This window comes from Xenopus laevis, chromosome 1L, assembly GCF_017654675.1.
Source record: "Xenopus laevis strain J_2021 chromosome 1L, Xenopus_laevis_v10.1, whole genome shotgun sequence".
Classification (NCBI taxonomy): Eukaryota; Metazoa; Chordata; class Amphibia; order Anura; family Pipidae; genus Xenopus; species Xenopus laevis.
This window is the reverse complement of record NC_054371.1, coordinates 100,101,394-100,173,482: the sequence shown is the minus strand read 5'-3', so window position 1 is coordinate 100,173,482 and position 72,089 is coordinate 100,101,394. Positions and strand designations below refer to the sequence as shown.

At 41.9% G+C, this 72,089-nt stretch overlaps 1 protein-coding gene across 1 annotated transcript; it reads left to right on the top strand.

Moving 5' to 3' along the window:
* Positions 1–28,595: 28,595 nt before the first annotated feature.
* On the top strand, positions 28,596–61,107 carry lmnb2.L (lamin B2 L homeolog). Its single transcript, NM_001101769.1, is given in 12 exon segments — positions 28,596–28,865; positions 30,659–30,795; positions 32,889–33,045; positions 33,626–33,751; positions 33,900–34,070; positions 41,673–41,798; positions 41,895–42,115; positions 42,292–42,622; positions 46,432–46,539; positions 46,629–46,748; positions 51,756–51,857; positions 59,723–61,107. Coding segments are annotated over 12 exon segments (1,872 nt in total). The 5' UTR covers positions 28,596–28,634; the 3' UTR covers positions 59,765–61,107.
* Positions 61,108–72,089: the final 10,982 nt, after the last annotated feature.

The following is a 72,089-nucleotide window of genomic DNA, read 5'->3' as shown; positions in this document are numbered from 1 at the left end:
AGTCATTCTAGGTCTCCCCTGGTTACAAGGTCATAATCCCCAGGTTGATTGGCCCTCTGGTAAAATTTTGAAATGGAGTTCTGCATGTATGTATTCTTGTGTTAAGTCTGTCCAGACCCTGGCCGCTACTTCTTTAAAGAGTCTTCCTCCTTGTTATGCCGCTTTCTCTGATGTTTTCTGTAAAAAAGCAGCTGAATCCTTACCCCCCCATAGACCCTATGTGCTATTGAATTATTGTCTGGGTCTTCTCCTCCCAAGGGAAGGACATATCCTCTTTCCCTCCCTGAGTCTTTAGCCATGGAGGAATATATTAAAGAGAATTTGGAGCGGGGGTTCATTAGACCTTCTTCTTCCCCTGCGGGGGCTGGGTTTTTTTTTGTCAAAAAGAAGGATGGGACTCTTAGACCCTGTATCGATTATAGAGGGTTAAATAAGATCACGGTCAAGAATCGTTACCCCCTCCCTTTAATCTCTGAACTCTTTGATAGAGTGAAGGGGGCTGTTATTTTTTCCAAATTGGATCTAAGGGGTGCCTATAATCTAATCAGGATAAAGGAGGGGGATGAGTGGAAGACCGCTTTTAATACCCGAGATGGGCATTATGAATACTTGGTAATGCCATTTGGTCTGTGTAACGCCCCCGCTGTTTTTCAAGAACTGGTTAACGATATCTTCCGTGATCTTTTGGGTCGGTTTGTCGTTGTGTACTTAGACGACATTCTAATTTTTTCTTCAAATTTATTTTCCCATCATGCTCATGTTCGGGAGGTTCTATCCAGGTTAAGGCAGAATCATCTGTATGCTAAGCTTGAGAAATGTCTCTTCGAAGTCTCTGCTGTACCTTTCCTTGGATATATTATTTCCCAAACTGGTCTTGAGATGGAGCCCACTAAAGTCCAAGCAATTCAGCAGTGGGCACAACCCCTTTCTTTGAAAGCGATCCAGAGATTTTTAGGGTTCGCTAATTACTATAGGCAATTTATTCTGAATTTTTCCAAGTTGGTGGCCCCAATTACTGCTTTAACTAAGAAAGGGGTTGACCCTAGTATTTGGTCTGCTGAGGCTGTTGAGGCCTTTAGCCTCTTAAAAGAGGCTTTCATTTCTGCTCCAGTTCTCCGGCATCCAGACTCATCTTTGCCTTTTATTGTTAAGGTGGATGCGTCTGAGATCGGTGCCGGAGCAGTATTATCTCAACGACATCCCGTCTCTGGTAAAATTCACCCATGTGCCTTTTTCTCCAAAAAATTTTCCTCTGCTGAGGTCAATTACGATATTGGCAATAGGGAATTATTGGCCATTAAATTGGCATTTGAGGAATGGAGACATCTCCTTGAGGGTGCCAAGCATACAGTTTCTGTGTTCACAGATCATAAAAATTTGTTGTACATTGAATCTGCTAAACGGTTAAATCCTCGTCAAGCCAGGTGGTCATTGTTTTTCTCACGTTTTAATTTTCTCATCACCTACAGACCTGCAGAAAGGAATCTGAAAGCAGATGCCCTTTCTAGAAGTTTTGTCTCCAAGCCTAGGGAGGATTCGGAACCAGTCCCTATTGTTCCTAAGGAGGTGATTGTGGCAGCCTTGAGTCCGGATCTCTCTACCTCTTTGTCGAATGCCCAGGTAGATTCCCCTCCTGATATTCCAGTGGGCAAGTTATTTGTTCCTAGTAATTTACGTGAAGCAGTCTTTCACGAGACTCATGATTCTAAAGTGGCTGGTCATCCAGGTTGTGCGAAGACTTGCGATTTGTTGTCTCGTACTCTCTGGTGGCCGACTTTAAGACAAGACGTTGCCAAATATATTGAGTCATGCCCAGTCTGCCAACGATCTAAGCCATCTAGATCTTTACCTCAGGGGTTGCTGCAGTCACTTCCTATTCCTGTGAAACCTTGGACTCATATATTCATGGATTTCATTGTAGAATTACCTCCATCGAATGGGCATACTGTTATCTGGGTAGTGGTGGACCGTTTTAGTAAAATGTCTCATTTTATTCCTCTTTCTACCCTTCCCTCTGCCAAGACTCTAGCTGAACTTTTCATTGTCCATATATTTAAATTTCACGGGGCTCCTCTCAATATTGTGTCTGATAGGGGGGTTCAATTTGTGTCCAGGTTTTGGCGGGCTTTTTGTTCATTAATGGGTACTGATTTGTCTTTCTCTTCTGCATATCATCCCCAGACCAATGGTCAGACTGAGAGGACAAATCAGACTCTGGAACAATATCTTAGATGTTATGTCTCCTGCAATCAGGCACTTTGGGTTAATTTTCTTCCGTGGGCCGAATTTGCCTATAACAATGCCATTCATTCCTCCACTGGCAAGTCTCCTTTTTTCACGGTGTTTGGTCTTCATCCCAGAGTTTTTTCATTCTCAGGTTCATGTGATCTTCCTGCTGTTAATTCCTTTGTGGAAGATTTTTCTAAGACCTGGCAGGAGGTTCAGAAGTCATTATCTTCTGCAGTAGCTGCTCAGAAGAAGGCTTCAGACAAACATCGGAGAGATTCACCGGTGTATCAGGTTGGTGACAAGGTTTGGCTCTCCTCCAAAAACATTTCTCTGAAAGTCCCTTCAGCCAAACTGGGTCCCAAATTTATTGGTCCTTTCTCTATATCTGATGTTATCAACCCATGTACTTTCAGGTTAAATCTTCCTCCCGAACTCAAGATTTTTAATTCTTTCCATGTATCTCTGTTGAAACCCGCTAGAGTGGTACGTCAGAATTCTCCTCCCCCTCCTATTTCTATTGAGGGTCAATCTGAATTCCTTGTTCACAGATTGGTTGAATCTCGTATCTCTAGGGGTAAACTCCAATATCTGGTTCATTGGAAGGGTTATGGTCCTGAGGAGAGATCCTGGGTTTTCGCCTCTGATGTTAAGGCGGATAGGTTGGTGAGTCAGTTTCATTCAAAATTTCCCAACAAACCTAAGGGTCCAGTGGCCCCCTCTGGAGGGGGGGGTAATGTAAGAAACGTACCCAGGGGACGGCAGGGACGCCTGCCGCCCCCTCGACGCGGACGCCCGTCTCGCACCGCCGATGCGGTTAGGCCCCAGGCGCCGGCTCCTATGGAGCGCGCGGCGCGCATGCGCGACAATTAAAGGCGCAGGCACGCTGACGCAATTGCGTTGGCGTGTTTGCACAGGCGCTGGCGCTGATTCGCCAGCGTCCAATGGCGCCAAATTCAAATGTTTAAAGGGCCATCAGTCCTTTTGTGCTTTGCCCAACGTAGGTTCTCTATATGGTTCCTGGGTGTGATTTATTCTGTGATTCTAGTTGTGACCTTGGCTATCCCTGATTCCTGTTTGATTTCCGCCTGCCCTGACCCTTTGGCTTGTTCCTGACTACTCTTTGGATTCCGTTCTGTACTTCGACCCTGTTAGTTGCTGACCCGGCTTGTGACCTTGATTACTCTGCTGCTTACCGATTTTGTACTGCATTCCCGATTGGTTTTGACTCGGCCCGTTCCTGGACTTTGATAAACTTTACGTTACGTTCCCTTGCTCGCCCAGAGTTCTTCCCTCAGTCTCCTCACTATTAAGTCCTGGCGGCATCCAAGTAGCGGAGGGCTCCTCCCGACGTGAAAGGCGGCGGTTATAGGCCGAAGCGTGAGCCGAGCCCGGGACATTGGGGTTTACTCTGGGTTGTGGGATACTGTACGTTACAGTTATTGCATATTTCCCTGCAAGACTTGCTGACCGATCCTTGTTCTGAGTTCCTGTGACCCATCCTGTTCCAAGTTCCTGACTCTAGCGTTCCTGTGTCCTGATCCCTACCATTCGTGGATTTCCCGGTATTGACCTTTGCCTGTGTATTAATTATTTTATTGCCTCTTGATTTTGTACTGCTGTGGATTCCCTGGTTATGACCTTGGCTGGTTTCTGACTACGATTCATGTTGCTGATTTCCTCATCACTGCCAGTATTCTTGTACACTGTTCTTTGAGTTTAACCTTTATTAAATTGTGTTTACCATGGCTTCAAGACTCTGTCCTGCAATCTACAGGTATACTGTAAGCTTCCCACCTTACCTATTACCTCCTGAGTACCTCTCTGCAGTGTCAGAGCGTTACAGGGACTCTACACCCTCCCCATTACTATCACTTGTAACTTCTTTAGAGCATGGCTTTTTTTTTTTTGGCTTTACATAAAGACAAACTCTTCTGCCCTTTTTCATCCCTGTCCCTCCTAAAAGGTGTAACCATATTAATATTCAGCCCAGTCACAAGTTTAATCCCACCAGGTCTCAGTAATACCAATTCTACCATCATTTTTAGTACATGCACACCACCACTCCAGCACTCCCATTTTACCTGACAAATTCCATGCAGACAGAGGAGGTTACTAATTTTCCCCTCTGATATTTTTTATTACGTAATGGAGACCTAAGGTTACCGTTGGACATTTGGTAACATTGGGATCTCCTTTTTAACAGTGGTATCTCCTTACCCTGAAATGACCCTAGCTTGCAGGTCATTCAAAATGTGCATGCTGGTTAGTGCTGCAGTACCACCAAAAAGGTTTAGTGTTTACCGTATAAAGTTTTAAGGGCTGTGATTTTGTGTCTTTTAGTGCTCCTTTTTTACAATTAGGGTTACCAACTTTCTTGGGAAATCGGTACCGATGAGGGCAGGAGGTGGATCCATGGGGGGTAGAGTTGTGAGGTAATGGGTGGGTCAGAGATGTCACAGAGGTGGAGCTGTGCTGTTGAGGGTGCTCATGGACTCAGAAGGGGATTTAGTAATTATTGTAGCTAGAAAGGGGTAGGCTGGGGGTGGACCGGAGACAGTATTGGATAGTAGGCCCACTCGCACACCCTGGCCTTCAATTCTGGATGCCTGGTGCTCGGTGTTGGAGGAATCGGCACCCTCCCAATTAATCTCAGAGAAAAGTACACTGTCACTCGCGGCAATTCAAGCAGGGAGGACCCTTTATTTATTCACAGGAACGTAACGTTTCAGGGCTATGCTCGACAAAGGGGTATAGCCCTGAAACGTTGCGTTCCTGTGAATAAATACGCATGGGGTCCTCCCAGCTTGAATTGCCGCGAGTGACAGTGTACTTTTCTCTGGACCGGAGACAGACCAGGAGCAGATTGACTAGTGATTACAAATCTTACAGCAGAAATTAGCATATACTGCCTCCTCCCTTTTCATGCAGATTTTAATGTCGCTTGAGTTTATGAGGGAGCTCAAATCCAACAGAAGTTGTTATAGGAAGGGCCAAGCTGTTTGGGGGATGGTGTGTTCATTTTTTCAGAGCATAAATAGAAAGGGGCTAAATGCAGCAGTAAGGTACTACTAACAAAAGAAATACAATGTTCTTAAAATTCTGAACTTCATTTTCCATGAACCTAAAACAGATATTGGTTATGTAAGTCCGTTGGGCATTTGATATGGTAAAAGCCGCAACAGCATAGTAAACCTATGTGAGAAAATAAAGCAAAGCCTGCAGCTTCCATTATCTTCCAAAAGATATAGAAAATAAATGAAGAAAGGAGAAACACGAAGACGGTTTATATGAACTACAGTGTCACACATTCTTTCTAACAATGCTGGGAGCTGCATTAGAACAAAGGCTGCACTGCTACTATAGCCACAGAAAAGACAAGAATCTCAGTGCAGACAGTTTGGAAGTGCTGTGTTTAAAAATCAGACATTGACCATCTGTTAAACAGAAGACAGATGTACAAGAATTCTGGGGCCCATATAGGGTGCACAGCCAGACTAAAAATATACTATACTCATTTCCTGAATAAAATACACTATTATCTCCTGGAATGAGACACAAATTGTTCATAAACTGGTTTGAGGCTCTTAAGGTGCATATGCAATAAGTTTAAAGGTTCATTAAGCATAAAGCATGCTATACGTACTACCTTTTACTGTTGAATGAACTGAACTGTCTTATTAGAACATTAATCAACTATTTATATACTGTAAACTGCTTATTGTAGAATGACATGAACTGTTTATCTATATACTTGATTAAGAGTTATCATCAAACATACCTCCCAACATTTGAAAAACCGAAAGAGGGACAAAAAAAATCTGCTGCGCTAAGCACAATGAAATGTTTTACCACACCTATTTTATGGCCACATCTCCTAAATAACACATCCATTTTACAAAATTTGGCAGGTTGTGGAAAGTTTGAACACATTTCTTGGGGTTTTAGGGTCAGGATTTACTGTATGTGTTATACAGTTTTGCTAATGAAGGTGAAATTGCCCTTTAAGCTGCAAATCACAGTTTCCCAAGAGCCCGCTTATCTTAAATAGTTGCAATTGTATCTTTGCTTATCTTAAATTGTTACAAATGTTTATAAGTGCAGGTGCCAAGTATTCTGGGCTCTTGTAAACGTATCTCTGGCTCAGTGCAGATCAAACAGCACGGGCTGCGCTCAGGCCCGGATTTGTGGCGAGGCAAAAATTTAGGGCGGCATGCCACCCAGCAGCATTCCTAAGGAGCACTGGGGACTCAAAGTCCCCACAGTGCTCCGGTGATTGAAATCGTGATCGTGCATTGCGCAGCCGGCACTAGGAAACAAAACATTTTACTTTTGTAGAAACTTGTGTAAGCAAGCCATCAATAACAACCCAGATCAGTGTGACAGGGGCAGTAGGGTGTGTATGTGTAATGCAGGCAAGGCCAAAAATGTTGGTAATAAGTGCTTGTGTTTATTGGGGGCTTGGATAAATGAAATTTAAAGGGACCCTAAAGTTTCTGATGTCAGTCCTAGTTGCGGGCGGCTAAAATATAATGGCAGAATGGACTAGGGAGAAGGAGTACCACACAGCCGACTTCCTACCCAGTATGGTAGTTACACCAATGCTTTCTATTCAAGTGAATAGGAGCCTCAGTAGGCAGTATGTGGTATTTTTCAGCTAGCAGAAAAGATCCTGAAAGAGAATTGTCACACGTGTTATAGCACTATACCTTCCATGATAGGGAAGTTTTACTGCACTTGTAAATTGCAGTTCTACATTTCTCAGTTACAGCATCAGACCCACTGTCTGTCATAATGAAGACTGCTAAGAAAGATTCATACATGAATTCTTTATAGTTCAGCAAAACCTTTTTATGACAGTGCTGTGTGAGTTTGTTCTATATTTTTTTACAATCATTAAAGGGAAACTCTGGCTTCCAAACCAAAATTTGATAAAGAGGCCCACATACTGGCCGCTAGAGTGCAGCTACCAACATGGGCGCTTTGGGAAATCTTGCTAACCTGACACCTCTGCTTACCAACGGGGGAATATTCTTCCTGAAGCGACCAGGAACAAAAGAATACCAGACACAGCCTGCTTGCTCCGCCACGGCAGTCAGAACATTGTGAGCATACACGCGGCTGCTGCGTACTGGACTTCTCCCAGCACAGCAGGCCTGCTACTACTGAGGTCACAGCGCCAGACCCGAACAAACCAAAACAACACCTGCCCCGAAGGTCGGATAAGGCCAGTTCAGAATCCAGATACACCACGTGGTTTTCGCAAGTCATACGCTCCTGGACAAAGCTGCGCAGACACAGTCAGAGAGGGCATAATCACAACACCTGAAATTTATTCACAGGCCGGTTCACAACCCACGATACAGTGGGTGGGCAGTAAAGGCTATCTATACAAGTGCCTATACAAGTCCATACATATACTGTAACACCAGCCTCATAAATTTACATAGTGAGAAAAATCCCCCTAAAATGGTGTGTCATAGGCACGCTCCTGGACAAAACCACAAAGACACGGTCAGGGAGACCAGAAACATAACCATAGTGCCAGAAACTGGTACACAGGCCTCACAACCCACACTGCAGCGAGGGGCAACTTAGACATAAAGGGTATCTATTAAAGGGCCCACACAGGTCCATATAACACCAGCCTCATAAATTTACACAGAGAGGCAAATCCCTCTATTTTGACAGTCTTTCACCCAGTGATTATATTAGACCACAGTTCTTGATAAGCTTTTTACTGACCCAACAACCAGTCACAATTAATACCCCAACAATACTCAGATGGGTAACGTAAGTTAAATAAACTTCAAAGGGGTTCATGCAACAAATCCTCAAAACTACCAACACAGTTGGACTCATTTCTCTCCAGACCCACTAAACAGCCTACAGCAGAATCTGAAATGACTTCAGACGCTGAATCTACGCAAAACCCAATTCTACTTCCTCATCTATACGGGCCCACAAGACTAGAGATGGATAGAGTACATCGAAAACCTCTCCAGTCAGGCCTCCCATGAGACATTATTGCAAAATTTCACTTCTTCCAAACCAAAGAAATGCTACTACTAGCCTCCCGGGAGATAGGCCAAATAACATATCAAGGCCACAACATACAAATCTTTGCGCATCTGGCTCCTCAAACAATCCAGAGACGACAAGTCCTTAAACCAATTCTAACTATCCTACAACAAACCAACATTTGCTACAGATGGGGTTTCCCTTTCCACCTTTTATTTAGCATCAAAGGCAAGCAATATTATCTACCTATAATGACGCAATGGAAATTCTACAGAGGCTACAACTTGCACGTAGAGACCCCTATCCCGTCTCAAAGTGCATCAGCTTCACCAAATCTGACCCCACTGTGGAACTGAAAGATCTCTAGGAGAGATCACCCAAATTAGGATTTTCTCCTAGATCAGACTGAAACCTGGATGGCATCAAATTTACGGATTACTAAACACAGGATGACAAAAGATTTTTTCCCGTCAATCTCTCACTTACCTTAGCAACCATAGGTGCTTGGTTGCATATGAACCACCTCCCACTTTGGTTTTCTACTTAGACTTAACTTTATAGCAACAGTGTAGTTGCGTGACATATGTTTAAGGAGTCCAATTTAGGATCATACCTTCTCTATAGGATGATATTGTTTATCATGTTATGTTGTTTTTTTTCTATATTCTTGACGTTAACAGTTATTTTCCTTTTTATGATAATTTTCTGTGAGAGGCTTATCCCACTTCAGCTACACAGTTCAGGACAGACAGAATACCTTCGAAGGCCAGAAAGGCTGTGAGTATTGTTTATGAATGAATCTTACCTTTCTCTGCATGGCTACCCATTTAAAGATCATTTCACATCTTGATTCACACCATAAGAGATCCAAAGCTTTTACATTCACATGCAGACATGGGGCAGATTCCCTAAAGGGCGAAGTTACTAACGCTAGCTATAATTCACCAGCGTGACTTCATTTTGGTACTTCGGCAATTCCCTAAGAGGCACAGGCGTCACTTCGCTAGTGATGGAGATAGATGCTAGCGTTGCTTCGCACTCTAACGTCAGGAAAATTTTCGCTCTGACATAACTCCACAAATTCAGTAAGATGCGGATTTTACTGAACATTACCTCTTGCCTCAAACTTGCCTTCGCCACCTCAGACCAGGCGAAGTGCAATGGAGTGGATATGACTTCCTCAATTTTTTTGTTGGGGAAAAAAAAAGTCCCAAAAAACACTGGCATCATTTCCTTTTTTCTGAGTGATAGTCTGCAAAAGACCAAATTTTTTTTTTGGGTAACTTTGTTCCCCCCTACATTTCCTAACATATGGCACATAAACTATACACTGGGCTCATGTGTAGGCCATTATAACAACTCTGGGCTCATGTGTAGGGCATTATAACAACTCTATTTTATTTTATTAAGGTTCCCTGGGCTTGTGTAATATAATGTATTCACTGCAACATATACGTCCATTCAACTTTCACTTACTGCCGTATGCAAATTAGCCAACGCCAGCGCAACTTCACTTTGCTTGCCGAAGTAACACTAGCACAACTTCGCCAGTGTTCGTCCCTGGACACAACTTTGCATTTAAGGGAATTAGCATTGTCCTAGCGAATTTACACCAGGCGAAGCAGTCGCTAGCGAATTTGTATTCAAGAAACATGCTTCTCACACGCTTCTCCCAAACTTCTGCCCCAAAATATCTCTCACACCACTTTCCAACTTTTTACCATAGCTCAGGCCCAGTTATAAACAAAGGAGTTCTTATAGCATTAAGGAAAAATCTACCACTGGTAGTTACTCAACAAGTTTCAGATGACCAGGGTGGATACCTCATTTTGATCTGAGAATTATTCAACAGTCCTATCACCCTGGTCACCTACTACATACCTAATACCTACCAAGAAACCTTTATCGACCAACTCCTTTACAAAGCAACAGGATATGTTTAACCGCCTTACTTTAATTTACACATGGAGGGAACTCCACCCGCACTTTTTTTTCCAACCCCCATGGAACATATTCCAGAATAGATCTTATAGTTATCCCTCAAACATTACTTCCCAAAATCCACCAGACACAAATCTTGACTACTTCCTGGTCAGACCACTCGCCCACCACCCTTACCTTGACAAGTCTACGACCAACTAAGTTCAATTGGAGACTTAATGACTCCCTACTAAAAATTAACTCCACATTTAAAGGAGAAGGAAAGCTACAGAGGCATTTTATTGCCAATAGATTAGCTGCAATAGTGCAAGCTAGAATGCTATATTTATTCTGTAGAATGTTTTACCATACCTGAGTAAAAAGCTCTAGAAACTCTGTTTGTTTAGAATAGGAGCTGCAGTATTAACGTGGTGTGACATCACTTCCTGCCTGAGTCTCTCCCTGCTCTGGGCTCAGATTACAGTAGAGAAGGGAGGGGGGAGGAGCAAACTGAGCATGCTCTTGCCCAGGGCAATGAGGTTTAAGCTGAAGGCAGGAAGTCTGATACAGAAGCCCATGTGTACACAATAGAAGGAAAGAAATGCAGTGTTTCTTTTGACAGGGGACTCAGAGCAGCATTACTTTTAGGATTTACTGGTGTATTTAGATGGACCTTTCTGATAAGGCTTACTTAGTTTTAACCTTTCCTTCTCCTTTAAACCACTTAAACAAACAGTAGATTACTACTTTAAAGAAAACTTAGGCTCAGTTACATCCCAAATCATTTTATGGGAAGCCCATAAAACAGTACTTAGTGGAGAAATAACGATCTGCTACTAGGAAGAAGCAAACACCAGAAAATTAAAGATTAAGAAAAAAGATTACACAACCTTGTCCAACAAGACCAATCTCCCCCATTCCCAACCCTGAAAACATCTATACGCCAAACACGAATAACTTAGATATTCTTCTATCCCACGCTACAGAAAAACAACTACAGTGGACCAGGCAAAGATTCTATCCTCATAGCAATAAAACCGGGACAATATCAGCCAGGAAATTGAACCAACCAACCCATCACAAACCCCCACCTACCACTATACGTACTAAATCTGGAGTTTTAACTAGAAATCCCAAAAAAATCTTTCAAGAATTTGATTTATTATTCAAACCTTTATGCAAAACCAGATGCCTTTCAGTCTACATTAGCTAACAAAATAACATCTTCTCTACAACTCCCGAAACTAACAAAGTCACAAACAGAAAACATAGATGCGCCCATCACAAATGAGAGTTTCTAAAGCAATCAAACCTTTAAACACCGCTAAATCCCCAGGTCCTGAATATCTGGGATAAATACAAATACCCAACCAAACTTATCTCATCTTCCCACCCAGCAGCACCGATTCTTGGCAATCCTTTGTTTCCCCCTGGTTTATCCCTCACACCTTCCAAAGGTGTACATCTAATGGTTTCAAGTCTATATGCAATTTTTATTCTATATCAGGTCCTAAGAACTGGCTCACTATACAGGAACTTCATAATTTCCCCCTATCAGAGGTATTTCAATACCAACAAAAAAAACTTTCTACATACCTACAATAAAGAAAAAGCACCTATAACTCCTACCTATTTTGAAAATGCTTGCATTAAATATCCATATGCAAAGGGTCTATTCTCATACTTGTATTGATTACTCCTTGATACTTGATATCCCAAACCCTACCATATGTCACAGCATGGGACAAGGATCTTAATACTAATATAGATAAAGAAACCTGAGACAAGATATGGGAAACTACAGCCCACTGTTCTAGGAATGTTTCACTACTGGAAACCGCATATAAGTTCTCACACGTTGGTATATGGTGCCTTCTCATTTACAAAAGATAAACCCCCAAATAAAGGTGGCCATACACGGGGCAAATAAAAGCTGGCGACAGACAGCTTATTGGCCCGAGTATGGGGCCTTCCGACGGGCTTCCCCGATCAATATCTGGCTGAAGGACACTTGGAGGGACTGATAAATTCCTAAACTCTTTTTTGAATTGACATTTTGTGTATTGTGGTAGCTTTACATAATTTTATATTTGTCACTATGTGAGCTGACCAGCCTTCGGGCCGCATCTGTTCGTTGATGTGGTCCAACGATCCGACCCCCCATTACCTTTCATTATGATCTGATCATTGGATCATAAACAAGTGGATCTCTCGGTGTATGGCCACTTTAAGTCAAGACTGCTTCATACGCTGTGGTCAAACAGGTACTATGATGCACATCTGGTGGGACTGCCCAAATATTCAAAGGTTCTGGACCAGGATTTATTCTATTTTATATTCGGTAACACAAGTCAACCTTAGGAAAGATCCTTTAAACGCTCTATTGAATAAAAGGATATCTAACACCAATATCCATACAAGAATTCTGATAAATTTCATGTTTTTGGCTGAGAAAATCACAATAGCTAAACACTGGAAATCACCCTTTGTACTTATTTCCATTTTTTTTTTTTTTGAAAATAGTCTTTATTCAATTTTCAAGAATATACAGAAAGCAAAGAAGGCAGCAAGAAAAACTATTGACAGTTGGCAGTATGACAATTTCCAACAAAATGCAATATAAACAAAGATGTACATTACAAAGTCAGCATATCGATTCAACATTGCCGTAATATAACGGTTGCCATGAGAAACTTCCTGTGTCATGGAAGGAGGAAGGAAAACAAGGGACAGTAAAGGTAGAAGAAAAAGAAAAGAAACAAGATAGTATCTCAACTCTTACAGCAAACTATCTCAGAGTAGTAACATCCATGGTGGTATTCATAATGTAGGCATGGTATATGTAAGGTGGTATTAAGAATAAGGGCTGTTCTTTCTAGAAAGGACGTCAGTAAGTCCTCTATATCGGAGCCACGGGTCCCAGATCCCATGGAAAGTATCGATCTCATCACTAGCCATCATAGTAAGCTTCTCCATCACCATGTAACCATCTATTCTGGATTTGACTAAACGTATATCAAGAGTAGGCGTTTTCCATGCTTTAGCTATAATTTGTTTGGCGGCCAGAAAAAATTCGGCATATCAATTTTTTCACATGTTTATTACATCCCGTGATTCTGCCGTGAAGCAGTGCCACTGCAGGAAGTTTAGTTAAAGTGAGCCCTGTGATGCTAGTGATCATGGTATAAATACGTGTCCAATATCCAGTTGCTTTGGGACAGGACCACCATATGTGTAAGTAGGTTCCCACCTGTCCACAACCCTGGAAACAAGTGGGGGATGTAGCAGGATACCATTTAGAAATTTTTTCCGGGACTGGGTACCAGCGTGACATAACCTTTTGAGATGTTTCTTGAATCAAGATGCTGGGGGAGCATTTTGTTATATCCAGGAACCTATCTAACCAATCTTCCAAAGTGACATGAAGCTCCCGTTCCCATTGCCTAATATATAGTAAGTCCTTTAATGGCTGATGATGAGCTATCTGATCATAGATTCTGGAGATGGCACCCTTATATGGGATTGAATGAAGGCACGATCGTTCAAACATAGTGGGGGGAGGTAAGGAACGAGATTCATTTCCTATTATACTTAAGAAATAGTGTCTCATCTGGGCATACTGGAATATCTCGGAAGTAGGTATGTGATATGTGGTCGTCAAAGTGTGGACATCTATAAACTTGTGATTTGGGGTCAGTTGGGCTATCGTGGACAGATTGTTTACATGCCACCACTGAAAAGTCGTTCCTGCCTGACCAGGAGGAAATTCCGAGTTTTTTAACATGGATAGGGCTGGGCGGTAATATGAGGACAATGGGTACTGAGTCCGGATACTCCTCCATAGTGACAGTGAGTGGGTCACTGTGGGGTTTGCGTTCCCTTTAGTCCAGATGAGATTACTAAGTAACAGTTTGTCAACCTGCGATTGTTCTATATCTGTCCAAAGTGGAGAGTGATTGGTGACATGCCATTCAGTCATCTGGGCCAATTGCGCTGCGATATAATACATACGGAAATTTGGGACCCCCAGTCATCCCCTACGTCTACTCCTATAAGTCACACTTGCCTTCATCCTTGCTCTTTTACCCCCCCAGATAAATTTCTGACAAGAGGATTGGAGTTTAGTCATAGGAGGGCTTACTGGTAGTGTGCGGAAAAGGTACAACAACTGTGGAAGAATCGACATCTTCAAGGCATGAATTTTACCCAGCCAGGACAGTTTCATTGATTCCCATGTCCGAAGTGTAGAGAATATTTTTTTAAATACCTTAGGGTAATTAGCAACAGAGAGAATATTGTAATCCGAAGTTAACAGTATGCCTAAATATTTGATAGTCTTGGGTTGCCATTGGAACTCGAAGTTCAGTTCTAGTATTTTTTGTACGTGGCCAGGGAGATTAATGTTCAATGCTTCTGAATTCTGTGAGTTAACTTTCAGTCCTGAAATAAAGCCGAAGTCAGTGAGGATTTTATATAAGTGCGGGAGTGAGGTCATTGGTTTAGTGAGTAACAGCATTATGTCCTCAGCGTATAACACACACTTATGGGTTTTGCCACCAATTTGCAGGCCGAATATATCTTTATGTAAACGGACATGGATCGCAAGAGGCTGAATAACCAGGGCAAACAGTAGGTATGAAAGCGGGCACCCCTGACGGGTACCCCTTTGTATTACAAATTTTTCCGAGGTATTCCAAATGTCGGACGCAGGCTCTAGGTGTGTGATACAATGCCTTAAGTACATGGAGGAATTCTGAGGGAAATTCGTATGCTTTTAAGACTAAAGTTAGATACTGCCAGGAGACCGTGTCGAAGGCCTTTTCCAGGTCCAGCGACAGTAACATTGAAGGGATATTCTCTTGTTTGCTTTGGTGTACCATATCGATAACTCTACGAATATTATCGGTTACCTGTCTACCAGGAATGAATCCTGCCTGATCTCTCTGTACTAAGGCATGTATAAAGACATTCAGGCGAGTGGCATATATTTTGGCTATGAGTTTGAGGTCTATATTCAGTAGTGATATAGGACGGAAATTTTTACATAATGTTATGTCTCTATTAGGTTTAGGTATGACCGTTATATATGCAAGTTGGGATTCTGCGTAAAATTTTCCCTCCCCAGTCAGCATTTCATTATATTAAGCGTTCAGGATGGGGACTAGTATGGTGGAGTAGGTCCTATAAAATTTAGCAGAAAATCCGTCAGGGCCCAGGGCTTTGGCTAGTTTAAGATCTTTGATAGCCTCTGCTATCGGTTTGGCTAGACTGCTCTGCTGCAATTGAGTTAGGGATAGGGATGCTGTCAAGGAATGAATGAATGGACTGAGAGTTCAAATTCTCCTTCTGCTCATAGAGAGATTTGTAGAAGGATGCAAATTCAGCAACAATTTTAGCTGGATTAGCAGTCAGGGCCCCCTCCTTAGTTTTAATCTGTGTAAATGGGGTATGGTGAAATTTATTGTTTAATTTTCTTGCCAAGATCGTGTCTGCTTTGTTAGCTTTTTGAAAGTATTTTTGCTTTACCCACGATAGCCTTTTAATTTCCTGTTCTGTCATTAACAAGTTCAGTTCTGTTCTAGTTTTCTCTATTTGTTTCCAAAGAGAGGTAGTAGGGGTAAGTTTACTGTATGCTTTGACTCGAGCCGATTCAATTGGGACATTAAGGTTGTCATTTTCACTCTCGCAGCTTTTTTCCGTTTAGCCAAAGCTTGTATCATCAGGCCTCTGACAAATGCCTTATGGGCTGCCCAGAGTGTAGAGGTCTTCATGCCTGGGGTTGTATTGGCTACAAAAAAAGCTAACATCTCATTTTCTAAGTCTTTCACTACAAGCGGGTCAGACAATAAGGTATCATCAAGCCTCCAGGTATAGAGTTGAGGTCGTATAGCTACTTCCCTTAACTGAAGTTTCACAATAGAATGATCTGACCAAGGGCAAGCATGAATGGAGGTGTAAGATATTGAAGAGGTCAGTTGTTTATTCAGGAGAATCATGTCTATCCTTGAATAGGACTTACAGTATGTGGAGGGGAGAAAAATGTAAAGTCCCTTTTATAAGGGTGAGATTCCCTCCAGGAGTCCACCATAGAGTATTTGTGCAGTAGGACCGAGAAAAAATGTGGGTGGCGCTGTTTTTTATTAAGGGAGGGGCCTTGTCTGTCTATAGATGGGTTCACTACCTCATTAAAATCACCTCCCAAAATAAGCTGCCCTCTTTGGTGCTTCTCAAGTGCAGCAAAAAATTTATGGAAAAAAGGTTTCTGTCGTTCATTGGGGGCGTATACTACCGCTAGAGTGATTACCGTATCATCTAACAAACCTGTGAGGATAAGATATCTCCAATCTTTATCTTTAAAAGTAGATTGAATGTCAACATTTAACCTTTTATGTAAGCAGATAGCAACCCCGCAATGTTTTTTAGTAGCATTGGCAGTATACACTTTGGGGTATTTTCTATGAAAAAACTTAGGTTCAGAAGTTTGGGAAAATGTGTTTCCTGTAAAAAAAAAGCACATCTATATGCATAGAACTGTATTGCCTGAACGCCTTTGCCCGCTTGAGCGGGGAATTTAGCCCTTTGACGTTATGAGAAGCACATATCAAAGCCATGATAATGTAATACAGGTAGCTGCGAATCTTACTCCATCACTGAATTCAAGGTTCAAAGGCAATAATACCATCAGGATATCGGGAGAGTTGAGTTCAAAAAACAACACAATAGTACACAAAACAACAAGTATAAAAAAACATCTTCTAAAAGAAGAACTTTTAACTAGAGAACCCTGGCAAGCAGGGGTGAGCCGAGACATGTAATCGGCTACGTGGGGGGGGGCTCCCCCAGGGGGGACAATATAGTTACACCCAAACATGAGAACGGCAAGCAATGATAACAATCATCTCAAACAGGGTACAATAATCATACATTACGACTAAGGTTGCTTTTGCCAAAGTGGGGACACGGAGCCTTGTTCGACACTGGGGCGCGTGGTCATGGAGCATGGAGAGGTAGTCGGAGTAGTAGTCAGTTTAAGTCGCGCCAATAAATCCATACCCTCTGGTACCGAAGAAACGGTGTGGGATCTGTTGTTGTAGGAGAATGTAATTCGGAAGGGAAATCCCCATCTATACTTAAGATGGTTGGCTGTTAGGATTTCAATCACCGGCTTCATATCCCTCCGTCGCTGTAGCGTGATGCCAGATAGATCGGAGAACAGGGTGTATTTAGAGCTATTGTAATCCAAGTGGGAAGCCCACCTGGTGGCCTGCATAATTGCCTCCTTGGCGGTGTAATAATGAAGGCGTGCAATTATGTCCTTAGGTGGGCCTCCATCACGTCTAGGGCCTGGGAACGGAGCTAAAGTGAAACGCATCTGTTCAGTTCAGCATCGTTGGCCACGCCCACTTATTTCCAATTTTAAAGACAAAATGAACTGGATAATGGTTAATGAAAGGTTAACTAGTATACTTACAGATAAAAATGAGATATTCAAATAAATATGGGAACCATGATATCAATATTCTTTCCCAAATACAGGAACCCCTTCACCCTTCCCATAATTGTTCTATAATGACTATATAGAGCGATAAGTGTTTTGCTATACTCTCTACTTTTTACGGTTCGAGAATAACTAATATTAACAGGTTATACCTCAGGTAAGTCCTACAACTGTAAGCCCACAAAAATAATATCTATTATAATGTACAAGTGACCTCGCAGAAAACATCTAAAAAAAAAAAAAAAGCAATGCTCAATACTAATTCAAGAAACACAAAATGCCATCAAAAGTTATGTTTTTCTTTTTGCTTTATTCTGTTCTCTTTCTTTAATCGGCCCTCACTAGGTCGAGATAGGACCGATTCTATCTTTACCTCTTTCCATTTTCCTTTGTAAATGTAATGATTGCTTATTTCTCTTAAAATGTTAAAACTCAAAAACTCAATGTCACTATAATTTTAAGGGAGGTGCCTTCCATGTTTCAGATGATTTTGGCAAAGGACAATTGAGCAGTGCCACGTGCAATGGCTTACTTACCATGGTTAGTAATTCATTTCCCTTGCTTTTAATGTGCATGTTGAATGAGAAATAGATATTTCAGAGAAATATACAGTAAATACAGTAAAGCACAGTTTATAATATGTAGCCGTATGCACTTTACCCTCTGCAGTTAAAAACTCTGTGTGGTTTGCAGCTTGTTAATGCATCCTGAAGAATGCATCACCATTTGGGAGCAAGGTAACCCTGTACATTACATCTTCTTAAGGGACAAAACTGTGCTGAATCTTGATATGACATGCCAGCAAATAATATATATAAACATAGTATTAGTATTTAGTTTGTTACACAATTTTTTTTTATACAGATCACATTTATGCCTTAATACATTTTTATTATGGCATGAACATAATTTGTATAAAGCCAGCAATGAAGTAGTTGAACATAGCTCCAGCTGGTGCTGTGCCAATAAACTACTACAGTGCCCCACCCTACTCTTGCAGTTGCGTGTTCATATTTCAGCTCTAAAGAGGCGCCAAGTTTCAAACACAAATGTTTCAACTGATTCACTGATATGTACTGGGCAAGATTCCCAGAATTTAAAAACCAAATGCATCCTTGTAGTTTTTACCCGTTGGAGACATGTGAAGCAAAACCAAAAGTTATGAATCACAATTTTACTAGGTTAAAAACAATGCAGGGTGACATCAATGCATTTTTTAAACCATGGAGTTAACCAGCCAGTAATACTATCAGTGACTGGCTAGTTAAATGAAAACAATACTTTAAAGACAGTTCATGGAGCTAAGAATCTGACAAGAAAATAAATGCTTAAAGTGGACCTGTCACCCAGACACAAAAATCCGTATAATAAAAGTCCTTTTCAAACTAAACATGAAATCCAATTTCTATTTTTTATTAAAGCATTCATATCTGTTGTAAGCTCATTTAAAAATCTCAGCTGTCAATCAAATATTGTCTGCCACTCCTCTATGCCAGTGGCATAGAGGCGGGCAGACAATTACTTTCACTTTCCATTCAGCACTTCCTAGATGTCACTGCTCTCCCCACATTCCCCCATTCTCTTTACCATTTAATTGTGTAGCCAGTGCATGGGGATGGACATCAGGTCCCCCATTCTGGTGCACAAACAAGATTCTGAGATGATTCAAGACTTGCCTTACTAACAGTGTCCACAAAATGGCTCCTGCCTGCTTGCTATAATGAAAATTGAATCCCAGACTGAAGGAAGCAAGATTTAAATAATTTATATAGTGTAAGTAAAGTTCATTTTGCTTGACTAATGTGATAAAATAAGATTTTGAATAATTTTTTTGAGTGACGGGTCCCCTTTAAAGGGGATCTAAATGCAAAAAAAAATAATTGATGTAGACATCAAGGTGCATGTGGGAGGATTTTGTTACATTTTATTTTGAATTTCAGTGGTAACAACTGATGTCCTTAAAAGAACAGTAACATCAAAAAATTAATTATTTTTTAAAGTAAGAAAAATTGTGTTTGCTACAGAAACACTACTATAGTTTATATAAATAAGCTGCTGTGTAGCAATGGGGACAGCCATTCAAAGGAGAAAAGGCTCAGGTTACACAGCAGATAGCAGATAAGCTCTGCAGAACATCATGTGGTATCTGTTATCCACTATTTAACCTGTGCCATATAACCTTTTTTTCAATTTCTGCCATTGCTACACAGCAGCTTGTTTATATGAATTATAGTAGTGTTTCTGAAGCAAACAGATCCGTTTTACCAGTGCAGGGCAACAGTACGTGATATTTTCATTACTTTAAAACACTTTAATTTTTTTAGAGTTACTGTTCCTTTAAGGCTTGGGAGGCTTACCAAACATGGACACATGGCGGCCCGTCGTTCATGCATGCACACGGGGCCCTCAAGGTTTGGAACCCGGGAGGCCCCAAATGCGCCAGTCCCGACGTGGACCAAAAAGGTCAGTGCCCCTGTCCAGGAGTCTGTGTACTTTCAATAAATTCCCTTAATGTTTTGTGAGATTGCTGTCTGTTAAATGAACAGTATTTCTATATAGCACTTGGGCTGACATGTAACGGATAATGATCTCTCAGGAATCTTAAAACTAACTCTTACTGAAGGCACTGACCCTGAAATCAATAAATTCCTTTTTAATTTGCAGCACTGCAGTGGAACTGTGGAGCATTCATTTTCAAAACAAAAGTTATGGACAAGTTACAGGATTTTAGGCTTCTGAATATAAAGCTTGTGCATATTTTTTTTTTAAGGGATAACATTCAAATGTTGTCCTAGTGAATGGCATTATAAGCAGCAATCAGCATGGCTTTATGAAGGATAGGTAATGTCAGACAAATTGTATTGCTTTTTGATGACGAGGTAAGTAAGATGCTGGACAGTGGAGGAGCAGTATATGTGATCTTTTTGGATTATGTCAAACATCTGCTCTCTAAACTCTCTAATCTGGGCTTAATGAAGTCATTTGTACATGGATAGGATAGTGGCTACAAGATCGGGTAAAGAGGGTGGTTGTTAATTGTACATTCTCTACTTGGAGTAAGGTTCTTACTCAGGATTCTGTATTGGGTGAACTTTATTTAATTTGTTCATTAATGACTTAGGAGAGGGTAGAGGGTAAGTAATGTATCTGTCTGCAGAAGACATGGAACTATGCAGCCCAATTCATTTCATCCAGGATGTTACATCCTTGCAACAGGATCTTGACAACCTGGCAATCTGGGTGGCCAAGTGGTAGATAAGATTCAATGCTGAATCATGCACCTGGGATGTACAAATATGCAAGCCACTTATACCCTTAATGGGACTGCACTACAAAGCTCTGGTAAGACCCCATCCAGATTATGCTGTGCAGTTTTGGTCTCCAGCTCTCAAACGGGACATGGAATTAGAGAGGGTCCAGAAAAGGGCAACTAAGCTGGTAAAAGGTATGGGAAAAGGGGCTGATATGAAAACTATGTAAGGGGGTCATACTCTCTAATGCTTTATATACCAGTATGTCCAGCCAGCTGACAAGAGGGCACTTATTCCAATTAGAAAAAAGGAGGTTCCGTCTAAATATTCGGAAGGGATTTTTTACAGTGAGAGCTGTGAAGATGTGGAATTCTCTCCCTGAATCAGTATTCTCCCTGAATACTGGCTGATACAATAGATAGAAGGGATTGCATGGCTTTATAGCAAATGAGGGAATACAGGGTTATGGAGGATAGCTTATAGTACAAGTTGATCTAGAGACTGGCCTGATTGACATCTTGGAGCCAGGAAGTAAAACTTCCCCCCTCTGCTGCAAATTAGAGAGGCTTCAAATGTTTTTTTTTTCTGGATTAACTAGCAGTTAGGCAGGTTTTATATATTTAGCAACACTACAACATATACTCAATTACCTAAGTCATAAAAAGATATGATATCCTCTAAACCACCATCCATATCATTATTCAAACAAAAATGACATCATTTATTGCACATGGACTGGCTGGAAGCTACGACCAAAAAAAAATAACAAACCCAACAAAATTCTTTAACACCTGGTTAACATACATATCGCTCCCATAACACACCAGACATCTAACAGTCTACACATTCAGACAAACAACATGGTATGACATAGAATCTTTAAGAGAAACCCAACAGGAACAAGAAAGCCTGGAACACGCACTTCCCAGGAGTCCTCAAATTAGAATTTTGGCAAAATATCCACAAAACTCTCCATAAGGACTAACACCTAACTTTGAGCAGCACTACTTTGAGGGTTTACTGGTATATTTAGATGAACCTTTCTGATAAGGCTTGCTTAGTTTTAACCTTTCCTTCTCCTTTGAGGGTTGTTACCTGGTAATAACTAAAGCAGAAAGACTGTAGACTGGGAAAGTGATGTAATGCTAGCTGCTGATTTTTTTTTCTACAAAGGAATACAGCGCTGCCGGGAAGACTTGGCTTTTTCACAGAAATGGACAGTGCGTCTGACCTTTGTAACACTAGCTTTACATTTTGGAACAATAGGTTTATTGGGGTATACTATATCCTTTAACAAAATCTCTGACATCCCAATATATGGACTGTTACGCAACAACCATTGCCTGCTCTAAGCATTTAAGTATTAGAAATTGAAGCTGAGATCTACAAGAAAGTGATTCTAAAAGGCTTTTTGGCAGAGAGCCCAGTATACTCTGCAGCTGCGCTTAGATTCATTTGTTACAATTTAAGATAAGCAAAGATACAATTCTCACTATTTAAGATAAGCAGGTCTCTTGGGTAAACTGTGACTTGCATCTTAAAGGGAAATTCACCTTTATTAGCAAAACTGTAATAAAACATGGTCCTAAAACCCCCAGACATGTGTTCAAACTCTCCATAACCTGCCAAATTTTGTAAAATTAATGTGATATTTAGGGGGTTTGGCCATAAAATGGGCATGGTAAAAAATGTCACAGCACTGTGCGCAGTAACTCTATCTTTTTAAAATTTTCAAATGTTTGGAGATATGGGACTGGTTATGAAAATACTAGGGATGCACCAAATCCACTACATAGTAACATAGTAAGTAACATAGTAAGTAAGGTTGAAAAAAGACACTAGTCCATCGAGTTCAACTTTTTCTTTTTGATAACTACCTATCTGCCAGTTGATCCAGAGGAAGGCAAAAAACCCATCTGAAGCCTCTCCAATTTGCCTCAGAGGGGGAAAAATTCCTTCCTGACTCCAAAATGGCAATCGGACTAGTCCCTGGATCAACTTGTACTATGAGCTATTTCCCATATCCCTGTATTCCCTCACTTGCTAAAAAGCTATCCAACCCCTTCTTAACGCTATCTAATGTATCAGCCTGTACAACTGATTCAGGGAGAGAATTCCACATCTTCACAGCTCTCACTGTAAAAAACCCCTTCCGAATATTTAGGCGGAACCTCTTTTCTTCTAATCGGAATGGGTGACCTCGTGTCAGCTGGAAAGACCTACTGGTAAATAAAGCACTATTTTGGATTCGGCCGAACCCTTCTTGAAATATTTGGCCAAATACCGAACCGAATCCTAATTTGCATATGCAAATTAGGGGTGGGAAGGGAAAACATTTTTTACTTCCTTGTTTTGTGACAAAAAGTCACGCAATTTCTCTCCCTGGCCCTAATTTGCATATGCACGTTCGGATTCAGTTCGGCCAGGCAGAAGGATTGGCCAAATCCAAATCCTGCTGGAAAAGGCCGAATCCCGAACCGAATCCTGGATTCGGTGCATCCCTAGAAAATACATATCACTCCAAAGGTGACATATCAATTCTTGAGATATCTACATTTTCTATATAGAGTAGCAGCTACAGAGGACACCTCTGTCTGTTCCAATTGTACTTTGAAAGTGCACCATTGACCTAAAGTAAAAGCCTATGGTAAAGTGTAATAGCTTTTAAGCCCTTGATCTACTTGGTTCTTATCCCAATTTAACAAGGCAAGAGAACATATGGTTCCTGTATACTGAATACTTTTTCTGCATTGGTGGTTAAGAAGATGAGTGGCGCTTTATCTGATCAACAGTGGTGTATAAAGACTTGGAAAAAATTGTCTCTTGCCAATCTCTTATAGACAGCCTACCGTATATACTTGAGTATAAGCCGAGTTTTTCAGCATCCAAAATGTGCTGAAAAAGTCTTACCTCGGCTTATACTCGAGTCAGCGGGCAGTAGCTGAGATTGCAGTCACTTTTAATCATTCCTATACCAACAGTTCGCTTGGGGAGAGACTGCAATATCACACAGCGCCCTCTGTTGGTTATATGAAAGAATAACAGTGCGCCCTCTGTTGGTTATATGAAAGAATAACAGTGACTGCAATATCACACAGCACCCTCTGGTTATATGAAAGAATAACACTGACTGCAATATCACACAGAGCCCTCTGTTGGTTATATGAAGGATTAACAGTGATGGCAATATCACACAGCGCCCTCTGTTGGTTATACGAAAGATTAACAGTGATGGCAATATCACACAGCACCATCTGTACATGGTAGTGGGACAATGCACACAGTAATCCGTTTGGCAATTCTCTGTCACCATCAACTTTGCAAAGAAGTCCGGTTGATCGCTGGGGGGTCGCTTTGGCGGAATGTGCGCTGCTGGGATACAGGGCTGTAGTTGTGTCTAGGCTTATACTCGAGTCAATAAGTTATCCCAGTTTTCGTAGGTAAAATTAGGTACCTCGTCTTATACTCGGTTGGCTTATACTCGAGTATATACGGTACTTGTTCCCTGATGAGACTAGACCACTATGACTTTAGTCTGTCAAAACATTAACAAAAAAGTTTGAATTCAGATTTAATATGGAAATTGGTCTGTAACTTAATGGATCATTTCCCTTATTTTACAAATTAGGGTGATGTGGGCTAGGGTTCTTTCTCTGGTCTGTTAAATATAGTTAAAGTAGACATATAGGATAATTTTGTAGACAATAATGAATACTATATGGTGCTGTTTTTATTTTGGGTTAAAAATTAATATTGTCTTTAAAAATTTGCACTTTATTGGAGCTCCCTATAGATCTGTATACTTTTGAAGCATAGCTGTTTTTCTGTATTAAACCTACCCGGTAAATATGTACAAACAACCTTTATGTTTTCATCCATATGGAATAGAGTATGAACAGCAAGGCTATTTTGTCAGGAAAAGGTCTGGTCTAGAATCGTACAGAGTAAAGATAAATATAGGAACTGCACACTCAAATTTAAAAAGGCAAATACTGGGCCATAGCTGAACATGTGAGTGTATTTTTGTAAATGTAATAAAATTTTGCCTTTTTAAATTTGTGCAGTCTCTATATTTATCTTTATATTGATTTTTTTGGGAGACTTTATTTCATGGGACAAGCACCTCACTATTGAATTAAAATTGGGTGTGTGCCTTCTAAAAATCTAATTTGTAGAATTGTACAGAGAGCTGATGGAATACCTCTTGGAGCAGCACTGGAAGTCTGGACCCTAACCTAAGTTGATTACAAGATTGAAAAGTATGCGGACATCACACTTCCTAACACTATTCTTGATTTGTGCTGGTCATCGTTGATTTGTGCTGGTCATCGTTTGCCACACTGCAAATACAACTTTTGTGGTGAAGTTCTCACTCCTTAGGTTAAAGGCACAGTAACACCAAAAAAAATTAAGTGTTTTAAAGTAATGAAAATATCATGTACTGTTGCCCTGCACTGGTAAAACTGATCTGTTTGCTTCAGAAACACTTCTATAGTTCATATAAACAAGCTGCTGTGGAGCAATGGCGGAAATTGAAAAATGGCTATATGGCACAGGTTAACTAATGGATAAAAGATAACACCATCAGACAGACAGAGCTTATTTGCTATCTGCTGTGTAACCTGAGCCTTTTCTCCTTTGAATGCCTGCCCCATTGCTACACAGAAGCTTATTTATATAAACAATAGTAGTGTTTCTTAAGCAAACACACCAGTTTTACCAGTGCAGGGCAACACTGCATTTTATTTTCATTACTTTAAAACACTTATTTTTTTACATTACTTTTCCTTTAACAACATCATTGCCTTAAAAGCTAGATGCCTATAGAATATTAAATATGAATGTTTATGGCTTTTATGTAATCTGTATGATGCATATTGCAACCTGCATTCATGTCTAGTTTTAAAAGGATGCTCTGCAGCCATATACTTTTAGGCTGATTCCAGATGGAAAATTAGTCAGACTTAAAGACATATGGCATTATAACTGTATCAAAGACTAATACAATATGCCTAAAGAGGAAATTTGAATTGTGAGGAGATGTGAATGCCTAATTCATTTATGGGGCTCACAAGTATGTTTATTTTTTTAAAGAAGTCCTTTATCTCCTGACATTTTACAATGGTAATGGGTTGAAAACAGTTTATGGTTACGGTTAACTTAATGGACTTTTCAAAATGTTCAACCATAGTTATTCTTCAGCTGTAAAATAAACTTAAAGGTATACTGTCATGGGAAAACATGTTTTTTTCAAAACGCACCAGTTAATAGTGCGACTCCAGCAGACTTCTGCACTGGAATCAAATTCTCAAAAGAGCAAGCAGATTCTTTTTTTATATTCAATTTTGAAATCTGACATGGGGCTAGACCAGGGGTAGGCAACCTGAAGCTCCGGAGCCTCATGCGGCTCTTTATCCTGCTTGCTGCGGCTCGGTCTTGTGGCTTTGCCTATCAGGTTGGCTATACGGCTATGCTGCCTGCGGTTACGGTTAGCTTACTGCAGTCGCACACTGAAGGAGCCACCAGCAGGTGCAAGGGCTGTATAGACGTCCCAGGAGTGACAGGCAAGACCGAGCCGCAGCAAGATGATTCATCATGGTCCTTACCGCGGTCACAAACTCAAGACAATAGGGGGAAGATCAGCATTGAACTTCAGAAACAGAATATACATTAAATAGATGAGAACACTAGCATTTAATAGGGTTATTCAGTGTTTACTTTATTTCAAAGTAGTCCTACACATGCACACTTCTCTTCTGTTTGTTTTAAAAAGTTTAAAAGTTTATAACCTGTGTTATGTTTTGCGGCTCCAGACTATTTTTCTTTAGTGGAAGAGGGGGCAAAATGGCTCTTTTGATAGTAAAGGTTGCTGACCCCTGGGCTAGACATTTGCCCCAGTTATGTGACTTTTGCCTGCACTTTAGGATGAAACTTCTTTCTGGCAGGCTGTTATTTATCCTACTTAAAGGACTAGTAACATAAAAATATTTTTTTTTAAAAAAATGTGTTCCTTTGTAACGAAAAAAAACCCACCAAGACCATATTAACTTTAAAATCGCAAAGCTTTTAAGAAAATTAAAATTAAGAAATTACTTACAGATTCTCTGCATGTGCTCCTCTTCAGAAACGGCGACAGGGCGACGATCCATTGTGTGGCGCTCGATTTCTCCTCCCTGCCTTCTATAGGAGATAGCCAGGGAGGAAAAATTGAGCGCTGCACGATTGATCGTCGTCCTGTCGCCGTTTCTGAACTCTTTGGGCACATGAATGCAACAAATTGTTGTAATTTTAAAAATAGACAAAGTATTATTAAAGGTGAACTGTCATGCGGCCATATTAGAGTGGATGTTAAAGGTTTTAAAAACTATTTTTTTTTTTAATGAAAAGCAATTTCCAATGTAAATTTATTTAAAAATGTTAATGGTTTTAGGTTGTCTGTCTGTTTATATGCTCTTCACTACTTGTCCTCACTCCGGATACAATGTAGCATTAGCCAGCTCATTAACAGCGGAGAACTGCTACATCAAAATTTCATAGAACTCTCTTATGTGGTCATAGGGTTGCCACCTGGCAGGTATTTTACTGGCCTGACCAGTAAAAATTATGGTTGATCCCAATAGGGAAAAAAGATAAATATATAGGAAGGCTGGTTAATTTTTCCCAGAAAAGGTGGCAACCCTATGTGGTCATGAAATAAGTTTGGTACTTGACAGAAAAACCTTAGCAACCAATCAGCAGGTAATATTCTGGGTGACCACAAATTAGTATGCAGACGATAATATGCATCTGATTTGACAAATTATGTGCAAGTAACAGTTGTGTTTTGTTTATGTCTTGGTTGTCTTTGGGGGGGGGGGGCGGTCCCTAAAATTGCCACTCCCCAGAGATTAAGCCTGGTATTTGTGCTGGACGGTATTTAAACGAACTTGGCGTGGCGTCACAAGACATTTCGAAAAAATATAAGACTCCCCATCCCGAATATCCACATAATTGTATTTCCCCTTGAAGCGATGTAAAAGATACATTACTTGAGAAAAGAGTTGCACAATCTTCGATAAATATTTAAAAGTTTACTTTCGCTACAGATGCTGTCTCCCACTCAGGTCCGGACTGAAAATTAAAATAGGCCCTGGCATTTCAGGTACACAGAGGCCCAAACAGCCCACTAAATACTGACTTTCTATGGGACCTTATAGCAGCCCCTCTAGCATTTGCCAGAACCCACAGATTGCCAGTCCAGGCCTGCTCCCACTATAGTGTATAGTGTATATTTCACTACTCACACTACTTTGAGCAAAAAAAAAAAAGCGTACCTTAAAATTGCCAAACGCCAACACTTCAAACTACAAGTCAATACCCTCCATATACTATAATCCTGCAGTTACTGCCCACTCTGCCGAATAGAACGCTATGTCAACGTAGGATAGGTTTTCCCTATAGTAGGGAAAATATAGGCAAGTGTATTAAAATGTAGATCAACCAGCTTTGTAATAGTCGAATATTGGCCAAAGCCCACATTCATAATGGCAACTAAAGAACTAATCTTGTTGACGCATTTTTTGAAAACGTCACAGCGACGGAAGTTTCTCATTGGTTCGTGCCTGTGAGTCCCGCCATTGAATGATGTGACCGTTGCTGGAGGGAGAACTGTATCGAAGGTACTACTCTTTAGAATTCTGAATAGTACAATCAGTTTGGCGGGAATATCTAACCGCAATATGGCTACTACTACACCAAGCCGGTCGACGGCCTCGTCTATGCAGTCTCCTGCCCGGGGAACATCTACCCCTCTTTCACCAACTCGCATATCTAGGCTTCAGGAGAAGGAGGAGTTGAGGCATCTCAATGACCGACTGGCCGTCTATATAGACCGCGTGCGTGCGCTGGAGCTGGAAAATGACCGGCTGATGGTGAAGATTTCCGAAAAAGAGGAAGTTACCACACGGGAGGTGAGAGTTTAAAGTTTATTGTCATTGCATCGGGAGGCTTGGAGCTGCAGTTTTGTTATCTGAAGGATTTGGAGGGAAGACTTAACTATTTGTGTGGATCCCATCCCTTTTTTTTTATTGCAGCTGTGGTGTGTTTTGTGACAAATGTGTTCGGTTTGCGAGTGCAGTGCAGATGTACTTTTCTCTTTAGGACTGAAATGATCCTGTCACAAATAAAATCGGAAACCGAGTTCTGCGACAGGAGGGCGGGCCCTGGAGGTGTCCCTACATTACCGGCTTTTATGGCAGTGTTGATTGGATGGGGAACCTTTTGTTTCGTCAGGGAGGTTGAATCTATTCTCTAGTTTGTCAGGAAAAGCGCTTTGTCTTGTGAGGGTAGGGACACACTGGGCGATTTGGGGAGATTTAGTCGCCTGGCGACTAATCGCCGCGACTTTCCACGACCAATCTTCCCTGAATGCCTCCCCTCACTCTGCGCCTGGATAAAATGAAAAATCGCCTGCGCAAATCACACGCGGCGATTTGTTTTCCGAAGTCGCCCGAAGTTTCCTTGTGAGGCAACTTCGGGCGATTTCGGAAAACGAATCGCCGTGTGTGATTAGCGCCGGCGACTTTTCATTTTATCCAGGCGCAGAGTGAGGGGAGGCATTCGGGGAGAAAAGTCGCTGCGATTAGTCGCCAGGCGACTAAATCTCCCCAAATCGCCCAGTGTGTCCCTACCCTGAAGAGAGACGGGCGATTTTCAAGTTGCGGGTATTTGCATATATGGTAGTTGTACACTAATCTGATTAATATAGATCAAGTACGCGAACAAGTTTTTTTTTATTGTATTTTTATATAAAGGACGGTGAATATTTTATGCTGAAGAGATGCTAAAAAATACCTTGATTCTTTGGCCACAGTAAACAAAACAATGAGTTTGTTTTTTTTGCACCCACCCAATTATATTTAAAACAGATGTCCAGATGACCTTGAAAGGAGACCCTTTGTGTAAAAATTTAAAAAAAAAACTAACATACCAGTGCATTATACTCATTTGGATATAGAAGAATTGTGATTTAAAAAAAGTATTGTTTCAGGCTGATTTATTGAATATTTTTGCAAAAACCCTAATAATCCCTTGCTGTGCATGGGAGTCAATGGCTCTCGGTTCACTTTACTGTAGGATGGGAACCAATCGGCAGCTAGCAGGACCTGATAGGGAACTAAAGCCTGTCTGCTTGTGTGACTGCAGGGCTGTGATTGATTGTCCCCTCCTACTGTGCTTCTGGCAGGGACCGTTAGGACACGCCCACCCCTCATTTGAAACAGACAGGGACCAGAGAACATCTTTATGGAGCTCCAATAAAGTAGCTATTTTCAAAGATAATATAAATTTTTAGCACCATGTAAAAGCAGCACTATATATTACACATATTTGCCTAAAAAATTTATCCTATATGTCTCCTTTAAATATTTTAAGTATGTTTTAGTTCTAGCAAACTAATTATTGCTTAAATCGGCTTTTTACATTTGCCCCCTTATTGCTGTTTTTGGTGACACAAAAAAAAACCACTCAATAACCGTATGTTATCCAAGCAAATCCAATTGTGTCTGCGTATACGAGTTTAAAAATACACCATTACGTTGACTTAATTTTAGTTTTCAGTGCAGACCTAAAAATGAATCACTTCTTTGCTTTTTTTTTTTTTTTTATAAATAAACCTGTAATAACATTTTCCCCAAACCTGTGCCTATACGTTTTCATTAATTTAGGCTTCACTTTTGATTTATACCTCTTTATTAAATTTCAGGTTAGTGGCATCAAGAACTTGTATGAATCAGAGCTTGCTGATGCTCGGAAAGTTTTGGATGAAACAGCCAGAGAAAGAGCCCGGTTGCAAATAGAGCTGGGAAAATTTCGATCAGATCTTGACGAGCTAACAAAAAAGTAAGATGCCATACCACTACTGGTTATTTTAGGGCAAGGGCACACCTGGAGATTAGGGGAGATTTAGTCGCCCGGTGACTAATTGCCTCTACTTTGGTTCGACCAATCTCCCCAAACTGCTTTCCTGTGTCTTCCGCTTGCTTCAATGAAAAAAAAACGCGTGCACCAATGCACTTGCGGTACTTAGATTTCCGAAGTTTCCTCACGACTAACCTTCGGGTGATTTTGAATCGCTGCGAGTGCGTTTTTTCATTGAAGCAGGCGGAAGACACAGGGAAGCAGTTTGGGTAGATTAGTCGCCCCAAAGAAGAGGCAATTAGTCGTCGGGCGACTAAATCTCCCTGAATCTCCAGGTGTGCCCTTATACAGGTTGCAATTGGTATATATTTTTGTTATTTTTTCCTTTACCTTCTGCAGCTTTAAATTCAGTTCCATGAATTACCAATTTAGCATCTAAAAGAATTCTCCTCTCAGTAAATGCTTCATTTTATTACGTTGTGCCTTTCAAATCCGTGAGTGCTACCTGTTCCAAAACCAACTTATAAAATAGCATAATTTAAAGCTAGAGTGGAGTTTACTTCCCCCTGTTTATCTCTCTTAGCTATGAACATGCATATACTTTTCTCTTTTTGATTTAGATATTTAATGAATTTAAAGTGTTGCAAAGGTTAGCCTTCATGAAAAGCATATTTATATAAGTAAAAGCCTGCTATTTTAGGTGTGAATGCAACAATTCTAGATAATGCCCCAAGCTCAAAACTCTGAGTAAATAAAGTCCATTTTCTTAAAGGAACAATAAATAACACCAAAAAAATGTAAAGTAAAATATTATGTATTGATGCTATGCACTGGTGAAAGTTGTGCATTTGCTTTAGAACAACTATAGTTTAGGCTAAAAACCTACTTTAGTTACATTGAGTAGGAGAAACAATAGTTCATCTGAAAACATTTCCATCATGAAGTGCTGACTCTTTCTGAAAGCACAGGATCAAACAAATGCATGAGATGGCTGCCTACACGCTACTCATGTGCGGGCAGGCCCAATACCTGCGGGGTTGGGCAGGTTCGGGCAGACCTCCGCACACCCTTTGTGGGTTGCAGACCTTACACTGCCCCTTCCTGCTGGCAGTATTTTTTTTTTTTTTTTTTTTTTATGCCCACACACTTGCCCCCCTTTTGTGACAGTGGGTGGGTCTATATACAGTGTATATATATATATATATATATATATATATATATATATATATATATATCTATATATATATATAAAGAGAGAGAAGGAGGCAGGTTTGGGTTGAGTTTTTCTCGACCCACACATTACTACTACACACCAATATTACAGCTAAGAAAATACATGAGCTAGTTCAGGAATAACATTTATTGGGCATTAAAAAAAAAAAGTTGCCTCACGAGGAAACTTGGAAATTGAAGTGTCGTGAGTGCCATTGCGCTGGTGTTTTTTCATTATAGCAGGGGGAAGGCAGTTCGGGAGATTGTTGCCAGGCAACTAAATCTTGCCCGTGTGTCCCTGCCGTGACTGAGCATTTGTTTTTTAGAAGGGGTCAGCAACGCCCATTTGAAAGCTGCAAAGAGTCAGAAGTATAGTCAAATAACTATAAAAAATAGACAATGCATACCAATTGAAAAGTTGCTTAAAATTGGCCATTCTATAACATATTAAAACTTATCTTAAAGGTGAACCACCCGTTTAAGGGCCAATAAGTAAGTACATGATGCATGTGATCCCTAGGTTAATTAAGCACCAAATTAGCCTTCTTGCTTTAAGTCATGTATATAAAATACTGGAAAGCTTGGTTCCTCATTACTATGTCTAGTAAATAGTGACTGGGGCACATTCAGTAGGCAGTTCATAATACTGATTACTTATGTGTTGCTACTGTTTTACAGACAATATTGCTATGCCAAAGCATGTATTGGTGCCATTCTGCAAAAAATTTGACTTATTGCATTAATGATGCTCAATAATGTCTGGTTTCACATTAGCAATATCCTTAAGCTTTACCAAGAATTTCACTAATGTTATATGTAGATGAATTCTATATAGTTAACAGCTTTCCTCAATGCTCCCACAGCTACAAAAAAAAAGATGCTGACCTGTCTACGGCACAGGGGCGTATTAAAGACTTGGAAGCTCTCTTTCACCGAAGTGAAGCAGAACTTGGAACTGCACTCGGTGAGAAGCGAAGTCTTGAGGCAGAGGTAGCAGATCTTCGTGCCCAGCTTTCCAAGGTAGGAAGGCACTTGTGGGTGTTCTTGCACGTGCACAAAATAATTTCCTAAAAATGGGGGTGGGGGAGAAATATCCTTCCTTTAAAACCTAGAGTTTTGGGTTAAAAACATGACTAAGTGACTAAAATCCCTTTACCAAAACCCCCACACTAGGATCAGAGATATTACTCTTGCAAGTAGACATATATTTAAATAAATAATTAGCGGTTATATGCTTCTTTATTTCATATTTACTTATTGACTTGATTCTTTACTGTATAGATAGGAAAATAGACCTCAGTTCATTGTGTCATGGGTTTGTTTTCCATAATATCTACAAAGGCAATGTGGCATGTCTTGGCACAAACTCCCTTCTTCCTATTGCCTTTACATAGTGTTATAATCGCCTAACAGAAAATGTGCAAGGGGATAAGGCCTAGCCGGATTCACCACTATCAACCTGGTTATCCAATTCTTGCTACAAGAAAGGCAAAGGGCACTTCAAAAGTTTTTTTAGGAAATGTAATTTCATGTGTTGGAAATGTGATTTGTCTCTAACTGCTACATTATATCTCCTAACTGTCTGCATATTTAATATCAGACTGAAGATGCCCATGCTGTTGCTAAAAAACAGCTGGAAAAGGAGACCTTGATGAGAGTTGACTTTGAAAATCGCATGCAGAGTTTGCAGGAGGAGATGGACTTCAGAAAGAATATTTACGAGGAGGTAGGAAATGTCTTTTGGTAGAATTGGTGTTCTTGATGTTGCTAATGTGAAATGCTAGTTACTATACTTACGATATACCCGGGTACTTTCAAACTAAAGTTTGAAGTTATAGGATCAGTGTTTTTGACGATTCACTGCTTTTGTGCAGGAGTCCCGTGAAACAAGGAAGCGTCATGAACGCCGTATAGTAGAAGTGGACAGGGGCCATCATTATGACTATGAATCTAAATTGGCACAAGCATTGGATGAACTCCGAAAACAACATGATGAGCAAGTGAAGATGTACAAGGAAGAACTAGAACAAACCTATCAAGCTAAGGTGTGTAACATAACTTCCCGTAATAACAGTAATGCTAACAGTCTTAAAAAGCCACCTTAAGTGCATTTTTGCTAAAATAATACTCCTTTCCAGATTTTTAAATGTACCATTGTGCTGATGTAGAACAGTCCCCAGTTTTCCATTAATTTTGCAGAGCTACTGTTTTACTTACACCATGTGATGTGTCAAGATCAAATATCAGTGGGATGGAAAAGTTAAGATAGTTAACGGGCTATATATATAATATATATTAATAATAAAACAAGGTTACAGAGATATTCCAGATGTCCATAATGTCTATCTTTTGAAACTTACTTCAAGTTGATCCAAACTTAAAGCAACCAGAACACCGGCAGTCCAGCATAGCTTCCAGCAAATTATTTCTTACTGTCAATGTAAATCACCGGTGAGAGAGATTTTTTTTTACTAGGGATGCACAGGATTCGGATTCAGCCGAACCCTTATGCCTGGTCGAACCGAATCCTAATTTTCATATGTAAATTAGGGGCAGGGAGGGAAATGGCGTGACTTTTTGTCAAGGTTTTTTTCCACTTTTTCCTTCCCTGCCTCGGTTCGGTATTCAGACGAATCTTTCTTCTGGGATTCGGTGCATCCCTATTTTTTACTCATCGTAAAATATTTTTCTCTTCGCCTACATTGGGGAACACAGGCACCATGGGGATAAAGATCCTGCAGTTGGAGAGCGGACACTAAATAGTTAAAGTTGACTTCTCCTCCTGCACTGAGCTTCATCCCCGGCCTCCTCCTACCGGATCCAGTTTTGTTGACCGAAGAAGGACATCTTTTGTATGACTAACCCAAAACAGAGGAGTCTCCCCCACCCCCTCAACTCAAGCCACAAAACACTTGATTGTGGAAACTAGGGATCTTTCCTGTGTTTATTTTAACAATATAACCTTTAAACAACATTTAGTAACTTTTTAAAAAAAAAAAAAAAAAAAATATTTTTCAAGGAGGGAAGGCCTACATTGGGGGACACAGGTACGAAGCAACCCCTGAGGGCGGGACAAAACACCCTTACTCCTTAGTGATTAAGTGACCACAGTCTGCAGTACCTTCCTCCCGAAGCTGGCTTCGGCTGATTCCTGTATGTGCAGCTTGTAGAAACGTGTGAATGGAAGCCCAGGTGGCCGCTCGGCATACCTGGTCCGCTGGTGCCTGAATGCCCAGGTAGTGCTCATGGAGTGGGTTAAGTGAGCTCTGACCTTGAAGGGAACCGCTCTACCTCTGTGTGTAAGCTCTGATAATGGTCGCTCAAATCCACCGTGCTATCATTGTCTTCAAGACTCGCTGTCCTTTCTCTTGCCTAGATTGGGGGACACATGCACCATGGGGATGAAGATCCTGTTGCTTGGAGAAAGGACACTAAAAGGTTAAAGTGGCTCCTCCTCGCTTCATCCCCGCCTACCTCCTCAATCCCCAGTTTTCTTTTAGTGTCCTCAGAAGGAGGATGGACACTTCGTGGCTGGGAGCAATGGTACAGATTTCAGTATCATGCCACTACTGGGGTCAGTGTTTCTCTTCCAGAACCCCTCCAGCCAAGGACTTCTGATCTGAAGATGCCATCCCGCTCTACGGAGGCTGCAGGCTGGGGAGCTCCCCCCACACTACCCTGGGCAACTGGTTCCCGCTCTCCGGAGGCTGCACCAGTAGCCACAACGGAGGGTATACCTTTTGTTGAGCATTCCTGGCTGGCACAAGGAGGTAAGTCAATTCCCTCCTCCCTCCCCCCATTACATGCTGCCTGTCAGCTCTGCAGAAAGGCATTTAGTTTCACTTTCACTGCTATTCTCTGACAGATTTCCCTAGGCATTTAGTTTCACTTTCACTGCTTTTCTCTGACAGAGATTTCCCTAGGCCAGGGATGTCCAAAAGGTAGATCGAGATCTACCAGTAGACCTTTAGCTGGTCATCAGTAGATCTCAAGACACTGTCAACATACAGTTAGTCTAAATCATGCCAAGGGTAATCAAGAAGGGTAGAAACAGTTCTAGTGGCACCCTACTGGCCACACCACACTTGGTTCGAAGAGCTCATAAGTTCATCAGTGGACGCACCATTCCACCTTCCAGACAGAATGGATCTGTTCTCTCAGGGACTGATCCTCCACCCGAGTTCACCATGGCTGGCTTTAACGGCATGACACTTGAAGCCATAATCCTAGCCAGATCAGGAGTTCCAAAAAAGGCCATACCGACCTTACTAAGGGACAGAAAGCCCGTCTCCGCACGCATCTACCACAGAGTATGGAGGACATTCATATCCTGGTGTAAATCTAAAGCCAAAGACCCACAGTCTTGGGACAAAAGTAGCCTATTGTTATTCCTTCAGGAGGGTTTAGAAAAAAGGGCTGGCGCTCAGCTCACTGAATGTTCAGGTATCAGCCTTATCTATCCTTTTTCAGCAGCAGCTTGCAATGCTGCCCAACATCAAGACCTTCCTCCAGGGAGCATTGAGGATGATACCTCCATACCGTCATATAATCCCTCTCTGGGATCTCAATATGGTACCTTCTGTATTACATGAGCAACCGTTCGAGCCATTGGATTCAATTCCATTACCTCTGCTGACTCTTAAGGTAGTTTTCTATTAGCCATCACTTCGGCTAGACGAGTTTCAGAACTAGCAGCTCTATCCTGTCGTCCACCATTTTTGATTTTTTACGAGGACAAGGCGGTGTTGAGACCTACTCTGGATTTTCTTCCTAAGGTGGTGTCAGAGTTCCATCTTAACCAGGACCTGGTGGTTCCTTCATTTTGTCCTGAACAAAAGACAAATTTGGAACAGTTACATACGTAGATGTGGTTCGTTCTCTCAGAACATACACCAGGGCTACCAAGAGTAGAAGGAAGCTAGACAACCTTTGTCTTACCAGAAGGACCACGGAAAAGCCTTAAGGCATCTAAGGCCACCAATGCAAGATGGATTAGGTCAAAAATCTTGAAGGCCTATGAGGTACGACCACACCCTTCCGGGTTCAGCTCATTCTACTTCTTCACTCAGCACTTCTTGGGTGGTTTGCCTCCAGGCTTCAGCAGAACAGGTCTGTAGGGCTGCAGTGTGGTCATCCACACACACCTTTTCCAAATTCTACAGGGTGCATACATTCGCCTCAGCCGAAGCGAGCTTCGGGAGGAAAGTGTTGCAGGCGGTTATTCCCTGAACACTAGGGGTAAAAAGTCCCGCCCTCATGGGTAGCTTTGGGACGTCCCCATGGTGCCTGTGTCCCCCAATCTAGGCAAGAGAAAAATAGATTTTTGTACTTACCGTTAAATCCTTTTCTCTTGTCCTACACTGGGGGACACAGGCCTTCCCTCCCTGTATTAGTTCAAGTTAATGTTGATCAGTTAATATCTTATATCATTTTTATTGTTCAAATACCAACAAGTTCAAACAGCAGGTGGTTCATACCGTGCTTAGCTTGCATTGGGGAGGTGCTCCTTCTTTTCACATGGGCAATTGGTAGGGCTTGTCATCTCTTCTTCGGTCAGAAAACTGAGGATTGAGGAGGTAGGCGGGGATGAAGCCCAGAGCAGGAGGAGGAGGAGCCACTTTAACCTTTTAGTGTCCTTTCTCCAAGCAACAGGATCTTCATCCCCATGGTGTCTGTGTCCCCCAATGTAGGACAAGAGAAAAGGATTTAACGTTAAGTACAAAAATCTATTTTTTTGTGGACTTCCTGGAAGGATGAAGAGGGAATCCAGTTTTCTTATCTGTTCCATGGCTGACAAGTAGCCCTTTATTGCTCAAACCATATCCAGCTTGTTCAGCTTCGCTTCCAAGGAATGCTTTGATTTTGGGCAAAATTAAGGGACCACAAAGTCCTGATTTAGATGGAATTCCGATACTACCTGTAGGTAGGAAATTAGGACTACCTTGTCTTAGTGTATGATCGTGCATGGGAGGGCTGCAAGTTGGGAGATTCTCCTCGCAGCAGAAAGACTACCTTTTCTGTAAGTGTAGGCAATGGAATGGATTCTAGTGGTTCGTAGGGATCCTCTTGTGGGACCGGAGTACTATGTTTAGGTCCCAAGCTGGAACTGGATACTAATAAGAAGGAGTCAACCTGGTTGCTCCTTGCAAAAAGGTTCTTATATTTTTGTACTCTGCAAACCTCTTCTGGTACAGGATAGACAGAGCAGAGACTTGCGTCCTTAGAGTACTTATGGAGAGTCTGCCCTGAAGGAAGGATATGATCTCACTTTCTCCTGCCCCACTTTGATTCTTGTGTTTGGACTCCTGCCCAAGCCTGACCAGCCTGAACGTCTTCCAACGTTATTTATAACGTTATGATATTTTCTGGCCGTCATTAGCTTTCTCGCTAGTAGCATGGTGGGTATGGCCTCTGCGGGGGCCCCTGATGCTTAAAGTACTTGGGCCTCAAGAGCCACATCATTAAAGCCCACTGATGTAAATTCGGGTGGACAATTGGTCCCTGTGTTAGTAAGTCTGCCCTCTGTAGTAAGTGAATGGGCTCCCCTATTGCTATGTCGATGACATCTGCTAGCCATGTTTTTCATGGCCATTAAGGTGCCACTAGAATAGTTGAAGTTCCTTCTCTTTTTTATGACTCTTGGGAGTAGAGTTAAAGACGGGACGATGTATGCAAGTCTGAATTTCCATGGAATCACCAGAGTGTCTACTGCATAAGCTTGTGGGTCGACGCTCCTTGCCACAAATCTTGGAACCTTGTGATTGTATTGTGAGATGAAATACGTCCTGATGTAGGCTCCATTCGCCTGGGTCTAGAGTTTCCCTGCTGAGGTAGTCTGCCAACCAGTTGTCCACTCCCCGGTGGTGGCCAGTGCAGCTGGGCTGCGGGTACCTCCTTGGTGGTTTATGTAAGCTACCGCTGTCGCATTGAATTCATACCGCCTTGTTCCATCAGAGTGTCGTCCAATGCTGTAGCAAGTATGGAAATGGGCTGAGAGGTTGAACAAAAGACTCGTTTCCTCCTGATTCCAGTTCCCTTGAACTGACGGCTTACCTAACACTCCGCCCCAGCCCTTCTTGCTGGCGTCCGTTGTTTCCTCTGTCCAATGGTGCTTCGGGAATGGCTTTCCTGACCTCAATCTGGTTGACTGAGTCCACCAGTCTAGCGAGGCTTTTACTTGGGTTGGGATTAAGATTACTCTGTCTAAATCTAATCCTTCCTCTGGTGTCACAGTATTAACTGCTGAAGGGGTCTGGTGTGCAGTTGAGTGTACGGAATAGTCGGGAAAGCCACCACCATCGTCCCTAGAGTCTGCATTGCTGTTAGGAGCGGAGCTATGGAGGCTTTCTTGAGGGTTAAGATCCAGTTCTGTAGGGTGTTGATCTTGCCCTCTGGAAGGTACGTTTTTTCCACTGAGTTCAGCATCAGCCCTAGGTATTCCGCAGATTGTGATAGAATTAGGTTGGACTTGTAGTTGATCAGCCAACCTAATAGTGTCAACGTCTGAATGACCTGGACCTGGTCGGTGTGGTTGACTGCCATCTGAAGGGACAAGGCCTAGAAGGTTGTCTAAATATGGGATGACATTTATTCCTCTTAATTGGAGTTCTGATAATGCTGCCGCCATTACCTTTTGTGAAGACTCGCTGTGCTGACAAAAGACCGAAGGGAAGCTCCACAAATTGGCAGTGTCTGTTGGCTATGCATATTCTCAGGAATCGGTGGTGATTGGGATGAATCGGGATGTGAAAATACGCGTCCTTTATGTCTATTACCGTCATGTACTCGTCTCTTTCCGTTGACATGAGCACTGACTGCACCGATTCCATCTTAAAATGGGACTTCTTTACGCAACGGTTGAGCGCCTTTTAGGTGCAACACTGGTCTGTAGGAGCCATTCTTTTTGGGGACAATAAACAGGTTTGAATAGAAACCCCTTTTTCTGTCCCGTGGTGGAACTGGCTGGATCACCCCTGAGGATGCCAACTCTTGAATTACTGATGGGAAGGCGGTTTGTTTGGGTCTGGATATGAAGAATCTGTGTGGAGGGTGTTGTAAGAACTCTTATCAAATATCCCTGGGATACTATCTGCAGGACCCAACAATCGGTACTCTGGCAACGCCACACCTTCTGAAAGGATTGTAGGCGGCCGCCTACCGAAGTCCCTCCAGGGATGTGCACTCCATGCTGAAGCGTGCTTTTTCTTGGAGGTCTTGACTGATCCCTTTGAGGTGGACAAAATAGATTGTTTGTTGTGGTAATGTGGATGGAAGCCATTTTGTGGCATTGCCCTCTGTCATTGACGAAAGGGATGAAAAAATGGTCTCCGCCTGGGGATAGGTTACTTAGGTTTGTTCTGAGAAAGAAGCATGCTCTTGCCTCCCGTGGCTTGTGAAATTATGCTATCGAGTTCCGTCCCAAAGAGTTGTTTACCCTGAAAGTGCAGACTCACTAGGAATCGCTTGGAAGTGAGGTCCGCCACCCATGTCTCTGAGCCATAGGAATCTTCGGGCTGCTATAGATTGAGCAGATGCTTTTTGACCATCTTTGGCTGCATCTAAGAACGCATCACAGATCAAGGCAAAGGCGTCAGCAATCTGAGAAAGTAGGAGGTCCGTATGGGGATCTTCCGACCCGAGGAGTTTTGTGCCACCTGCTCTACCCAGACTTCCATTTCCTTGGACGCACATGCAATCGCGAAGATCGGTCTGAAAGCTATAAATATTGCCTTACAGAAACCTTACAGACACAGGTGCAGCCATAGGGAGAATCACCGTATTGAAATGCAAGCACTGCCACCCTTTGTGCCTTTTGTTGGCAGTAAGCAAAAGGGGATAACACCGCTGCCGTCACCTTCCTTCGAGTGTTCTGGTGCAGAGTGAGAACCCTTTCAAAGCGTGCGAAGCTACGCGCCACTTGTCAGTCAGAAGCCACTGGCGTTGTGGCACAGAGAATGGCTTCCTCTGAAGCCATAAGGGGGAACTTCCAAGATGGCACCCATGCTCTCATTCCCGGCTAACTGAAGAGGAGATGAGGCAGGCACGCCAGCAGGATGGTAAGGCTGGGGTTTGCACACGAATGGAGGGGAGAGGCTATGGTGCGAAACACTTACCCGGCCAGCTAGCTTGCGCACAGAGATGAAACCGCATTCTCATTCTCTGAGGGGTGGCATGAAAAGGAGGTAAACGGATTAAGGTTCTGGTTCATCATGATTTGTGATGCTGACCACTTTACATTTGAGATGTCTATAACAGGAGTCTAAGAGGATGGAGGGGATAAAGGCTGAGTAACCGTTGGCAGAAAAATTGGACTTAAAAAGGTAAAAAGTGCATCCCTATTGAGAAAAGGTTAGTTTCTCTCTAAAAAGGAGTTTGGGGGATTTTTGTCTGAACCTGGAGTTCCCCTTTAACATCACTTGCATTGCTACTTTATATTTGTTTTAGTTTCCGTTATAAGAGCTTTGCATAATAAATAGACAATTTATGTATTAACCATATAACCAACTTTTGATGGAAAATAAGTTGATGTTTTTTGTCATGAGCCTAGGTTTCTTAGCATGAAGTTTTGCCCGGGGGGGGGGGTACTAGGGGCACTACTGTGTGCCAACACAAGGTTCATACGCTCATTGATTTTTTTTTATTGGCAGCTTGACAACATCAAACGTTCTTCTGACCACAATGATAAAGCTGCCAACACTGCCCTAGAAGAATTAACTGAGGCACGCATGAGAATTGAAACACTTGGTTACCAACTGTCAGGCCTGCAGAAACAGGTAGAAAGTAAAGTGTTTTAACATGTAATACGTCAGAAATGTAAAATAACTTTGTGTTCAGAAAGCTTTTTGTGAAAACCTTTGTATGTCATTTAGGCAAATGCTGCAGAGGAACGTATACGTGAGTTAGAAGAGTTGCTAAGCAGTGACCGTGACAAGTATCGTAAACTTTTGGACTCCAAAGAAAGAGAGATGGCTGAAATGAGGGACCAGATGCAGCAGCAACTAAATGAGTATCAAGAATTGCTTGATGTCAAACTTGCACTTGATTTGGAGATAAATGCTTACCGCAAGCTGCTGGAAGGAGAAGAGGAAAGGTATGTATAAACATAAATGAGTTTAAATGCTATAAAAATTAAACGAGTTTAAATTTGTTGTCTTGGACAATGTACTGTGCTAAACTCTGGCTAGGGCCAGCAGGCAATGTGCACATAACCAATCTGCTACTTAGTACCAGCATTCTAATTCAGTTATATTTTGTTTTTAATTAAAGGTTAAAGCTTTCCCCAAGCCCAGAATCACGAGTCACTGTCTCCAGGGCTACTTCCAGTAGCTCTTCTGCTACCCGTACCTCTAGGAGCAAAAGAAGGCGTGTTGAAGAGGAATATGAGGAAGGTGGGGCAAGTACAGGCTTGCGTGCTGGCACTTCCCTCGGTTCAAGCCGCATCACTGCTAGTGAGGGTTCTAGCCGCACTATTACTAGTGGCCAGAGCAGTACTACTCGATTTCACTTGTCCCAGCAGGCTTCGGCCACAGGAAGTATCAGTATTGAGGAGATTGATTTGGAAGGAAAATATGTCCACCTGAAAAATAACTCTGATAAGGTAACGCTTTAGTAAATGCATTCATTAGTTTGTCTGTGAAAGGTGCCCTGGCTTCTGTATTATCTAAAATTATTTGCTTGATTTGATATAACTCCTGTGCACAAACTAGCAAAATATTCATACTTTAAATTCATGGACATGCTTTCTTCTGAATAAATTACTACACTGACAGGAATGTAATTGTACTCCCAATATATTGAGAACAATGCATTTTTTTTTTTAGTAATTAATTTTCCCAGGTGCACCAATCCTATAAGATTCTCAACACCCCCCGAAAGAGATACTTAATGCTCTGAGAATCTGAAAATACTCTTCCTGCAAGAGACACACTTCTACAATAGAAAGCCAAATACCATTAAGTCTCCCTTATACCCCACAGTGTATTATGCTTCGGGCCCATCCAGAAAAGCAGGGGTAGCTATAATGTTCCACAAAACTCTCATTTTCAATAATCTCAATCACCAGAGATCCATCTGACAGGTTCCTACTACTCGGAGGCATCTTAGACGGGACAGAAGTAGTACTACTTAACGTTTACCTACCCAACCAAAATCAAACCGCATACCTGTCAAGAATCCTTTCAAAGCTGCTACCACTTTCCCACATACCAACTATAGTGGCAGGAGATTGTAACATGACACATCAACCGTAATAGCTTACAACAAAGATTCCTGATTTCCCAGCCTCTCCAGTTTCTAAACTCGGTGTCCGGAAGAGAGGTCGGCACCTCTCCAATATGCATGAGAAGTCGGCACCTCTCCAATATGCATGAGAACAAAAGAATCACCAGACACTCGACAGCAGGTGAAGCAGGGCGAACCCCTGCGTGTTTAATTAAAGTCTTGAATTAAACACGCAGTTGTTCGCCCCACTTCACCTGCTGTCGAGTGTCTGGTGATTCTTTTGTTCACAATCAACCTTAAGAGACAGATAGAAACCAACCTAATCAACGCAGTCAGAACAGCTAACAAGAGCCTTCAGACAAATAACGCAAAATGCAAGACTATATACGATGCCTTGAGGATTCAACAACCCATGGAAAGGGGATATACCTTCTACTCCCTAGTACACAAACTGCATAAAAGGATTGACTTTTTTTGTGATGGCCCTTACACACCTTGTCAAAACAAATAGTCATCAGATAACATGGTCAGATCATGCCCCCATAGAACTACTAATCTCAAACTGCACCCCTCCATCAAAACCACCCACATGGAGGCTAAATGAATCTCTACTCACTGAACCTGATATAGTCAAACATATTGGGGACTCTATCAAAGAGTACTTTGCATTGAACACAAACTCAGCATCCTCCAACCTAACACTCTGGGAGGCACACAGAACTGTGATAAGAGGACATCTTATTTCTATAGCCTCATCAAGGAAAAATAATCTCCAAGCTAAAACCATGAAAATGGAACAAGCACTTAGAAAGGCAGAGAAACGACTGTACACCAAACCAACAGTTTTGCAACTAGCTAGAGTAGTGGGCTATAGGAATCAACTGAAAGATCTGGTGATACACCATGTTCAGAAATTGATGATGTGGACACACCACAGATATTTCGAATATGGAGACAAGGCCCATACGCTTCTAGCTAAAAAAAACTAGGGATACTGTCATGGGAAGAAAAAAAAAATTCAAAACGAATCCATTAATAGTGCAGCTCCAGCAAAATTCTGCACTGAAATCCATTTCTCAGAAGAGCAAACAGATTTTTTTTATATTCAATTTTGAAATCTGACATGGGGCTAGACATATTGTCAATTTCCCAGCTGCCCCAAGTCATGTGACTTGTGCTCTGATAAACTTCAATCACTCTTTACTGCTGTACTGCAAGTTGGAGTGATATCACCCCCCACCCTTCCCCCCCCCAGCAGCCAAACAAAAGAACAATGGGAAGGTAACCATATAGCAGCTCCATAACACAAGATAACAGCTGCCTGGCAGATATAAGAACAGCACTCAATAGTAAAAACCCATGTCCCACTGAGACACATTCAGTTACATTGAGAAGGAAAAACAGCAGCCTGCCAGAAAGCATTTCTCTCCTAAAGTGCAGGCACAAGTCACATGACCAGTGGCAGCTGGGAAATTGACAAAATGTCTAGCCCCATGTCAGATTTCAAAATTGAATATTAAAAAATCTGTTTGCTCTTTTGAGAAATGGATTTCAGTGCAGAAGTCTGCTGAAGTAGCACTATTAACTGATGCGTTTTGAAAAAAACATGTTTTCTGATGACAGGATCCCTTTAAAAATCAGCAAATTGCCGGAAACATTCCAGCAGCAATCAGAAACAGACAGGGAAACACAGAATACACAACAGAGAAAATTGCAGCCATTTTCAGTCGCTATACAATCTTGGTGACAATATTCAGTATTTCCGAGGAGAAATGGCGCTGAGATGTATGAACACCTCTCACATCAGTCATCCCAAAACAAGGGAAAGACCCCCTGAAGTGTGCCAACTACAGGCCAATATCGTTGATCAACTCTGACCTAAAATTCTTTAGTAAAATATTGGCTGACAGATTATCAACTATCATTCCTTCTCTGGTGAACGATGACCAAGTTGGCATCGTAAAGGCAAGCAGGCGACAACACGAGGAAAGCAATTGACCTGGTAGATCTTATCAATGCCAAGAAGGAGCCTGCATTGATATTGTCTGGATGCAGAAAATGCCTTTGACCGCCTGGACTGGAACTATATGCTAGCACTTCTAGAATTAATGGGATTTCGATGCCAGTTCTTACAGGCAATAAAGGCCCTATATACCAACCCTACAGCAGCTGTCTGCCTTAATGGCTCTCTGTCCCCATACTTCTGTATCTATAATGGTGCACAGCAAGGCTGCCCACTTTCCCCTCTACTCTACATCCTGTGTATCGAGCCACTGGCTATTGCCATCCGATAGAACACAGACATCACCCACCAGCATCAAATACAGCCAAACTGAATTTAAAATCTCACTCTATGATGACGACATGCTCCTAACGCTTACCAAACCCGCAATTTCTTTACCAAATCTTCATAGTGATACAGGAATACAGACTTCTCTCTGGCTACAAGATCAATGAACATAAAACAGAGGCACTTCCACTACATATACCCCCCACATCTGCTTAAAACTCTAAAACTTAATTTTAACTATAGCTGGCGAACACACTCTATACGTTAATTGGGAATCTTGCTAACAAAAGAATATGAACTTTTATTTGAACACAATTACCCTAACATAATAAAAAATAAATAAATAAAACCGAGATGGAAACGTGGAACAAGGGCACACTGGCATGGTTTGCCAGAATAAACACAGTTAAAATGAATGTCCTCTCGCGACTATTGTACCTATTTGCAACACTCCCCACTAAACCTTACAAAATACTCACTTCTCTCTAATCTAAACTTATCTAGTTCATCTGGGCAAACAAAAAACCACATGTAGCGAAAGGGATACTTATGAGAAGACTGACGCAAGGGGGTTTATCCATACCAGACATCAAAAAATACTACCTAGCAGCCCACCTAAGACACATCGCTTATTGGACTACCTGTAATCCATACAGCAAATGGGCACTGCTTGAAACTTTAGTGGCACATCCAGTACATCTGAATAATGTGATATGGGGACAATACCTAGCGGATGCCCCTTGCATTCAATTAAGTTTACCCTATCGCTTTGGAAAAGAGCTACCAAACAATACCATCTCCTATCCGGACCAAGCCTGCTACAGTCCATCACTGCCTAACTGCTAGGTTCAGTTTAACTTCTTAAATCCTCTATTTTTACTTGTTTTTACTTATAGGACCAGTCCCTTGGTAACTGGAGGCTGAAGAGAAAAATTGGAGAGGAGGAGGAAATAGTTTACAAATTCACGCCTAAATATGTACTTAAAGCAGGGCAGTCTGTTAAGGTAAGTCTTTAATTTGCTTTGAAAGCTGCCCTTGTATCATTGTTCCGCAATACTAGTATCAAATGACAACGCAATCTGATCTCTTTTAGATATACAGTGCTGATGCTGGGGTGGCTCACAGCCCCCCTTCCATTTTAGTGTGGAAGAACCAGAGTTCCTGGGGTACAGGCAGCAACATTAGAACATACTTGGTTAACACTGAAGAGGAGGTTGGTTTGAGTTTTTTTCCCCAAAATCATATTTCTTCACCTTTAAATAATTTTTTACAGGATTTTGTGGTGGTGCCCTACTCTGCTATTCCTTGCAAAATAGGATGTTACTAAATTAATAGTTTACATTTTGTACATCTGTATATTTTAATTCTCATTTTGTTTTAAAGGAGAACTAAAGCTTAAATAAGTAGGCTAGAAATGCTGTACATTATAGTTTGGACTTCTGTACCAGCTCAAGGCAACCACTGCCTTTTAGCAGTAAAGATTTGTGCCTCCATAGCTGCCCCAGTAGCTCCGCATCTTCTTTTCTGCCGATTCACTGCACATGCTCAGTGCTGTTGTAAGTTACTGAGCTTAGGGACCAACTCACAATATACAGTACACAGTATACAGAATATAAATGTCACAGTATAAGGCTGATTAATACAGATAATTGCTACATGGCAGATTAGAAACCAGTGCAACTATCATCAGAATTGAATAATCAGCCTTGTAGCATCAGCTTATATTACAGGCCCAACCTCATTTTCTGCTTGATAATTGACAACAACACCTGCTCAGAGCCCACTGAGCATGAGTTGCAGATATTTTCCAAGATGGTGACCACCTGTGACAAGTTTGAAGTCCTGGATCATTGCTGCTATTGAGAAGCTGAAACTTTAGGCTGGTGCAATAAGTTTAGTATATAAAATGTGGCACTTTTAGCCATATTCATTTTTAAGGTTTAGTTCTCCTTTAAAGGAATTGTTCAGGATAAGAATAAAAATGGGGTTAATACACAGGCTGTACAAAATAAAAAATGTTTCTAATATAGTTAACCAAAAATCTAATCTATAAAGGCTGGACTGACTGGATGTCCCATTTGACACCCCTTAAAAAAGTCACTGGCTAACTTCGAGTTATAGATCTGAAAAGCAGGAAAATGGGTTCTGTTCTGTTTGACATCCGTTCACTCCAACCTTTATAGATTGCATTTTGGCTAAATAACTACATTAGGAACCTTTTTTTATTTTGCACAGCTTATGTATTTACCCAGTTTTTATTTTTACACTGAACTGTTCCTTTAAAATAACAAAAAAGCAGCACCCCAACAAAACAAACAAAAACAAAACAAAGGGTGATACAAATATCCATTGTTAGGATAGTCATGCAGATTTTGCATATGGTCACCCCAAAATGTTGTCCTGTAGTCTTTGTTCCATTATAGTTGATAGGAAGCTAGGCTAATAGCAAGCTTGTTCAGATTAATAGACACCAATGAAATAATCATACCAATGCTTTGTCTAAAATTGAAAGCTGGGAACAGGTTGAGATTTTCAAGATGAGAATTTCAGAAACTTGTTGGGTTCCAGCCTCTCCCCTTCTGTTGTTCAACTTTTGTTCCACCCACCTTTGTGCCAGGTACAAATCAGCAAAATATAATAGGGATGCACCGAATCTAGGATTCACCCTTTTTCAGCAGGATTTGGCCGAATCCTTCTGCTTGATCTAAATTCTAATTTGCAAATGCAAATTAGGGTGGGGAGGGAAATCGTGTGACTTTTTGTCACAAAATCAAGGAAGTAAATGTTTTCCCCTTCCCATCACTATTTGAATCTTTTGCGAAGGATTCGGAAGGTTTGGCCGAATCTAAAATAGTGGATTTGGTGCATCCCTAAAATATAATCAAGTTAGCTGATGCGTTTAGGTGCTTTCAAACTTGCATCTCATGGTTTGTTATGGGATACAATTTGGAATACATTGTTGTAATAATACATATACTATGCACACAAATCCGCAAAGACAAGCATACTGTATATAATTTAAACGAACCGTTCATTGTAAAAATAAAAACTGGATAAATTGTTAGGATGTGTAAAATAAAAAAAAATGCTTTTAATATAGTTAGCCAAAAATGTAATTTATAAAGGCTAGAGTGAGCATATGTCTAACTGAACAGAACATTACTTCCTGCTTTGCAGCGCTCTAATTTTGTTGAACGACTTTAAAATGGATCTATCGCGAAAATGAAAATTTAACTAAATATTCTGTACCATTTAAGAAATAATCAAGTTACTCTTAAGTCTCTCCACAACCTGTCACTCTTCATGCTGAGGTCTGGGTCAGATTTTGATTGACAGGTCTAATATGTCTGGGGGCAGAATAACTCAAATAACCAATTCCTGCACAAACAAATGGTAACAAAATAACAGACACTGGCAAACACCCTGCACACAGAGAAACAGGGTTTCCATCAGAGTAGATTATTTTTAAAGAGCGAGCGCCTACGTTAAGGGTGCAATACCCCCCCCCCAAAGGGTGTATCAGACCTACAGTGGTGTGAAAAACTATTTGCCCCCTTCCTGATTTCTTATTCTTTTGCATGTTTGTCACACTTAAATGTTTCTGCTCATCAAAAACCGTTAACTATTAGTCAAAGATAACATAATTGAACACAAAATGCAGTTTTTAAATGAAGGTTTACGTTATTAAGGGAGAAAAAAAACTCCAAATCTACATGGGCCTGTGTGAAAAAGTGATTGCCCCCCTTGTTAAAAAATAACTTAACTGTGGTTTATCACACCTGAGTTCAATTTCAAAGGTTAAAAGCCATTTCTAAAGCTTTGGGACTCCAGCGAACCACAGTGAGAGCCATTATCCACAAATGGCAAAAACATGGAACAGTGGTGAACCTTCCCAGGAGTGGCCGGCCGACCAAAATTACCCCAAGAGCGCAGAGACAACTCATCCGAGAGGCCACAAAAGACCCCAGGACAACATCTAAAGAACTGCAGGCCTCACTTGCCTCAATTAAGGTCAGTGTTCACGACTCCACCATAAGAAAGAGACTGGGCAAAAACGGCCTGCATGGCAGATTTCCAAGGCGCAAACCACTTTTAAGCAAAAAGAACATTAAGGCTCGTCTCAATTTTGCTAAAAAACATCTCAATGATTGCCAAGACTTTTGGGAAAATACCTTGTGGACCGACGAGACAAAAGTTGAACTTTTTGGAAGGTGCGCGTCCCGTTACATCTTGCATAAAAGTAACACAGCATTTCAGAAAAAGAACATCATACCAACAGTAAAATATGGTGGTGGTAGTGTGATGGTCTGGGGTTGTTTTGCTGCTTCAGGACCTGGAAGACTTGCTGTGATAGATGGAACCATGAATTCTACTGTCTACCAAAAAATCCTGAAGGAGAATGTCCGGCCATCTGTTCTTCAACTCAAGCTATAGCGATCTTGGGTGCTGCAGCAGGACAATGACCCAAAACACACCAGCAAATCCACCTCTGAATGGCTGAAGAAAAACAAAATGAAGACTTTGGAGTGGCCTAGTCAAAGTCCTGACCTGAATCCTATTGAGATGTTGTGGCATGACCTTAAAAAGGCGGTTCATGCTAGAAAACCCTCAAATAAAGCTGAATTACAACAATTCTGCAAAGATGAGTGGGCCAAAATTCCTCCAGAGCGCTGTAAAAGACTCGTTGCAAGTTATCGCAAACGCTTGATTGCAGTTATTGCTGCTAAGGGTGGCCCAACCAGTTATTAGGTTCAGGGGGCAATTACTTTTTCACACAGGTTTGGATTTCTTTTCTCCCTAAATAATAAAAACCCTCATTTAAAAACTGCATTTTGTGTTTACTTGTGTTATCTTTGACTAATAGTTAAATGTGTTTTGATGATCAGAAACATTTTGTGTGACAAACATGCAAAAGAATAAGAAATTAGGAAGGGGGCAAATAGTTTTTCACACCACTGTAACTGTCAATCAAAAACAGACTCGACCTACTGCATGAAGACAGAAAGAAGAGAGACAGGTTGCTCAGAGGGGGGAGAGTGAAGAGTAACTTGATTATTTCATAAATGGTGCAGAAATTTTTCACTTTTTTTTTACTGTTTATTTTTTGATTTTCAAGGGTGGGGGTGGGGAAGTACATACAACAACTTGGTTCACAGATAATAGTAAGAGTCAGCATTTGGAAATGGTACAGAATTTTTAATTGATATTTAAAAAGTTTATTTCAGCAAGATGAAGCTTATACATATAAAATGTTCACGATAGATCCCCTTTAAGAGAGTTTGCAAATGATCCTTAGCATGCAGGTCAGATTCAAAAGCAAACCGTTATGGCCCCACCTCAAGTCACTCATTAGTTAGTGACTGGTAACCAATCGGTGGAAACCAAGAGAGCTGCAAAGCAGGAAGTAGTGTTCTGGATATTATGTTAGACATCCAGTCACTTCAGCCTTTATTACATTACATTTTTGGCTTAGCTTTTTATTATTTATCTATTTCGTTTTTTCTTTATACTGAAAGGGATCCCGTCATCAGAAAACATGTTTTTTTCAAAACGCATCAGTTAATAGTGCTATTCCAGCAGACTTCTGCACTGAAATCCATTTCTCAAAAGAGCAAACAGATTTTTTTTATATTCAATTTTGAAATCCGACATGGGGCTAGACATTTTGTCAATTTCCCAGCTGCCCCTGGTCATGTGACTTGTGCCTGCACAAGTCACATGACCTGTTAGGAGAGACATGCTTTCTGGCAGGCTTCTGTTTTTCCTTCTCAATGTAACTGAATGTGTCTCAGTGGGACATGGGTTTTTACTATTGAGTGTTGTTCTTAGATCTACCAGGCAGTTGTTATCTTGTGTTAGGAGCTGCTATCTGGTTACCTTTCCATTATTCTTTTGTTTGGCTGCTGGGGGGGGGGAGGGTGATATCACTCCAACTTGCAGTAAAGAGTGATTGAAGTTTCTCAGAGCACAAGTCACATGACTTGGGGCAGCTGGGAAATTGAGAATATGTCTAGCCCCATGTCAGATTTCAAAATTGAATATAAAAAAAATCTGTTTGCTCTTTTGAGAAATGGATTTCAGTGCAGAATTCTGCTGGAGCAGCACTATTAACTGATTCATTTTGAAAAATGTTTTTTTTCCCATGACCGTGTATCCCTTGAACAATACCTATAAAATATATAAAAGGTTAACATTTTAGGATTTTTCTTTATCTTAAAAGGAAGTAGCTGTGAGAACAGTTACAAAATCTGTCTTAAGAAATGTAGAGGAGGAAGAGGACGAAGACGCAGACTTTGGTGAGGAAGATCTCTTTCACCAGCAGGTAATATATGCTGTATTAAATTAACACTGACCTTGGTTTTTCTCTTATTCCTATATGAAGATATATGTTGTAAAATTAAAGGGAGAACCATTTTCAAAATCAAACCAAAGAATCGTGGTAAATGGCTGGACACCAATAGTATTAAGTGACCTTTCATTTGCCACAAAGCAAGCCAGTTCAGGAAGTGGTAACACTCACAAAAGTAACAACATATAATTTAAAACGTAACTTTTACTGTTATATTGTTAAAAAACACGCTCTCTGAAGTACACACCCACTAGCCAACCAATCCGTTGGCAGTGCTGGACAATCTCCATAAAATATAATTAAAAATAGATGAAGCGTAAGGTGGAACGGTGGGGTCTACACGAGACTTCACTGGTTGTTGTAAACGTATATTTTTTTGCACACTCCCATATACAAGGAGACCACAACCGCCCGCTCCCTCCCTTCCAAGCAGACACCCCCGTGCCAGAAAACCTGCCTATCTACGTTGGGACTGCGTGGGAGCTAGGCACTCCACCGTCCACCTATGCCCGCCCTACGCGTTTCGCCGATGCACTCGGCTTCGTCAGGGGCATAAGTCAGAACCATTTTCACCATACATTTAGGATCAGGTTTCTCCAACAATCCTCTCCTGCAGTAGCAACCAAATTCCTACCACTATGTGTCTCTGGTCCCAGCCTGATTAAACTACACCACAGTCTTTCTGCTTATGTTTTAAGGATGCCTATACCTATTTTTGGGGTTTGGCCAAAGTATTTTTGGCAATTCTAAACTCTAATTTGCATGTTCAACTTGGATAGCGCAAGGGGAAATGATAGTCTGTGTGCGGGAATAAAAAAAAATGAGATCCCCCAAAGTCAGGTGTCCTGCTCAGATTTGGCCAAATCCAGAATTCGGTGCATCATTATTAAGTTTGTTAGGAGTGGAGCATGCAAAATAAATTTCCCTTTAAGGGAAAACCACTGCTTCTCTATAAGGAAGTAACAGGCTCTCTGACGGAAAATACCAATTTTGCTACTGTTCAGGACAGAGCTGCTGCGAGTGAGTGAGGGGGGGGGAGCACAGGTGATGAGGGAGGTAGGGAGCATGTTTGTTTCAGTGAGCGACTTCATGTGAACAATTGGATATTATAGTAAGTTTTAAACTACATTCTCCATAGTATACACATAATGTGTGCAAAACTTAAGTAAGCAGGCTTATGGGAGCATAATCTATCATTTTATGGGTAAAAGTAAGGAAAGGTGAACAACCCCTTTAAGCTACATTTGTAAGGTCCCATTATCAGATCTCATTCCCAACACTTGTAGTTCCACATCTTCTACTGGGTACAACAGCATGCAGCTTAGATTCAAAAGCAACAGTTATGGCCCATGTGCCCCCCCCTCCTCAAGTCACTGATTGGTTACACTGGTGACCAAGCACTAACCAGTCAGTGGAAACTAAGAGAGCTGAAAAGCAGGTAGTGTTTTGTTATGTTAGACATCCAGTCACTGCAGCCTTTATACATTATATTTTTACCTAACGAACTATATTGCAAATATTTTTCTCTGTCGTCTTTAGGGGGACACAGGGACCGATGGGGTTAAGCTCCATCCTCCAGGAGGCAGGACACTTGAAGTAATTAAAGTGGGCGTGCCAGGTTAGGCTTAACCCCACACACTGTACTCAGACTTCAGTTTTTTAAGTGTCCTGCTACCTGGAGGATGGACATCTCTATCTCTGAGAGAAATCTACGGTCAGTCTGTGACTGACACCAGGGGTGACACCTAAGGCAGGATTACCTGTACTTATATGGTTAGCCCCCTACGCGAGGACATCCACCGGGGTCATAACTCTAGCCTGTGGGCTATACAGACCACCCAGACGTATGCCTGTTCTAATTCTAGCGCAGAGGGTCTGGCCGGTGTGAGGGGGGGGGTAAGTGACTACATATATGTTATATAATGTATGTTCACTATGTCTGCTGATTCTGCATGACTTTGTCTCCGGTGACCTCTTTCACCCCCAACTCCCCCCCCCGCCCGCCCGCCCGTCCGTCGCCTCACTGACTAGCCATACCTTACTCTCCCTTAGTAGTGTGGGTGGATGAAGATAGGAGGAACCCAGCGAGGGAACGTCTAGCGTTCCAGCGCTGCTCAAATGGCGGCTGTCTGCTTCTTCGGCGGGCTGTATTACAGCACGCGCCGAGTGGAACGCATGATGCGTTCCAGCGGCCATTTTGGGTTTCCTCGGCGGCCTGTTACACGCGCGCGCCGAGTGGAACGCATGTGCGTTCCAGCGGCCATTTTGGGTCTTTTCCCGCGGCTCAGCAGCGCTACACAGCACAGCTCTTGTCTGGTCACGGCACAGGTTGGCTACCCCACACCCTCTACATAGGATGGCAGAAGGTAGGCCAGGGGGGCTATTCAGCAGGGCGGGGGGACGAGTCCCCACAGCACAGGTGAATTTTTTTGTGTGTGCTAAGTGTCAACAAAAATTTCAGGGGGCACAGGGTGAGTCGCTTTGCAGAACTTGCACCATGGGGCAGGGGGCAGCTATGGTCTCTGGGGCTCTACCAGAAACACAAGCTGAAGATACAGTGCAAGGCACTTCTCAGGAATTATCTCATGGGCCAGCAACAGACCCACTCCCTCCATTATGGGCAGTACAGTTGTCACAGTCACTGGCTTCTCTTCAGGGATTGCCAGCCATTGCTGATAATCTAGGAAAGGCGCTGGCTAAATTTCACCACAAATCCGGTGGTAAACGCAAACGTCCTGATGACGAAAAAGCGGATTCTGTTACTCACAATTTTTCTGAGGATTCCTCTATTGAACAGGGTTCTTCCCAGTCAGAGGGAGAACTTCCGGCATCTATTGCTTCTTCTGATGATGAGCAAGAAGAACAAGATGAGGCAAGGGAAAAGGATAGCCTTCATGATGTTGAGGGCATTATTAAAGGGGTACTCGATGTACTTAACATTTCACCGAAGTCTAAAACAGGGGAGACAAAATCTCTTTTCAAACGACAGCATAAATCTACAGTCTGTTTTCCTGAACATGATCAGTTACTAGGGATCATTCAAGAGGAGTGGGACGCTCCTGAAAGGAAGTTTCAAGCTACTAAGAAATTCACAAAGTCCTATCCCTTCTCTAAAGAGCTTATTGATAAGTGGTCTAACCCCCCGGTGGTCGACGCACCAGTGTCAAGACTTTCTAAATCTACCACGCTGCCAGTCACTGACGCAGCGGCATTCAAGGATCCATCTGACAAAAGACTAGAAGGTTTTTTAAGGGCAATATATTCCTCAGCAGGATCTACACTGCGGCCCTGTTTGGCTTTAGCATGGGTCTCAAGAGCCATTCAGGCTTGGTCCGAGTCACTCGTCAAGGACATTCAGGGTGGTGTTCCCCGAACTGATCTTCTATCCTCTGCACAAGCAATTGCGGAAGCATCAAGCTATCTTTGTGATACTTCCTTGGATGCCTCACAGCTTACTTCACGTACTTCGGCTCTGTCAATAGCCGCACGCAGAACGCTTTGGCTGAAGAATTGGTCAGCGGACATTAGTTCCAAGAAGTCCTTAACTTCTCTTCCGTACAAGGGCCAACGATTATTTGGCGAGGAACTCGAGAAGATTATCTCACAAGCGACAGGTGGTAAGAGCACCTTCCTTCCACAAGCCAGAAGTAGAGCATCATCAGCCAACAGACGGGGAAAATTTTTTCGTGGCCAGAGTGGCCGGTTCGCGCGGCGGGGTAGTCCGCCACAAAGATCCCACTTTCGCTCCAAAACCAACGACAAGAACCGCCCCCCGTGGAAGAGTAATCGACCTCACAACAAACCATCCGCTGATAAGCCCACGTCGGCATGACGGGGCAATCCCTCCGGAATCGTTGGAACAGATCGGCGGAAAATTACTACGATTCCGGGAGGAATGGATCCGTCACTCTTCAGATGCCTGGGTCAAGGAGATCGTCTCTGGGGGCTACCATCTCGACCTGGCGGCACAGCCTCCCAGGAGATTCATTATGTCCAGGGTACCCTCCAATCCCTTAAAACAAAGACCTTTTCTGGAGTGCATAGACAAGATGGAGAGATCGGGGGTTATCACACCAGTACCTCAGCCGGAGAGATTCTCCGGGTTCTACTCCAACCTTTTTACAGTCCCAAAGAAGGACGGCACGGTCAGACCTGTTCTCGACCTCAAGCGACTGAACAAGTACATCCGTTCTGTGCGCTTCAAAATGGAGACTTTGAGATCAGTAATTCGGGGCATGGAACAGGGTCAACTAATGATGTCCCTGGACATAAGGGATGCCTACCTCCATGTTCCCATTTGGCCTCCTCATCATCGCTACCTCCGCTTTGCATTTCAAAACAGACATTACCAATTTGTGGCACTACCGTTTGGCCTGTCCTCGGCCCCGCGGGTCTTCACCAAACTAATGGCAGTGTCGGCAGCCACCCTGAGACTGCAAGGGATTTCGGTGACACCTTATCTCGACGACCTACTTATCAAAGCCCGGTCAGTAGAGAAGGCCAGGGTGGATCTCCAAAGGGCGATTTCACTTCTCCAGAGCTTCGGCTGGACCATCAATTGGTCCAAATCCAATATGACTCCGAGCCATCACATGACCTTTCTCGGGTTGGAATTCAACACCCTCACGCAGACCGTGAGTCTACCTCTGGTCAAACAGAACAGAATCAGGGGTCAGGTACAGTCTCTGATAGACAGCCCGGTATCCACACTACACAGAGCAATGCAAGTCCTCGGATCGATGGTATCAGCCATCGAGGCTGTCCCCTTCGCACAGATACATCTTCGTCCTCTTCAGTCCAGCATTCTTGCCACCTGGAAGGGGGGATCGTTGAACCAACCTGTCCGGTTATCTCCGGCGACGAAAGAAGCTCTACGGTGGTGGCTGTCCCCCGAGAACCTAGCAGTAGGACAATCTTGGGCGACGCCAGATTGGAGGGTGATGGCCACGGATGCCAGCCTTCAGGGCTGGGGAGCAACTTGGGAGAACCACTCTGCGCAGGGCCGCTGGTCTCCCGCGGAGTCCAGACTTCCTATCAACATTCTGGAACTCAGGGCAGTGAAGTTGGCACTCAGTCAGTGGAGCCACCTCCTTCGGCTACAGTCAGTCCGCATCCAAAGCGACAACGTCACCACGGTGGCCTACATCAACAGACAGGGAGGGACTCGGAGCCAAAAAGCTCTGGCAGAAGCCAGAGAGATTCTGCAGTGGGCAGAGCAGAACTCTGTCAGACTATCAGCCATTCACATACCAGGCGTGGCCAATACAAAGGCGGACTTCCTCAGTCGAAATCAACTCGATCCCGGGGAGTGGGAGCTTCACCCGGAGGCTTTCGATCAACTAGTGTCAATCTGGGGAAGACCAAGCATAGATCTCATGGCGTCGAGGCGAAATCGAAAAGTCTCAACCTTCTTTGCACGATACCGAGACCCTCTAGCGGCAGGGGTAGATGCCATGACACAACACTGGCAGTTCAAGCTGGCTTATGTCTTCCCTCCACTTCCAATGCTCCCTCGGGTGCTCAAGAAGCTCAAGCAGTCCAGAGCCACAGTAATCGTAGTAGCTCCTTCTGGCCGCGAAGAACCTGGTTCTCCGATCTTCAAGAACTGTCCGTGGCTCCACCGGTCCGGCTGGACGGCAGGCCAGACCTTCTGCAGCAAGGGCCCATAGCTCATCACAATCCCGGTCTGTTTGCTTTGACGGGCTGGCTGTTGAAGCATCCATCTGGCGAAATCAGGGATTGACGGAAGAGGTTATTGCTACTATGCTCAAAGCTCGAAAACCATCGTCTTCCAAGTCGTACCATAGAGTTTGGCACTCCTACCTCGAGTGGTGCAATGAGTCAGAATTTTCGTTCATGGAGCCCTGTATCCCTCGAATCTTGTCCTTTCTTCAGCGGGGCCTCCAATTAGGGCTTAAACTCAGCTCCCTCAAGGTGCAAGTTTCTGCCCTTTCTATCCTATTTCAAAAGCGCCTAGCTACTGAGGAGACGATTCGCACTTTTCTACAGGGAGTCGCTCACGTGGCACCCCCATTCCGACCGCCTACAGCTGGATGGGATCTCAATCTGGTGCTGGAAGCCTTACTTGATCCTCCCTTTGAACCCCTGGGTTCAATTTCCGATGCATGGATGACGTGGAAAGTGGTCTTTCTGATGGCAATATCCTCTACTAGACGAGTATCTGAACTTAGCGCTCTGTCTTGCGACTCTCCATATCTCATCTTTCACAAAGACAAGGCTGTTCTACGCACACTTCCACATTTCCTGCCGAAGGTTGTTTCGGAGTTCCATCTGAATCAGGAGATTATCGTTCCTTCCCTCTGTCCGGAACCTAAGAACGATAAGGAACGCAGGATCCACAGCCTTGACGTAGTCAGAGCTCTTCGCTGGTACGTTGAACGGTCAAAAGCCTTCAGAACTTCAAGGTCATTGTTTGTGATTCCCTCTGGACCTCGAAGAGGACAGGCGGCTTCTAAGACTTCTCTTGCTCGTTGGATTAGAGAAACTATCAAGCAAGCATATACTACAAAGGGAAGAGCACCGCCTGAAGGTATCCGGGCTCATTCCACTAGATCGGTAGGTGCCTCTTGGGCTTGGCGTAACTCTGCTTCCTTGGAGCAGATCTGCAAGGCGGCTACCTGGTCATCCGTTAACACATTTACCAAGTTTTACAAAGTTGACACCTTTTCCTCGGCCGAGGCTTCTCTCGGGCGTAAGGTGTTGCAAGCAGTTATTAAGTAATTCTGCAGTTTCGGTCTATGCTCGCACCCACCCTGCTGTTTGGGACTGCTTTGATAAGTCCCCATCGGTCCCTGTGTCCCCCTAAAGACGACAGAGAAAACAGGATTTTGTACTCACCGTTAAATCTGTTTCTCTGTAGTCGAAAGGGGGACACAGGGCTTCCCGCCCAGTGACGAGCTACAGACCATATTTGGTTTTCTGAATAGGTTCCTTGGTTTACTAGTTCTGCCTGTTATAAGTTTAGTAATTCTAGTAGCAGCTTTGGAACAAACTGAAGTCTGAGTACAGTGTGTGGGGTTAAGCCTAACCTGGCACGCCCACTTTAATTACTTCAAGTGTCCTGCCTCCTGGAGGATGGAGCTTAACCCCATCGGTCCCTGTGTCCCCCTTTCGACTACAGAGAAACAGATTTAACGGTGAGTACAAAAATCCTGTTTTATTTTGCACAACCTATCCATTTACCCAGTTTTTATTTTTATACTGAACAATTCCTTTAAAGTACTAGCTTTTATGCATGCAATGCTGTGGCCCTAATGGTGTCACTAGTCAAGTTTAATATTATCACAGCTGGCAGATTCATGCAGTTCCTGTAACAGCTGGGGGGTGCACCTCGCACAGAGAAACATGTTTGTGTGTTGTGGGTTTTTTTTGGTAATTATCCAGTAGCATGTATCAGAAGGTGATCCTTAAGCTGTCCACGATAAACTACCTCCAGTCAAGAGTGCAGACTGTTCACACCGTTTCACAGTATCACAAAGTAGCCCTCTAGCTGTCTTTGAATAACCACTTCCAGGCAAGGGAGCAGGCAGTCCTGGTTAATAGCTTAGGAAAATTGGTCGGCAGAATTCTGAATTTCACTCACAGTTATGACCACTTCCTGTGGGAGAATGAAAAGACATGCCTATTCATCATTTCAGCCTCGATGCTGAGCAGCTCTGATATGACATTTTCAAGGTAAAACGTCTATTTTTGTTCAGCCACTCTCTACATGTAAATGTACGCAAGGTTATCGGATGTTACTTTTTTCTTGTGGGACTCATCTGTTTTGGCTCTTGTCAGTTTTGTTATGTAACTGTTTCTTTTCATCTCCTATACAGGGTGATCCAAGAACAACATCCAGAGGCTGCTCTGTCATGTAAACAACATTCATAACATCCTCCTTTTTTTTTTTTTACTTACTCCCAGAGCCACTGATATCTATTTTTATATGCAAGTTCAGGTTATGTCTTCTGTATTTTATGCCTTTCATTTGTTAAGCGTGAGCTTAAAGGAAGTGAAGAGTTACCTAATGCCATAAATAACTTGCAAGGCTTTTGTTTTTTTCAGTTTTCCACTTGTAGTGGTTGCAAAACGTACTGCTATGTTTTTAAGTATTTGTGTTCTAATATGGCACAATTTTACCTATTCATAGAAGACAATGGTTTTAATGATTACCAAACATGTGCTGCATGAATCATGTTGAGCATAAAATATGAGGTGGCTGTTTGTAACACTAATATTTTGATTTGACTTTTGTCCAGAATTGGATAAAAATTGTCTGGTTAGAAGTCCATACTAAAGATGATATACAGATGTAACTCGTAGGAATTAAACCATGTTAATTGTTTAGGAAGTTTTAGAATACAATTGCTATTGCAGAATGTGATCACTATTTCAGTAGTACTGAAGTCTCTTTCACACCTCAAATTAGCAACTATCTAGATCTTAAAGTTATCCTTCTGCTTCTGGTGTAGTCTTCTATATGTGCGCAGCTGCAAAATTCCTAAGACTGACTAGATTTTACACTTTTTTTGTTAATAGAAACAAAGGTTGATTTAGCCTGTCCTTGATTTATGTTTAGGCACATGTTGCCTATAGGTGTCCCAACAACTATTGTCATTGCTCAGGCAGTTCCCACTATGTGCATAATTACCTCATATAGCATTGAACGTTGTCAGGAGCCCACTTTAGAAATATGTAGATTTTATTTGTTTCTTAGACTTAGCCACTACATAATAATTGTTGGTACATTTATTGAGCAGGCAGTATTTCCAATTATGAATGGGTTGCTACTTTAATTGCAAGGAAGCTGCAAGCATTGAGAGGAAATAGAAAATATAGCCTTTAATATGACTATGAAGATTTTCATTCATCCAGGTCATAGTATATCTAGTATAGGTCAATCTAAAAACAACTGGACTTGCTGAGTAATCAATGAAGACGTTTCACTACTCATCCGAGCAGTTTCTTCAGTTGATTTTAAGTAGGGGTATATTTCCCCTGTAGTCCACTGCCATTCTTTTTTTTTTTTCAACTAGAACAATAACAATTTATATTTTTTTTCCTAGTTGCAATTGAAACCAATACTTTTATATAGCAGACTAATGGTTTCAAGTACATTTTCATTTTTTTTTTGTTTTTTTTTTATTTCAAATATGTGGGTAATGTATTTTTTAATAACAGCTCACATCTGCACATGAAAGAACAGAGGGATGAAGGGAAGTAGTGTACCTTCATAAAAACACTTGCCAACAGTAAAGGATAAGCTGCTCTCTGGTTTGCACACAGTTATATCTACTACATTACCAGAAGGGATTCTGTTCAAAATTTCACCACATGTCATCTCCCCTCTCCTCCCTCAAAATAAGTAATTTCTGTGGTGTAGCTTCTTAAAGCAGTAAAGATCATTCTGTTTGGTGTGCATACACAATTTTTGATTTGGTGTGGGGTGCCGCATACTGAAGCTGATGGATTTACAGGAAAAGCTTACAGTTATACTGGATCTAGCTCCATAGAATCTGTGGTGTTTATACAGTCAAATATGAAGTTACAGACAAGATTTACTATTTTAGCACTGACAGACCTTTACTTTTCAGTGGCAGAAAGGCAATTTTTGTTTTATGTATCATTTCTTGGGTTGGAAAATAGCCCCCTTATTTGCGTTGTGTCTTTCATAAACTTTGCACCTTGCTTAAGCTGAATATTATACAAGAACTGATAGAAAAATGTGAAACATCCAACTTAAATTGTTGCTTGTTAGATGCCTGTGGTTTTTGCATGAAAATATGAATGGTAAAGTAATATCCTAAACAGTTGTCAGAGTTTCTGTAAAACTCTTAAAATGTGTCTTGAGAAAACTTGTTCTGGCTTAAGTCAAAGTGTAATATTTTTTTTCTACCCTTGCTTTGTGACTTCTCATTTATCAATACATAAAAGCTGTAAATGTATTGCTGTATATGAACTCCTTTGTTTACCGTACAACTGACACCAACTAGTGTAGATTGCCAAATGTTTGAGCCTAACCTTTATTATAGAAATTGTTGGCTACATTATGTGCACAGTGGATTTTTTTTGTTTGCAAACCTCTAAGGCCAAGGGCACACATAGAGCAGATCCACTGTCATGCGTCCCTTCATGTAGCTCTACTGACAAGGGCAGCATTGGCCTATGTGAAGCTACACTGAGTGGATATCTGCATAAAATGCAAAAGCATGCATTTATGCACTAATGTCTGCTTAGAGTAACTACACAAGTCAGTGCCATGTCTCAATGGAGCTACATGAAGGTGTGTGTGACATCAGTACAAAACGCATCTGCTGTGTGCCTAATGTTTAATTCCTTTTAAGGATGCAGTCTTTATTTTCCCTACATGAACACCTGCTGCAGAAATGCACCTTGGGTATATGTATTTAGTGGGATAAGTATATTTGGAATATTATCGAAATAAAACGTATGACTGCATATTATGTTTATGTAGTTAGTGATAATGACACTTTTCAGGAGTAGTAGAATTTCTATATGTTGGGATAATTTACACTGAATGCCTTTTATGAGTATGTAGTACGCAGAGACCTATTATGGAGATGCATCCTTTTCAGGGTAAGTAGGCACACTGATTTTATTTTACTGTGAACGAAGCACAAACTGTGATACTACTTTATTTTTATACAGAATTTTAGAGAAGCTCTATATACATTTTTATACTTAAACTTTAGTTATGACTTTGGCTTAAGCCTGAATGTTTTCCTGTACTTTCTGTGATGTCAAACTTTGTCAGATTATTATTTTAATTTTATTTTTTACTTCAAACCAGTTTTATTTCATAGCAAAAAAGTGTCGCGAACCAGAGGAGGTCTTGGGGGTTTTTTTTGTTTTGTTTTTTTTTTGCAAATATAATCAAAACTTTTCCTGCTTCATATAAACTGTAAGTGCAATTGTATAACTTTCTTTTATGGTCTAGATAAGAAGGTATTAAACTTAAAACACACAAGCCTCTCTGTCTTGTCCCAAACCTGGTAGTTCTCTTCAACCTAAAATATCTGTTTGTACAGTACAGATACTATACTGTTTTGACGTTATACCGGAGTATATATACCTGACTTTAGACTTTTAAAAATCGTTCGACCATTCGATAGTCGAAGTACTGTCTCTTTAAAAAAAACTTCGACCCCCTAGTTCGGCAGATAAAAGCTACCGAACTCAATGTTAGCCTATGGGGAAGGTCCCCATAGGCTTGCCTAAGTTTTTTTGATCGAAGGATATTCCTTCGATCGTTGGATTAAAATCCTTCGAATCGTTCGATTCGAAGGATTTAATCGTTCGATCGAAGGAATAATCCTTCGATCGTAGCATTTGCGCTAAATCCTTCGACTTCGATATTCGAAGTCGAAGGATTTCAATTCCTAGTCAAATATCGAGGGTTAATTAACCCTCTATATTCGACCCTTGATGAATCAGCCCCTTAGTGTAATTGTGTAAGCACACATCTACAAAATTTATTTAGTATTGTATTTTTTTTTTTTTTTACACTTTATAGAATAATCCTTTTGTCCTATGGCTCTCCCTACAGTTTAGTCCCACATCCCAACTGTACATCTAAAACTTTAAATGTTTCTGTCACAGAAGCAAATTGGAAGAATATGTAATCTGGCAGACTATTTAATGGAAGCGCGTGTATTATAAATGTATAATGTAATTGCAGTAAGTTGTTACATTTGTATACAGATGTTTTGTGTATTACACAATAGCACAGATTATGGTATAGTTTCAAACTTTTGTTTCAGAAGACCCACTAAGATTTCTTAATTGATTGCAATTATGCTTGATATGTTTTCAAAGCATTCATATTAAAAGTGTGAATTAGGCAAAAAGAAACATTTTGCATATTATTACTTGTTTATTAAATGTATGCATGCCAAATGTCTGCTTTTTTTTCAGTAATTTGTAATATGTGTTAAGATTGGAAAAAGATTTTTTTGTACAACACCTACCAATAAACATGTGTTTTGCATTATGTTGTAATAATGATTGTTTGTGCTTTATGAAAATTACAGTGAAATAACATTTGCAAAGTGACAGTGAAAGCTATACAAAATCAAATCTTTAAGGAAAAAAATCAAACTTTCAAAGAATTGCCAATGGGTGATGAATCTTGGGCACTGTTTAATCAACTGTGGGAATCCATATTCCAAAACTGTGTTCATAGTAACATAACATAGTAAGTTAGGTTGAAAAAACACACACGGCCAAGTTCAACCTTTTAACTTTTTTTAACCTGCCTAACTGCCAGTTGATCCAGAGGAAGGCAAAAAAAAACATCTGAAGCATCTCCCAATTTGCCTCAGAGGGGGAAAAAATTCCTTCCTGACTCCAAAATGGCAATCGGACTAGTCCCCGGATCAACTTGTACTGTGAGCTATCTTCCATAACCCTGTATTCCTTCACTTGCTAAAAAAACAATCCAACCCCTTCTTAAAGGTATCTAATGTATCAGCCAGTACAACTGGTTCAGGGAGAGAATTCCACATCTTCACAGCTCACACTGTAAAAAAAAAAAAAAACCCCTTCCGAATATTTAGGCGGAACCTCTTTTCTTCTAAACCGAATGGGTGACCTTGTGTCAGCTGGAAAGACCTACTGGTAAATAAAGCATTAGAGAGATTATATGATCCCCTTATATATTTATACATCGTTATATCACCCCTTTAACGTCTCTTCTCCAGCAGGAACATCCCCAATTTGGCCAGTCTTTCCTCATAGCTTTTACCAGCTTAGGTAACATACTGATGTGTGTTTAGTTATGCCCACATGCAAGGGAGCCATACAATGTTTGCACATGTTTGTATGGAAATAGTTACCTGTAGGTGTACTGTATGATTTGAGAGAAAATAGGATGTATGTACTCGCCGTTAAATCTGTTTCTCAGTCGACAAGGGGACACAAGACCGATGGGTAAAGCACCATCCTTTAGGAAGCAGGACACTTGATTGACTGATCAAACAAGGGCGTGCCAGGACTCCAGCTTTACCCCTAGCACTTTCCCTTTTACCTCAGTTGGTACCAAAAACTGGCCACCAGGCATAAACAAGGTAAAACAAACACTATGGGGCAAATTCACTAAGATTCGTAGTTGCGCCAGGCGTAACTTCGCCAGGCATAGTTTCGCCAGCGCTTCGCAAATTCACTAAAATCCGAAGTTGCGCTCAGGGGTAGCGTAAGGTTGCGAAGTTGCGCTAGAAGGCTAATTTGCATACGGCGCGAAATTCAAATTTCAATGGAGGAATACGTATCAGCAATACAAATGGCTAGAAAACCTTCAAATCATCAAATAAAAATTTAATTTTGCCCTACACATGTGCCCACTGTCTAGGTAAGTTGCCATGAGTCAGGAAATGTAGGGGGGAAGGAGGGGAGCCCCAAAAAAAATTTCTATCTTTTTCAGCCTATCACCCATAATGTAGAAAACACGCCAGCGTTTTTTGGGACTTAGAAAATTTTTTGACTTTTTTTGAAACAATCCCTATCTACTCTATTGCGCTTCGCCAGGTCTGAGGTGGCGAAGGAAGTCTAGCGTAAAAGGTAGTGTTCAGTACACTGCGCGCGTTAGTGAATTTGCGTAGTTACGTCGCTAGCGAAACTTCGCCAGGTGTAAGGGTGCGAAGTAACACTAGCGAAACTACACCAGCGTTCGTTAGTGAATTTGCGCAGTAACGAAAATGACAAACGCTAGCGTTCGGCGCTTAGTGAATTTGCCCCTATGTTCTATGTCCCCCTGTCGACTTAGTGAAACGGATTTAATGGTGAGTTCATAAAGCCTATTTTCTCTGACGTCTCTGGGGAACACAGGAGACTGATGGGGACTTACCAAAGCAGCTCCACACACAGGGTGGGCAAAAGTGTTGTGAATGCTTGCCCTTAGACTTGCACCACTGCTTGCAGTACTTTGCGGCCAAATGCCGCCTCTGCCGATGTAAAGGTATCTAGGCGGCAAAACTTTGTAAATGTGTGAATTGTGGACCAGGTTGCTGCTCTGCAGATCTGTTCCACACCCTCGTGGAGTATGCTCGAATTTGAAAAGCTGGTTATATATGCCCTTCCAATGGCTTCTCTAATCTATCTTGATATCATTGTTTTGGATGCTGGCTGACCTGCACTTGGACCTGATGGAATGATGAAGAGTAAAACTGAAGGTCTGATCTCTTGAGTTCGCTTGGTATAACTCCTCAGTGTTTAAACTACGTACAGCCCATGCAACCTTTTCTCCTTAGGATTCTTGGGATCCGGACAGAGAGATGGTATAACTATTTCCTGATTCGGGTGGAAGGAAGATACTACTTTGGGTAGAAATGAAGACTTGGTTTGTCTTTATGAAACACCAATAGTTGAGGGTCACATGAATGTACTGCTAGCTCCAATACTCTGTGTGGATGAGACTGCTACTAGGAAAACTACTTTCCAAGTACGCTTTTGAAAATCAACAGAAGATATAGGTTCAAATGGAGGATCCATGAGTGCTGAAAGTACTAAATTTAAGTCCCAGGTAGGTGGTTGACGTGGTGGGGCTATATGAGCCACTCCCTGAATAAACTCTTTGACTGTGTTGTCCCAGAGTAACTTATGCTGAAACAGTAGTGGCAGTGCTGAAATCTGTACTTTGAGAGAGTTGAGTTGTAGTCCCATATTGAGGCCTTTTTGCAGAAAGGATAGGATAGATGGCAAAGAGAGAGTCTCAAAATCGATGTTCTTATCTTCACACCATAACCAGTATTCTTCCAGATCCTGTGATAAATTCTAACCGAGACTGGTTTTCTCGCCTGAATTAAGGTAGCAATCTCTTCCTTGGAAAACCCCTCCTTTCTCCAGATGGACACTTCAATAGCCAGGCTGTCAAATTGAAAAGCATTGGATTGGAGTGATAAATGAGACCTTGCCGCAGCAGATCCCACCTGCGAGGTAGAGGAATAGAGGCTTCCGCCGACAGATCTTGTAGGTCATGAAACCAAGTTCTTCGTGGCCAGAAGGGGGCTATTACGATCACTAAGAGATCTGAATGATGTATCTTCTTGAGAACCCTGGGTAGCATGGGAATCGGTGGCAACATATACAGTATGCCAGGTCGAAACGCCACGACTGGGTCCCTGTTGCGAGCAAAGAATTTGTTGACTTTGCGATCTGTTCTGGACACCATGAGGTCTATCTGCGGGAATCCCAATTTTTGAGTAAACGCCTCAAACACTTTGGGGTGAAGCTCCCATTCCCCTGGGTCTATTTGGTGTCGGCTGAGGAAGTCCGCCTGAATGTTGGATACCACCGGGATGTGGATTGCCGAGAACTGTACTAAGAGTCACTCCACCCAATGGATAATCTTTTTGGCTTCTTTTAGGGCACCCTTGCTTCTGGTGCCTCCCTGGCAGTTTATGTATGCTACGGCTGTGGCATTGTCACACTGTACTCTGATGGCTTGTGCCCTCAGTTCTGACGCCCAGTTGTCTAGGGCCAGGTGAATCACTCTCAGTTCCAGCATCTAGAAAGGCTGGCATCTGTTGTCAGAATAGTCTATTCTGGGGTTGCCCAAGACTGGCCCTTGGCAACTGTCGCAGCCACCACTTTAGAGATTTGGTCTTGTGGGACAGAGAAAAGGTTTGCATCAGGGATCACCTCTTCCACCATCGTAGTATGTCTTACTGTAAAGGTCGCGGATTAATTTGGGCAAATGAGACTGCTTCTATGGACGACACCATGGAGCATAGGCCTTTCATGGCTTGATGGATCGTTGGACGAGGAGATCGGGATAAGTTGGATACCTGTTTCTGCAATTTGATCTGCTTATCCAGTGGCAGAAACACCTTCTGTGAGATTGTGTTGAATTCCAAACCCAGTAAAATCATCCGATGGGATGGATATACCTGCGATTTCTTATAATTGATCCACCAACCTAATTGTTGAATTATCTTGGTTGCCTGATTCAGGGCCACTTAAGCTTGAAGTTGGCCTTGATGAGGAGATTGAAGTATAGAGTCACTGATATTCCCTGGAGACTCAAAGTTGCAGCTGTGACCGCCATCTTTTTGAATATCCTTGGGGCTGATGACAGGCCGAAGGGAAGTGCTACAAACTGGTAGTCTTGATTGCAGAATGCAAATTTTAAGTAGTGTTGATGTTCCGGCCAGATGTGTAGGTATGTGTCCTTGATGTTTAAGGACATGAGTAGTTGATTCAGTTCCATACCCCAGATGACTGACTGTAACGTCTCCATCTTGAATCTCACTGCTCTGATAAATTTGTTCAGGTCTTTGAGATCCAGAACAGGCTGGAACGTTTCCTCTTTCTTCGGAACCACAAACAAATTGGAGTAAAAAATTTTAAATTTTTGTTGAGGAGGTACTGGAATAATTACTCGCGTCCTTTGAAGAGTTGCAATACAGCCCAAAAGTCAAGATGATACCCTTCCGTAACGATTTTTCTTATCCAGGATTCGGAGGCGTGTTAGACCCACATATCCTGGAACTGTAGCAGATTGCCCCCTGTGGCCCTAAGGGGTTCGCCCCTTCATGCTGAATTGGTTTTGTCTTGAGAGGGCTTGCCGTGGGGTTTATTTGATCTCCAACTTGGCCTATTCTTGTCAGAGAATCTATTGCGAAAATTGGTACTGCGTGGGGTGGTAGAATGTTTTGTCAGTCTGCTACTTTTGCCAGGAAAATTTATAGTCCTTTGCAAAAGGTGTTAGTTGATTTTGACTGGGGAAGAAAGGTACTTTTGCCCCCTGTGGCCTGAGATATTATCTTTTCTAGCTCTTCTCCAAAAAGACATAGGCCCTTAAACAGAAGTGCTATCAAAGATCTGCTGACCAGTTCTTGAGCCATAGGGCCGACGAGCGGCTACCACCAGGGCCAAAGAACATGCTGCCAGTGAGTTGTGTCAAGAGCTGCCTCACTGAGGTATGCCCTCGCTTCTGTCACGGGCAGAATCCAGGAGACTTGCTCTAGATGCCCCATCTTGTAGTCCTATGTTTCTTCCATGGCTCTACTGACCCATGCTCTGGCTAGTGCTGGTTGAAGTGCTGAGCCGACGCCTAGAATACTGCCTTCAGGAATCCATTCTCTTGTTAGTAGGGTCCTTAAATGCAGCCGCATCTGATAATTGGATAGCCTAGGAGGGGGCTGAGGTCTCTGAAGGTGGCCTAGTCGTAAAGCTTCACACTAAAAAAAGTCACACAAATTTTTAGTCCTCATATGCAAAGTTCTGTTATCCATAGCAACAGCAAATCACATTTCCCATGCATTCCACCACGAGTGCCATGAAGTACACCACCACCTTACTTAGTCCACTTAGATTAGTGAAATTTCACTGTGGAAATTTACCGCAACGCTTCGCCAAATATTGCAAGTCACACTAATTTCTCCTCATGTGCCAATTTCTGTTACCCATAGCAACAGCAAATCACATTTCCCATGAAATACACCACCACTAAGTCCACTTAGTTTGGTGAAATATCACTGTGGAAATTTACTGCAATCCGTCCTTTTTCCACCAGGATTCAGCAGAATCCTTCTGCCCGGCCGAACCGAATTTGCATATGCAAATTAGGGGTGGGAGGAAAATTTAGTGACTTTTTGTCACAAAACAAGGAAGTAAAAGATGTTTCCCCTTCCCACCCCTAATTTGCATATGCAAATTATGGGCGGGAGGAAAATTAGTGACTTTTTGTCACAAAACAAGGAAGTAAAAGATGTTTTCCCCTTCCCACCCCTAATTTGCATATGCAAATTAGGATTTGGTTCGGTATTCGGCCGAATCTTTCACTAACAATTCGGGGGTTCGGCCGAATCCAAAATAGTGGATTCGGTGCATCCCTAGAAAAGTGTAGTCTGATAGCTTGACTGTGCATTGAAAGAAATGGTCTGATAACTTGACTGCTTTTTAGAAACAGTCTGATAGCTTGACTCCAGTGAATAACATTAGGTGGCTGACAAATGACTGTTTCACACGCCCTGGCTGGATTGCCACCTTTTCTGGAAAAAATTACTGGCTTTCATATATATTTATCATTTTTTCCCTATTAATAACATTGGGATCAGCAGGTTGCAACCTTAGCCTTGGCCAATGTCCAGCAAAATTTTAATGTTGGCCTTTCCCTGACTAAGCTTGCCATTGAGGACATATTTGCAAATGGCCTACAATTTTCTGTGATTTTCTTATGTTTAGCTGTAGTCGTGAGAAAGCTTTCCATTCAACCACAGCTAGAGTTGCCACCTGGCCTGTATTTTACTGGTAAAAATGATGGTTGATTTCAATGTTCTTAATAGGGAAAAATGATAAATGTATAGGATGGCCGGTAATTTTTCCAGAAAAGGTGACAACCCTAACAACAACCCAAATAGGTATTCCTTCCCCAGCCATGAAGGCCACATTTACAGTAACAAAAATCGTTCCAGGGAGACATACATTGATATTTTTTTTTTTTTTAAATGTTTCGCTGTTCGCTGCTTATTAGGCTTGGCTAGTAATCTCAATAGTAAAAGTTATTTTTGGCATGAAGGAAAATGCAAGTGAGAGTCAAAATAAATATTCAAATATTCAAAATAGCACGTAGACAAGAAGGTTTCCAATGACTTAAATGTAGTCTAAACATACATTGCAATTAGATTTACACATTCCTTGTTTAAATATCTATATTATGGACAGCTTAGAATAAGTTTAGAGGTTTTGGCTTCTTGGGGCCCTTACACACCCTGGGCACCACAGCAATTGCTGGGACTGAATGCTCTGTAATTAAACATCTATATAAAAATGTCTTATAGAGATTCAGGTATTGCCTGCAACAGAAGGAGCTACATCACTGCTATAAAATAACAACCGTAAATACTCAAGCATAAGCCGACCCGAGTATAAGCCAAGGTACCTAATTTTACCTACAAAAACTGGGAAAACTTATTGACTTGAGTATAAGCCTAGGGTGAGAAATGCAGCAGCTACTGTCCAATTTATAACATAATAAAAGTTAACTTAAAGGCATAATATCACCTTGCGACTTTTTGTCTATTCGTCCTAACCCTATTAGCAGTGACACGCAGAACATTTTAAGTAATTTTTTTGTTTAGTTAGACAAAAAGTCAGTACCTGTGTGTGCCACCTTCTGTGATGCTGCAACAAGGGGTTCAGTAAAGTCCTCGGTTAGGATCATGTGCTAGTGGACAGTGAATGCCAGTGCCACTGCCAAGCTGATGCTGCCTGGCGCCTGCTAAACTGATGTGAAGAAGAGAAGATACCCACAATCGCTTCCAGATCCAGAATGTGCTAGAAAGGAAGCCGCACCTAATAGAATGTGCATGTCAGGTCTAATTAACTTGCAGCCTGCAGGCAGCGTGAGTGCAGCCAATAGCATGTGACATCAGCGTCCTCAGCACACAGCGGCAGGCAGCATCCTCAGGCAGTACACACATCAGATTGGACAAGGATTAGGGGACACGCCTCCAAATTTTCATTGGCTACTTGAAATCAGGAAATCAATCGAATTAGGAAGTGCGCAATCTGCCGAGTGCCTGCGGCGTGCAGTATCCCACAGCTCACAAGCCCCATAGTTTTCACGTGCCGGGCTATAGCCCTTGTGCATCCTTACTCTGCGCGGGTACAGTGGATTTACCAACAGTAAAGATGGCATCCCGGACAGCAAGGAGTTATAACCGCAGATGCAAGCCAGAAGCTATCTTCTGGAGCATGTCGCGTCACTCAGCTAGGTCATTTTTTTACTGACTCGAGTATAAGCCGAGGTAGATTGTTTCAGCTTATTTTGGGTGCTGAAAAACTCGGCTTATACTCGAGTATATACGGTAACCAGAACATTGTTAAAATGTCATTATTTTAAATTCCATCAGTGTTTCCATTTGTATAGTCCAGTGCTATTTGCTGTATTGCCATGTGCTAGTAACTTCATGCTAAAGAAAAAATACATGATCAAAATAATTCCTTACAGATAGCACAAGAATCCTCTGATTTAATGTAAAATCCGATCAGATAAAGCTAAAGTTATCTTGTTCATATACACCTACTTAAAGTAAAATGTAGTCAATGTGTTGCAGTTAGAAAAAAAGTCAGGCTATATCTCCTCAAATAATAATGACAATCTATCAGGCTATAGCTCCTTAAACAAAAAATGTAGTAGGCAGTATTCCCTTCAGATACCCACTGGTAATTTTTTTTACTTCT